At 29.1% G+C, this 72,089-nt stretch overlaps 2 protein-coding genes across 2 annotated transcripts; one reads left to right on the forward strand and one right to left on the reverse strand.

Annotated features, from left to right (window-relative positions):
- The first annotated feature begins 1,779 nt into the window (after positions 1 to 1,779).
- LOC139425970 (uncharacterized) lies at positions 1,780 to 4,358 on the forward strand. Its single transcript, XM_071182975.1, has 2 exons — positions 1,780 to 1,858; positions 3,729 to 4,358. The coding sequence occupies exons 1-2, from the start codon at positions 1,844 to 1,846 to the stop codon at positions 4,305 to 4,307; spliced, it is 594 nt and encodes a 197-aa protein (XP_071039076.1). The 5' UTR covers positions 1,780 to 1,843; the 3' UTR covers positions 4,308 to 4,358.
- A 3,557-nt stretch (positions 4,359 to 7,915) lies between these two features.
- LOC122271332 (uncharacterized) lies at positions 7,916 to 47,327 on the reverse strand. The gene is made up of 10 exons (XM_043052269.2): positions 47,234 to 47,327; positions 37,149 to 37,205; positions 34,500 to 34,575; positions 30,751 to 30,935; positions 22,851 to 23,345; positions 20,135 to 20,261; positions 17,448 to 17,526; positions 14,242 to 14,404; positions 10,276 to 10,561; positions 7,916 to 8,678 (listed from the first exon to the last, which is right to left on the reverse strand). Exons 2-10 carry the CDS (start codon positions 37,194 to 37,196, stop codon positions 8,494 to 8,496), a joined length of 1,644 nt encoding a protein of 547 aa, XP_042908203.2. The 5' UTR covers positions 37,197 to 37,205; positions 47,234 to 47,327; the 3' UTR covers positions 7,916 to 8,493.
- Positions 47,328 to 72,089: the final 24,762 nt, after the last annotated feature.

Consider the following 72,089-nt stretch of genomic DNA (forward strand, 5'->3'; position numbering starts at 1 on the left):
TACAGTAAAGTTTAAGTATATGATACATATGACTATCATAACAATTAGAAATGTAGAAAACCAACTTTCAATGCTTACTAACTAGTATTTATAAAAAATGCTCTAAAAATAAAAAGGTGAACACAGAAGACATCGTACAAGGAAAAACTTAATAGTTAAAAATCAGTCGGGAAATGTTTATAATCAATATTAACTGGTTAATAATGATCAGTTACTCAAAATTAAACATAATATAAGGAGCCAAGGCATGTTACTATAATATTTAATAAAATTATAAGCATTTTAATGAGTTTGCAAAAGTTTGTTGGCCTGTAGACCGTTGTAGTTGTTGCACTTTCGCAAGATCAGCAGGGCTGTGATGCCACAATAGGCATTTCATGTTTCCCAGCTTTTAAAATTTCTTTTTGTAATCTCTCACTTTTGGAAAAGAAATTTTGAAAGCTAGGCTATTGTCTATTGTGGTATCACAAGAGCTAAATCAGGTCCATGATTTTGCGCACCCTGAAAAAGTCCAATAATATCACAGGATTGTCCGTCACATCTTGTCTGGTAAGTCCCAGGCAAGCACGGATGTGGTCAGAGGACGTCTGTTCATTGTAGCACGTGATGCAGGTATGAAAACACCAGGAACCATTCGATTATCTTAAAGATCTTAAGGGACCACTGAGAAAGCGAGTGGTAGTTTTATGCAGCATGAGAATCAAAGGTGACTTATTCATGGAAGGGGAAAAGATGCAGCTTCTGTGATGAGAGGCCAGAGCACCAAAGGTAGAAGTCTGACTCAGCTCCGATGCCTACAGACCTTAGCTGGGCATAATGAAATGGCCATCACGCCTAGGATGGCCTATCAAGAGCAAACTCCCGACGTATTTCGCCCACGCTCGTATAACACCCCCTCGCCATGATGAGGAGGTCTGCAGGACTGGAGGGGGCTGTAAGACAGTATTATAGAGAATCAGCTGAATCCCCGTTCTTCATGCGGATTTAATGGAAAAAAAAGAAGAAACTGATTTATAAATCTGTACTGAATAACAGTACAAAATCTTACACAAAACTGAAAGGTATATACCGACATAATTAAAAAAGCTAAAATCATTTCAATAATTTCTTTCTTTACTATTATTTGTTGCCATTCCGGGACTTTGCGTTATTAAATTAAGTAAAATAAATTTTTTATAGTTATAGCTTTGCTTTTTAGTTCATAGCATTATTTCTAGTATATCCAATATGGTTTAAAATTCATACTTATTCCTTTAGAGGAATAGTAAAAATCACCATACTATTATTGATGTCAATGATACTTAATTAACGTTGGTAATATTTATCATTTGAAATAAGAAAAAAACACAACATAAATCGTTCTAAAAAGTAAAGTTAATGGAGAAAAGGTATTTGTTCGTTGGTCAGCGGAGTGAGTAGGGGTTGAAACCCTTTAGTTTTTGCATATTTTGAAAATAAAATCAGTAAAAGATATAGTGTTTTTCGAGATAAAGTATTAGATGTGAACCTTGGTTTTTTTTATATGATTTTAAGCGCGCATGTCTGTTTAGCAGCACTAAATATTTAGTGTAGATTAAAATAATTTTTTCAAAAATAAAAACATTCTTTGAAGCGCGATTGCGTCTAATGGTTAGGTTCATAATAATTCGATCACTAATCATTAGGTTCATAATAAGATATAGCCTTTTAATCATAACAAGAATAATCATAACTGGAATTACTGACGAAACTGACTATTAGAATTAAAATAATTTTCTTAAACTTCATTTATTATTTTTCAGGAGCAGAATATTTTTTTATGCAAACCGCCTGAAGATAAAGATGAAAGGAAAGGAAAGGATTCATGGATGAAGAAACAGTTGATATATGATTTATTTTTTTATTAATTTCTTTGACTGGATAAAATCAGTCATTCTTTCCTATTTGGAATGTTTTTATTGCTAATTTCACATGTAAATATGTATATTTCCATCAATCCAGCCAGTGCATCTTGATTAGCTCAGTCAAGATAGTAAACATTCTAGAAAACATCAGCGTGAACGTCCAAAATGTAGTTTAATTTCAATTGTAAATACATTAATTCTCCCTTGAAAACCATATTTTTTATAATTTTTAGCACCATTTTATTTATTAGTCTAGCCGAAATAGAAAATTGCCAGATCTCCCCCTCCCCCCAACTGGGGTTTGACCTCAGAAATGCATTAATTCTTTAAACTAGTTAAACTAACTATATTTCTATATATTTATTTCATATTTATAATTTTGTACGACTTCGATTTTTAATTAGTTCTGTCGAAACTTCAAACGAATTCCCGAGAAAATGAGTTTCACTGTCTGAAAAATAGCTTAACTTCAAATGTAAATAATTTTGTTTCTAAAAATAAATCTTCCCCGAACTAGATATCTTAATAATAAATAGTGCCAGTACGTTTATAAGTGTAGTCAGAATATTAGACAAGAATTTGTGATAATTCCTTTTAAATATTAATCCTATTAATCATATCTATTTATATTATTTTCTTAATAAGTGCTTATGCTTCTTGATTAGTTCAATTAAATAAATATATATCAGAGAAAATGACAAAATCACTTGCCGTAGGATTATACCACTCCCCATTTCTCCACGAAGACAGGCTTGTTATAATGCTGGAATCTGAAGTTCCTTTGTCTTTTGAGTAGGATTTGAAATTATAAAGCTAGGGGAGCTGAGCTTTGGAAGCACTACATTCGCTTTTCAGAGGGAATATAATTGTTGAAAGTTTAAAAAAAATACTATTTAAGCGGAGAACTGGAATTTACTAAATACCGACGAATACGTATGCTATTTTATGAAGATCAATCGATTTTTTTTTGTTGTTGAAATTTTCACAAGAACATAAAATTTAGTTTTGAAATTTATTAAGTTGATTTTTTTCTTTAAATATAATTTATTTTGATGATTTAGCATAAGTGATGGTGAATCAGTGACTTGCAAGATATGACTCGCAAGACATTTTTAAATGATGGAATGACAAATTTTGATTAAAAGTATAATGCTAAATTGATTATTACCTGCGAAAAAAATTACTCAACGATTCTTATTCAAACAAGCTAATGATATACTAGACTTCATGTGATGCGGATTTTGTTGTTCTAAAAAGTGTAGGATGTAATTTTTAAGCGTTTCTTCGCATTCAAGCGGAGGAATTAATTTTAAAATGGTGAGCGGTAAGTTTTAATTTATTTGCTGTGGGGGCTATTCAGACTCAGAAATAAAGTTATTCCTTATATCTTCTTCCCGAAAAAAAACATGTAGATAAATACTTGAGTTGTGAGCTTCTAGTTAGAAATATGTATTAACGATTTCGAGTTCAAAAATTTGCCCCATATGTAGTAATAAAAATGCAGCTCGGTGTCAAACTTACACAATATTTATACTGTTTAATGCAAGAACAACCAATATTTAAAAGCGGTCTGAAAAGCAATTCTGAGATTCCAAGCGTAAGAGTCGATGGTAAAGCCTCCTAATAGAACTGAAATGTATCTTCAAATTAATTGTCAGAAAATGATTCCAATAGATAAAAAATAGACAAAAGCAGCATGAAATATTTCAATACTTTTTGAAGGATTTATAAAAAATTGATATTACAATCATTTTGAAATTGATTGTACTTACAACAAGTCACAAAACAATTTGCTACGCTTAGCCTAACTAGCTTGGTAAATGCTATAATTTGTTTTTGTTTTAGGACGAGATTAAAATTGATATTGACTATTTAAAAAAGGCAGTCGGTAGAGAACTTTCTCGAGCATTAGCCGATGTTGCCATACGCCGCCCTAATAGACCGATTGAACATCTAGCCTATTATTTAATAGCTCTTCACGAGAGAGAACTTGAATTGCAGAGGAATAAAAAAAGTAACATAGCAAGGAAACGACCACCAAGGGTTGTTAGTGATGCTTTCTTTAATGAAGTGCAAATAGTTGAGTCAGTATTGTCGGACATCGTGGATCAATGTGTTCAGCAATACGATCCATTGCTGGAGGATACCTTTTCAGACATAGACGATTCGCTGTTAGTGGACTTGAGTGATATAGATATCAGGGAAACGAAACAGCATTCAGTTGTTATTGGTTCTAACACACATCTTAATGAAAACATTGAGCAACTTAACCTTGGCAATTTAAAAAATGAAAGTGAAGTGTTTATTGCTGAACCAGAGGATCCTAGTGTTACGACAAGCGTCTATAAAGCTGTATATCGGAAGTCTCTGAGTGTTGCAGACATAGGTGCTTCATTTCATGAAAACCAAGCTGGAAGCGGCTAAATATAGCTACTGAAACTTCCTTTGTATTGTTTTTAAATAGATCCTTCAAAAAGTCTTCATCAATACTGACCCAAAATTCCAGAAGAAAAAGGCTTATTCTATGAATATTACTCTCCTTTTTAGCAATTATAATTTTTATCAATGTTGCGTTTTTTATTATGGATTTAATATGTTTTTTATTATTATAGCTGTATTTGTTGCTCAAAAAATTGTCTTTAAGTTTATTTTCAAAATAATACCATATAGTTTAAAAATAAATTGCTTCTAACAGATACGTGTTTTTCTAAGAATTACTTTGTTTTGTTTTCTCCCACCGTCAGATGGTGTGTATGGATATATATATATATATATGTAAAATGATGCAGTCGGACCGAGCAGGGAAACAGACACNATATTAAGTAATTATCTAAATATAAAAGTTTTTTTTTTCGGTTTTGGTTTCTTTTGAAAAAAAATATCTCTCGTAGAGAAAAGCACTACGTATACGAGAAATGAACTTGTTCAGAATATTTAAAAGTGATAGAGTATACTTTGTAGACAAAAGAAAAAAATACAGCGTGAATAAAGTTCATATGGAAGTACTGAAATAGGCATATTATAGTTTCGGTTGATTACACAAGAACCTTCCTCAGTGTCTAAACGCCAAATGATGCACTTCGTTTCGGTTCAGAATACACAATTTTTAATAATTGGAATTATTTACAGTTTGAAATGAAACTTCTCATGATCTTTTTAAATTTATTCTAGCCATTGAAATCAACGTTTCGTAAAATAAATCTGTTTTCTAGTTTGAGTAATGTTCAGAAATAATTTGAAAAACATATAACTATCTTGAACCAGATTCTTTTACTGTCGACATGTTTCGCTAACACAGTAAAAAGTACCTGCACTCAGGTAGCCAGTGCATTTAACTGTAAAATTTATAGGAATAAGAATAATATGATAATCCGCAATTTTTACAGCAATATTTACTGTAAAATAGCTGAGTAACTGCAATTAAAAAATATCATTGTAAGAATTATGGTATAAGGTTTTACGGTAAAAATGGATTTTACGGTAAAATGAATTTTATGGCTTCAGGGTGGAAGTACTTTTTTCCGGAATGTTTACATTGTAGCTGACTTATAGCATTAACTTGTACTTATCTGAATAAAATTTAATATTAACACCAGCTGGGTTACCTGTGAATGTTAGAAAATATAGTACGCATTTCTAATATTTTACAAAATATTTTTATTTAAAAAAATTTAAATTGATGACATACAGAAGTGTAAATGCAACATTTGATGTGAAATAGTTAAACACAATGTTCAAAGACATTTTATACTCTCTACATTTGATGATTTTATAAACATTTCAGCTGATATTAATAATAAAAGAAACATGTAAACTATCTAAAGCTGTAGAAAAACATTTGCAAATAAATATATAGAATATAAAAAAATAATATGCTAAACAAATTGAATTTTTATTAAAGTAAATATCACATGTGCAGCAACATGAGCATCATAAAACGCTTGTGCGTTTTCCATTAGGAACATTATTAGGCAGTTTTATGTAATATAAAGCTAAGTGAAATATATATATTGAATAAATGAACATAAGTTTTTGGAATACAATCAAAGAAAATTATATTCTTAAAAGTTTAAAAATATATGTGCAATTGTGCTTATAATTGTGAGGTGAATCGTCTTTTATGAAAATTAAAAAAAAATCCACTTTGAATATCGTGAAAATCTAAAAGGTTTCTAGCAATTTTCTAAAAATGTACTTTTTTATGTACTTTTTGGAAGAAAATTTTGAATGATAAGGGTTTTTCCACAAATGTTATTTTGTACTATTAAACATAATTTAATAAAAATTACGCAGGCATTATGTGGGAACATCCATAAAAGTATGCTTCTTCAACATGTTTTCTGTCTTTTCAACATCACATATTAATGTACAGGTAATTATTGTAAGGTATTATAATTTTTTTTATTATCAAATTTAGTCTTATGATACAAAATGAAATTTGTGGACACCATTTGCCATTCAGAGCTTCCTTTCAAATTTTTTTAAAGAACTGCTTGAAACTTTTTAAAATTTCATGATATTTAAATCAGACTTTTTTTCATTAGCTACCAAATACGATACTAATCAAAAAAATTAAATGTTTTCCGCGCATATGGAAGAACTACTTAAAATGCTCGTATCTTGAGCAATTTTTAAATTTTTTTTCTCAAATTTCACACTGATAATTTTGTTATAAATTAAAGATTACTTCAAACATTTTATTTGATTTTATTGAATATTTTTAAAGTTTTAGTGAGAAAAAAAACGTAAAGCAAAAATTTTTTTTATTTTTAAATTTTTTTATAAGCATGTCTATTTTTCCATAAATATTTAAGTTAGGTTTAGAAAATTTTATGTGATTGTTGCATACAATAACGAAAGTAATCGATTTTCTGATGTAGGGTGCTCAAAAATCTTTTTTCATTCCTAATTTATTGCCGGTTTCCCAAATCTCTGAAAGCTTTAAACTTTATCCATAAGTACAAGACATGACCTAAACATCAATAAAGTTATAAAATTATCCTTTGAGTATTTCTTGATAAATTTTTAAAAAATCTCAAAAATTGAAAGTGTTTCTTCAATTAATGTAGGGTAGTGTATAATTAATATAGAGAGTCTCAGAACTTCGTGTACAAACCAGGAGCGAAGGTAGGGCACTACATAAACATTGAGAATTGTAAAGAACCCCACCCCCATTGAACTCTGCAAAGGGTGCTTCTCTTAGATGAATTCTCTGTTCATGTGTTTTAAAATCAGTACTTTTATTTTTCTAAATTATCCTAATTATATGTTTTCGAATAATTATTGTCGAACACTAAATTTAAATAGGCACAGAAATAGCTGTTTTAGCATAATTTACTCATTTGACATACAAATAGGCGAGCTATGCAAACTAGCTGCTATGATACAACATTTAAATCTCAGCTTTTGAGAATGTAATCTTCGATAATAACTATGATAACATAGCTGGGATAGCCTAATTGGTAGGTGTTGAACTCATGTTCGGAGTCCAAATCCTGCCGGCCGAAGAATCCCCGGTGCATTATATGGTGACTGGCACAATCTAAGTCTGTCGGAGTCACAAAGTCCTCCAAGTTCCAATAACAAATCAATACATCTGGGGGTACTGATCCAGGAGTTCTCTTGCATTCTGAATTGGATTCAAAATTATAAGGCCACATAGTTGAAAATTGGTAATCGTGAACTTGCACATTTAGCAATACAGTCGTACGTTTGTTCTCGTACATTTAAATAGTATTTTTGATGACATTATCTAAAAACAAATTTTTGTTTTAAGTTTAAAAAAATTATCATTGATATTGCGGTTAACTTTATTTTAACTTTTACTATTTTTTTCATATATATTATGACAAAAGCGGTTTTGCCAGCAATTTAAAATGTAGTCAAATCTTATTTCTTTTACATATTACGAAGGTAAACATATGGAGAAAAAGTAGATTGTTTTTAAATGCCTCTTTTATGACACTGATATCTTTGTTAATCTACCTTTTAAAGCAATTTTTTCAGTGTTTTCCTGCATCAACTCATTTTATTAAATTAGACAAAATAAAATGCTACGATAATATGTTGGTTTTTCTTAAATATCTGCATAATGGTACAAGTATCCCTTCTAATTAATGCTTTATAATGATTCTATAAGCACTTTAAGACTCATATCTCTTTCATATGTGACAAAAAATGAGCTTTTTGATAGTGTATGACTATCGTTGAATTTAAAGTGCTACATAATTTTTTCAGAGAATAATTCATTCGTATCAAAAAACTTCTTCTATTTATAAATGCATTCAATTACCGTATTTCTCCGTGAGTTAATATTTAAAACTAACAGGTTTGCTTGCATCACACAAAATGGCAAATCCTGTGACACCCACTTTTTAATGACATTTTAAATTAAAAACAAGTTAGAAAGAGGAAATCTGACTTGAAACCTAATAAAATCAGCAATATATTTAGAAAGATGTAGCTGATTCAAGAAAAAAGATCAATGAACATAACTTAAATAGTCTTTTAACACATCTCATTGACAAACATGTACTCGTGGGGGAGGCTTGTAAGTTCCGAATTTCTTTGTTGAAACCCCGACAGAGTCTTGTTCACTTTTCTTTTCTAGTCATGGACTGTACTGAGGAATTTTCAGAAAAGGAATCATTCTTCTTTGCATTAATCTTCGATTCAATTCACGCGATCTAACGCACGTGCAGATAGTTACCACCAATGATATTATCAGGAAGGACAGTAATATGCTTACAATCAGAATGATTCGTGTTGAGTTTAAGCAATTTTCTATGCCAGCATCTGTGAAAAATATCAAAAAGAGAATTGCATGAAGTATATTAGTATGAATATAAATGTATTTAATTCACTAGATACCGTTTTAAGGGTTTCATGGGCCCTAAAACAAAGAATATACTTATTATTATCAGCATCACCCTTAAAGATTAATTAGCTAATAAAATAACGGCTTCCTCTTGGGCATCTGAGAATTTAAAAAAAATTGAAACGAATTACCATGCAGAACAAATTTTATGTTGCATTGATGAAAATATTTGATTTCATCTGATTCAGGTGTAGGTATTTCAAATTTGAAATTAGTTTTGATCCTAAAGCTACAGTTTCTTTTAAAGGAAATTTTTAGTCTATTTTTTGTCGAAATGTACAAGTTCAAAAACGTTACATACAACATGGGTTTTTGTAAATGTTGCGACAAATATCTAAGGAAGTAAGGGCACAACATCAGGCTTAAAATTGCTCCCGAAAATATCGTCGTAAGCGACTAGAGGCTCTTTTCTATAATGATCTATACAGAAGCATACAAAGGAGCAATTCATAGTAGAAAAGCTCCCCAAGCAGCGTATGACGGCATCTAAGAGGATGGGTTCCTATGCAATTATAATCCTGATGATGTGACTTAATTCTCTTAGAAGTTTTTTTCAACATTTCTGCCGCTTCCTCTTACGTATTAAGTGTTTTAACTTGTTTATTTCGGCAGAGAATATATTAAAAAGGTAATTTAAAAAAACTGTAGCATGGAGAAAGATATCGATTTCAGATTTAAAATCAACAAAGTGAAAATATCCGAGATCAATTAAAAAATCTCATGCAACAGAAAAATCAATTTGTTCCCCTGTGTTATACTCAACTGAAATGTTCCATATGCTATTTCTCTATTTCATTAGATATTTCATGTGAAATATTATAGTTATCAATATATTACATACAAGTATATAACAAGTATATATCAAATACTTAGCTTATATGGTAACTTGGTTTTCTAGCTATTCCAGATGTCTGGAAGATTTATTTTTCAAAATCGTTGATGGATTAAAGAAGTAAAGATTTTATGTAAAGAAGGTATTCTGTACTAAAGCTTTTTTATAAATTTACGTTCGGTAAATTACAATGTATTGTTCCTAATGCTTGTGAAAAACGACCATTGTTTAAATAAAAGAAATCAATGTAGATCTTAAAATAAGTAAACATTTCTGCACATGAGTTTTGATTAAAAATGCAATGCCACCAAAATTACTTTTTTAAAACTACATTTTTCACAATAACAGCATACAAACACGAAAACTAAAGATTAAAACTTATAGTCAGTTCCTTTCTTCTTTGTTATTAGTTTTTACGCGTACAGTGAATTTACAACTAAGCTTTATCTCTAGTTTTTAATTTCTCAATCTGAGAAATTTTAGGAGTTAGTTTGGCAAACCTGCGCATTGTGCTGTGTATCATATTTTTAAATGAATTTCAAATGGTTGACTGTAGAGCACCCAATGAAATTTAAATGCAAATACAGTGCATTCATTCAGTTTTAAAAAAATACTTAATGTGAATTATTCAGATAAAAGTTACTTGCTTTTTTAAATTTTTTGAAAATTTTAACCAAATTTACCTGAAGTCATTAGCTCGGCTCCTTGAAAATCAGACGTCGTGGAATGAGGTGCTAACTTGGAATGAGACACATTCTCTTTAACGATTCCTTTTTTTAAATTTTCAGAATGAGCTGTTCCATCATGGAAAGTTTCTTTAAAATGCTTTTTATGTAAATCTAATTCAGCATGTGATTCGGGTTCAGCATGAGAATTCCTTTGGAAAATTTGCTTGTTCATTCTAAAGTTTCCTTTCCCAAAATGCTGATAGCTTTTTTCTGTAGTCTCTTCCTTTTGGCTCATGTAATCCTAAGTAATAATAATAATAATACTTCATATGACACTATGATTAATTCGAAACTTAGCGTTAGACGCGTTTTACACACTTTCAAACATATAAAGAAACTCATGATCCTCTGTTAATAAAGTTTAATAGGGTTAATAAAGAACAATAATTGGCCTGTAAAGTTAATACACAGAAGAGCCAAAAAAACTGGTATACCTGTGAAGTCAACAATGGTACAGGTGTGGGCCTTCGGCTCCGAAAGCCCATGTCGATGATGTTTCGTTGAATGGTTCGCACGCTGACACTTGTTGATGGCCCAGCATTGAAATCTGCTGCAATTTGTGGAAGGGTTGCACGTCTGTCACGTTTAATGATTCTCGTCAATCGTCGCTGATTCCGTTCTCGCATGATATTTTTCCGACCCCAGCGATGTCGTAGATTTGATGTTTTACCGGATTTCAGATGCTCACGGTATACTCGTGCAATGGTCGTTCGTGAAAATCCAAATTTCATTGCTGTCTCGGAGATGCTATGTCCCATCTCCCGTGAGCCGACTATAACACCACGTTCAAACTCACTTAAATCTGTATAACCTGGTATTGTAGCAACAGTAACCGATCTAAGCACTGTGCTAGACACTCGTTGTCTTATATACGCGTTGCCGATCACTGCGCTGTACTTTGATTGGCTCCATACCCCTTTATTTGCATACTCATGCCTATACCAGTTTTTTTTGGCTCTTCAGTGTAATAATTAAGTTTTTGAAAACTGAATTAGTTACAAAAAACAGCAACATATGTTTCGACAACAAATCACTAAAAAATTACTGACCGCATTAATTGCATTTTGATATGTGAATATTCTTCATTTCTACAGTGTTTGATATATTTCATACTAGTTGAATACCCGTTCGGCATGGAAAGAGAGTAAATAATCAAGAAATCGGTATAAATCAACTGAACGAAATCATGCAGAAAACTTAAATACATATATCAGTACAATTAATTAAGCTTAAATAATCCCAATTTTTTGTTTTTTATTATTTGCTTTCCTTCTCGGTGGTTTTATGCCATCAGATAAAGCAAAATATGTTCATACTATCGAAATAAAGATTAAATATTTTTATTATCATTTGGCGTGGGGTCAACTCCTGGTACTAAATTACCGTAATCAACAATTTTCTCTGAAACCTATTTATTTCAGCCACGGTACTTATAGTGAATCTTTGTAACAATATTAGTACATTTCGTAACGATTAATAAACATCAAGTAAAATAACAGTAGTAGTACCTATTACTGTAATTAATAAAGCAATCATTCGTGTCAGTAGGTGAATTTTTATGATTTTAACGGATGAATAAGTACCTTTTATCAGTAAGTTTATTTTCCTGATTCAAAACTTATTTTTCTATTCCTTTTTGTACCTGTTACCAAAATTATTTAAACATCATAGGCGTCTATAACAATATGGCTATTTCTTCTGGTTCTCATATACGAATAAATATCGTTTGTTCGTTAATTCAACTTTCTTCTATGTATTGTTTTTTTTTTATTTCCACTTGAATCCATTGCAAAAATAAATTAATTGTAATCATCAAAAATTATTATTGTCACATTAATACTTTTATAATCATTTTTGGTGAAGGAACTAATATCGCTGCTTATTTTGAACTCCCAATCACCAAATCATTATTGACGCCAGTAATGCTTTGTTAAATGTGGTATTAAATACATCTAGTATTGCCGTTATAATGAGGTAATGAGAATAAGAATATATTATACCAATATAGGTGCCTAATATAGGTACCGTGTTGTATTACCATCCGAAATGAATAAGTACCCCATTATCACTATACTACATATTCGTGGCATCTAACAACAAGCTATATTTTATATTATTTGCTATAGATTCCGATGAAGTTCCATACTATTAAAATTCGACATATTATATATGTTAGAAGTTCAACTCAACAAAAGAAAGAAATAATCATGTATCATCATTTTTTCTGTGATATTAAGAATTTATCACAATTTTACCACTGCTCAATAGATTACTTCAAATTTATTTGATTAGCTTTTGCTGAGTTTCAATTATTCAAATATGTATATTATACGTCCATTAAAACACCTTGTATGCCAGTTTGGCATCATTTAAGCGTCAGTTCAAACATTTCCTGGTTTATGTTGTTATTATTCCATTCATCTGATCTAATTGACACAAATCATAATACCTCCATTAAGCTTTTGACATTGTCGAAATCGATTACAGTCAATCGAAGAGATATGCTAATTAAATCTTCCTGTGTAAGTCGAAGATACTGCAAGATATGTTCAGGTGATGCTCATGATTTATGGAAGTAACGAGTGCCTTACAAATAAAATATGGGAAAAGCACTCCAGAGGAAGATTCTTTTATATGGTATTTCGTAAAGACTACCCTTAATAAATATTTTTAGAATCCTCAGAAAAAATAAAGATAAAGAAGTTTCAAAGTTTGGGGTATCAAACTTAAATTTAAGCGAGTAAAAAATAAAAAAGCAAAAGGATGAAAATTAAAGAAGGTGGATGTATAAAAAATCAAAATATTTTTAAATACACGTTGAAATTTGTTTCGAATAACCGTTTTTTAACTTCATTTTATTTTTTCTCGATATCAAACAAGTTTTCGTGTTTCGTTTAACCGGATTTGTCAATTGCGATTTTCCATATTTTCACCCATGGAAATTAATGTGTAACTCCTAATGTAATTAGGTTTTTGTATTCTTTTTTGATAAGGATTCTAGTAATATTTATGTTGAGGGAAGTCTTTATGAAACATCCTTCTTTGTCAATACTTTTATCAACCAACACCTATTTCATGAAATATATATGATATGTTGATGAATTTAAACCGCTGTTTTTTTCTTTCTATTGTTGAATTATTTTACTTTAGATTGGTTGGTTGGTTAGTTGGATTTTATTAGCACAAGAGCCAGAAATGGCTATACTGCACCAGGCACTAGGTTAATAGTCGGTCTCTAGGTCAAACTACGGTGTTCTTTTAAAGCAGAGGATATAGTCCAATAGTTTTGATAAATTTTAAAAGGTTGTGATGTATAGGGTCACCAAGTAAAGATTGAAGATTAGGATAAAAGCTGCCAAAAGATTTGTTCCTCAAATGTTTGAATCGTTCTCAGTCGGTTAAAATATCTTTAATGGTAATGTCGACATGACATAGAGAACAACTAGGTGCAGGTTCAGATTTTAGTAAATGCATGTGAGTAAAACGAGAATGACCAATGCGCAGTCTATTGATAATATTCTGGGTTTTGCGATCAATATGTATTGTTTTGAAGTTGTCAAGATTAGGATAAATTTCGTGCAGTTTATCATTAGCTTGTTTATACCAATGTTCTTTCCAAGCCTGTTGTATTGTGGATTTACATATACGTCTGAAATCAAGAGATGTTATAAGGTTATTACTTACATTTTGAGTGGTCTTAGCCGTAATGTCAGCAAGGTCATTCCCCCTTATGCCAACATGTGATGGTATCCAACAAAAGTAGATATGGAGACCTTTTACCACATTACTTAACACATTTTACATTACATTACACATTTTACTTAAGAAAGATAACGCTCTTTAATACTTTACTAACTACTGGTAGTTCAACACGAAATGCAATAAATGAATTTAATATATATACTTTAAATAAATACTAACTCTGTTACACTGTTTATCACAGGAAAGTTGGTGGCAGGATATATTCAATCGTTGCATTTCAGGAAAAGCTGTTGCATTCAATGTAACAAATGCTGCTTGAGTCGAAGTCTCTGAATCATAAGTTTCTGTCAAGTTTGATAAAAATGTTTCGTTTGCAATACACCTATTTAGAAATGATAATTGAAAACTATTAACTAGAGAAAGAAATGCCTTTTTTTAAAAAAAAAAAAAAACTTATAACTTAAATTAGTATGAGATAATAAAATAGATAGGTTGCGATTATGCATGGAACAAAAACTTTGCTAAATTTCATCCGCTGCGTAGTTTGTGCACTTGCATTCTATTTAATGAAGTTTAAACAAGTATTTGGAATAAATGCGACTGGATCTGAGTGAAGTTGTACCTACTTATGCCATTCAAGGTTTGAATGGTATAATAATCTTCGTTTTCAGACACATAGAAAAAGAAATCCAAAGGTTTTCTTCTTCTTCTTTCAAATCCCTCTTTCTAGCCTAGCTAGACAAGGTCCATGAGTTTGTTTACCTTCAAAAAGTCTAAAACAAGTCTTTCTATAAGGTCTTGTTTTAAAAGACCGAGGCAGTCCAGTAGATGTTCAGGGGATGCCTGGCCGAAGAGCACTTGGTACAGAGGGTAAAACACTTTTCTCCTCCAGAGTATCTCAGTGATTTCAGGTGTCCACAGCGGAGACGTGTGATGGCGGTCGGTCTTTGTCAGCTGTCAAACAGCTACCCGGTCTGGTACCCTGGTACCAATTCCAAAGGTCTTAAAACGCATGATCGAGATAGAAGCTCTCGTCTTCTTAGCGAAAGATTACATGGAAAAATTACAACCAAATATTTAACTATATTTGCCAAAGGTAATGTTCCAAATATAATTGCAGCCTGTCAACTTTATTTTTATTTAAAAATTTCAAAATTAAACTTAAATAAAATATTATACTTTATTTGGAGTAAATTCTTTTGTTGGGATACTCTGTTTTCTTCACAATTGAATATTCATCACAAAACGACAAATACTAAAAACAATATACTTGACAACAGTATAATAGAATGCTAAAAATTGGTACAAGTTTGAACCATAATATGGATACCTTAATAAAAATTACGGTGCAAAATTGTTGGAAACTTAAAAATGCATCAAATCGAACTAGATTTTCATTAAAATTGAATGGTCGTAGAGTGCAATAATATGATAGAATTAAGCACCATTTTGAGATCGCACCAAATTTGAAAGACGGACTTCGATTCAACCCATTTTAAAGTTCTTAAATTTAAAATTTTTTTACATTAAAAATATAAGTGTAGTTACATTGAAATGTTTCTTTAAAATAAAACCAGTATTGAAACTTAGTTTGATCAATATAAATATAATTTGACAAAATATTGTTATCTATTAATATCGAAATCATTGTATTTTTTCTACAACATAAAATATTAGTTAACATCAAAATAATATATGAGTTCCATTTTTAATGAAGGCACTATTTCCTTTTATCATTGCATTGAATTACATTTTTGATTCTATACAAAAAAAAAAAATTATAAGAGATCATTAAACCACCATGTTTAAATGAGGAAAGTAATAAAGAAAGCGTTGAATCAAGCGTAAAAAACACACTTACAGCTTTGTCTTGATATCATAGTTATCAATGAATAGTTTGATTTCTACCTATCATGAATGATATAAACAAGTCTTTTTCAATGAGTGCCCACTTCCTAGTATGAATGATAGAAATAATATTTGTGTAATTGATTACAAGAGTTTTTTTTAAACGGTTGTGAGGTTTCGAGAAGAGCACAATAAGTGGTAAATAATAGCAGAAATATTAAATTTAGATCTATAATTATATATTTCTTGTAGTGTACGAGATAAATTTAAGATATTATTAAATCATAGATACAAGATTTGATTTCTGAAGAGGTACCGTGAAACGAAGAAAAATCAAAGAATATTATAGAAGCAGTCGGAAAATTCTGATTGCCCAGAAACATATGTATGATTACCATTCATAATGAAAGATTGAAGTTATGAAATAATACATAATTAACTCTATTATTTTTGATCCTTACATTTTCCTCTTATTTAAGCTTAACTAAATTTACACATTTTATTTGGTATTTAAATAAGATTATTAATAACATTAAATTTAAAAATTCTTCGGTCCAAATCTTTTTTTCAACTAAATTAAATTTTCATGCATGCATTTGTGCGCATTGTGCGAGAAACTTTTAGCAGTTTATTCAAATAAAACATTCTTACATTGATTGCTTTGTATTTAATTTTCCAGCCGAGCTGAGTCCGCGAAAGGACTACGTCGGCCAAATTTTTGAGTCTGATGGAACATTGGCATTTATTTTGGAGTTGGCAGATGGAGCAGATAGAAATCTAGAAGCGCTAATCTTTAGAATAGAAATCTAGATACGCTTTCGCTCTACTTAAAAAAAACTCTATATGTAAAAAGAAGAAAAAAAGAATTTACCTAAAGAAGCAAATTAAGAATTTACTTTTCTACCATAATAGCTTTGTTTTTTAATTTAAAACTTAACAATATAATGTGTTGACATGTCATCGCGTATGCAGTATATAATTATGAAAGTTAAAACAGTTTTTTTTTCAATCAGCCAAAATTTATAGAGTAATTTTGAGTGAAAAATAACAGAGATGTTCCAGATGTTCTTATTAGTCTCCTTTTCCACTGCTTTATACATTAAAATAAATATAATATTAATAATATAATGTATGGACAGTAATTAAATGCACGATTAATTGTATAACACGATTAATGTATCTATATTGTTTTTTTTTTTAAATTGATAATTATTCAATGCATGATTTATTTATGCTATCTTTTTCTTTATGATTGATAAGAATTCAATGCGAGATTTACTTATGCTATCTCGTTCATAAATTGCTTGATTTATTTACGCTCCTTTTTTAAAATTGATAATTATTCAATGCATGATTTATTTATGCTATCTTTTTCTCTATAATTGATAAGAATTCAATGCGAAATTTATTTATGCTATCTCGTTCATAAAATTGATAATTATTCATTGCTTGATTTATTTACGCTCCTTTTTTAAAACTGATAAGCATTCAATGCATGATTTATTTATGCCATCTTTTTATTAAAACTGATAGAAATTAATTGATAGCAATTAATTGCATAACTTTTATATACTCACCCATTAGAATCGAGAAGTTCGTATTTTCGCCCTGTTTCATCAAAAGCATTACAGTCAGCAATTTTCGTTTGAATATTTTCTAAAAAAAAATCATTAAAAATACACATAATTAATAATTTTTATTCTATTAAGTTATATAGATAGTTTTTCTAAGTTCGAAACATTGTGAGTTATTAATATATTTTAATATTATTATGTTCGAAGATTTATTTTTTGTAGAATATTGTTATTTTGTAATTGTAATGTTATTTTGTTTTGTAGTCATGTTTCATTGAGTCATTTCAGTAAAGTTGATTTATAGCTCATTAAATATTTTTCTATAACTCATTTAAGGGTTAAACGTCAGTAGACGGAGGTGGATGTGATACATTTATTCTTATTTTGTTTTATAACTGGCGCTGAACAGCTGAGTTTACGACTATCAATGACCAACTATGCAGCATTCTAAGTCTGAATCCAACTCAGAAGACAAAATAACGCTTGTAATAAGTTTTGAAATAAATTTGCCTTCTTGGAGGACGTTTTGATGAAAACAACCATCATTTGTGTTACATGGAGAGGAAAACCATGGAAACCTCTCACGGTAAGCCAAAGGGACTCTAACCCATCCGTCTACCACTGAGGATGATTTACGTCAATCCTGTTGTCAGCGAGAACCTGAAGCAGAATTCGTAACACCATCTATCACTGATATTCGATCTTGGGTCACCTCATTGCGAGGCGAACGCTCTATCACTTGAGCCACCCCAGCCCCGATGAAATACATAAAAATTTGTTTCAGTTGTTCGGGTCATTTCAGTACGGCTGTAATCTTAAAATCCGTAGTTAGACTGTCAAAATCTTATTAATACAAAAAAAACAAAAAAAACAGCGAGCTAATAGATGGATGTTTAAATGATCGTCCGTTAACCTAGTAAAAATTTATGAAAAATATGTAAAATTGGGTGAATTCAGAAAGGCTAAAAAATTTTACATTTACTGTTTTTTTATGTGAAAAAAAGAACATAATTGTTAGCTGGCACCCCTATGGGGGAAAGACTATCAGCTGGGAGCTTAAATTGAAGTCAGTCCAACGCTTCAACTAGTATCAAAATTTCAATATTGTGGATTGTGATTTTTTCTGAAGTGTAACTGCTCAACTATCGAACCAAACTTTACCTTACATAAAATAAATTTGGCAAACGTTCATTTAAAACTAATTAACATTATAATTGGTTAAATTTTTAAAATTTTCATCATATTATAAATTTAAATTACTAATATTAATAGTTCTAACTTGTAAAAAAGGTAAATGTATAAACATATTTAAAAATAATGAAACGAAAACGATTTTTTGAAAGATTTAAAATATAAATATGAAAATACTGATCAGTAAAATAAAAGTAGTCGTTGAAAATATTCATTTTATAGTGTTTTAAGCTTTATATTAAATAATAAAACTATTTTGTCTAAACAAGAAGATAACCGAAAAATTTAAAGGCTTTTGTTATTATCGTTTTCATTTGACATATCAGTATCAAGAATACTTTTGTCATTTTTAGTGGGTATTTCGGTATTAAGATGGTTATATGGTTCATCTCATGCTCGAAAAAAAAAATTGTTGAAAGCATTTACGGACATTTCTTTGAATGAACTTTTAAGCATTCTTAATTTTGGGCAAAAGATTAACTTTCAAATTGCCAGTGAAGTTATCTGACAATCACTGATATCACCCAGTCTGTTATAGACAATTGAAAGCTTTTTTAGAAAAATATAGACTATACCGAGATATAATCAATATTTACTAAATTAAGGTATTTTTTCTGAATAAAAAAAAAACAGAATTTAAAAGAATTTTATCACTCCAATTAAGTTCAGTCAAAAACCAATCCAGTCAAGTCCAATTAAGTCCAGTCCAGTTTCTCTGGAAAATATCCCTTTCAAGAGCCAGTAAAGCACTTGTTCTTTCAGTATTGATATGAAAACTGCTTATAGTTTTAATACTATTAATTAATATTTTGTTAATAATTAATACTACACTGCTGTGCTGTTTTAATAATTACCGTATGTATCAATGGAAAACAATATACCTACATTTGTATATTTGGTACTTATGTATAACCTTCAATATTTGAGTTTTGCTCGAATTTTATTTATCAGTGGCAGCAAACAGATGCTGATATTTTAAAAACCAATAGAATTTTTATCTGACCATTTGTCTACTCAATCTTTAATTAACTATTTAAAATATTTGTAAGTAGAGGTGGAAAAAAAGTTCTTTCAAGTATGATTCCTTAAAATATTATTACACTATCTTTTCAATCACAGGAAAAATATTTTCTGAAACTAAGAAAAACCCGTTGTAGAATTGGTATTAACGCTTAACTAATCAAAAAATTCCATTTCGTTTTTTGCTCCTCTCGATCGAATTGTTTTTTGTAGAATGTTCTAATGTTGGCAGTAAACTTCCTTGTGCTTTACATCTATCTATATGCCAAATTTCATCGCTTTCGGTCCGTTTTTAATAATTTAATAGCAGAAATGGGAAACGTTCTTTTGATTAAAATATAAAAAATAGTATTTCATGTACATAATTAGCTATTATCAGTAGAAGATACGGAAAAGATTTAAAGATAAAATAAAAATATCTCATTCTGTATAATATTGCACAAAACGATCAAATATTTTATCAATTAAATTAACTTTACTTGGATTCTTATAGAGAATTTTTAAAGTGACTGTGTCGACAATTTCAGATGGGTTATCACTGTTCTCTAATTCTTCCATTTCTCCTCGCATAACAATCATTTTCATGTCAGGATCAATGTCACTTTCCTGTAAATAAAGTTTTCAATAATAATAATACGAAATAAGTACTGAGTACAATAATGAGCTTAAATAAAGTTAGTTGATGACATACAAACGTTTTGAAATTACAAACAAAACTATAATCGTATAAACAAAAACAAAAATCATCTAACCGAAGACAAATCTCTCTCGTTTTGGGGAATAAGGAAAAGTTTCGATAATATTAACGATTAATCTAAAACAGTTAACTTTTTTTGCCTTTTTTATTTTATTACTGGCTTTAAAAAGCCGACCTCATTGTGAGTTTACAAATATCAATGCTTAAATCCATAGCCTTATAACTTTTCTATGTCTAAATGCCCTTCCATGCACTAATTTAGAAAGTATTGCGGGATACAAAGCAACATACAAACACATGATTGATAACAAGTATACAAAATTAGAATTTCGGGCACACATGACTTAATTCCCATGTAACACATTAAACATACGAATTAAAAAAAAGAAGAAAAATATCTGAAACCAAGATATATACACCCTTGTGCAAATTAATTGAAACAAACTCAATAAATTCAGAAAACTAAGAGAAAATGCTATTTTATTTAAATTTATACAAACTCAAAAATTTTTAGTACATAATATAATCTCCACGGCACTTTATTAACATTTGGACACGATTCGGCATGGATTCCACAAATTTTTTACAGTCATTTATAATATTTGTGTCCTTGTACCACACATGAATTAACGCCGTGATTAGCTTCTCCATAGTTGCACAGTCTATATTTAATAGGCGATTCTTGATTATGGCCCAGAGATTCTCAATTGGGTTGATATCCGGAGAGTTCCCTGGCCATTCCAATGTCTCAATTTGATTCTCAGACATGAATTTCTTGACAATTTTGGACGTATGGCAAGGAGCTAAATCCTGTTGAAAAATCCCTGTTCCATCAGGGTATCGTTTCTTCAACTCTGGAACAACTTTTTTACCCAGAATAGTAATGTACTGCTCAGAACGCATCATACCGTCAATAGGCTGCAAAGGTCCAACCCCATTGAAACCGAAACAACCCCAAAACATCTTCTTTAAAAAACACGGAAAAAAAAAGTTAGTTTCAATTAATTTGCACAAGGGTGTAAATGTAAAAGAGTGGTGACCGGAGTTGTTTAGAAACGTAAGGAGCACTTTTGATGAAGCTAAAATATTAATTAAAACTCACTAAAAGTTAAAAATAGGGTACCCCTTATATTTTGTCCATTTTTTGTGCTTTTGCAAAAAGTAAGGAATATAACTTAAAGTGAAATTTTAAGAAATCGAAATAAAAAATTGAGGATTTCATATACAGAAAAAGCTCCAAGTTACAGTGCCCAATCCGAGACTCACCTTATTCTACAGTCTAACCTAAAATTCTTTTAGAATCATTATATTCCGAATATTATCATGAAGTTAAAAATTAAAAGATAAATTTTTTGATTAGAAAATGTGAAGTAATTCCTTGAATTATCAGTTCAAAATGAAAAGCATCTACAGTTATCCTAATTACAATATGGGTAATTTTTGATCCGATAAACTGCTGTGTATTTAATGTATAGTATTATTTTAAATTGTTGCTGTTGTAATTGCTAGTGATTTTAAATTTATATTACTTATGAAATATTCCATTTATGGAGTATGTCCTTTTTTTAATAGTTTTTACGAAAATTAGAAAGGAATTTACACCGAAGAGTCATTACATTATGACCACCCTGCTAATAACATGTAGGACCACTTTTAGCTCTCAAAACTGCTAGCACCCGCCGCGGCATTGATTCTACAAGGTGCTGATAGGTAGTCTGAGGTATCTGGTACCAAGCGCTCACCAACTGGTCCTGCAATTCCCTCGCATTGCGAGGGGGTAGCGTGGCAGCACGAATTTGGTTTTCCAAGAAGGACCACAAATGCTCCATTGGATTAAGATCAGGTGAATTTGGGGGCCAAGACATGACTTGAAAGTCACTGGAATGTCCGTCGACGATTCGACCCTTATGATATGGTGCATTATCCTGTTGGTAAAAACCATCCCCCACAGGAAAAACTGTTGCCATGAATGGATGAACCTGGTCTGCAACTATGCTCAAGTAGTTTACAGACGTCAGGGATTGTTTTATGAGGATTATGGGTCCTAATGTGCCCCATGAAAACATTGTTCCTGGGCGAGAAACCAGGAAAACCTGGGCGAGCCTATTGTTATAGATGGAGGGTGGTCATAATGTAATGTCTCTTCGGTGTAAAAGATAGTGTAAAAATTTTTTTTGATTTTTTAAGTCCCTTCACATTTATTGTTGCGCTTATGCTTTACTTAGGCTTAAACTTTTAAAATTTTCTTTCATTTTAGATTTAATCTTTTTTTGTGCGATGCTATTTGAATCATAATTAGAAACAGAAAATAAAAATTTTAAATTTTAAAATTTATTTTGATACAATCATCAATAAAAATTCAAAGAACTTTTTTTACGAGATTTTTAACCATATTTTAACAGTAGAAAACTAGATATTGCAAAGGGATTTATTTTTTAAATCCTTATTATTTCAACATCACTAAATCAAATTTGGATATTACATCAACATTTACTTACCAATACCACAAACGAATGTTCAATAAGTGGTCGCTGAAGACTCTTTAGGAATTCCGAATGGGGCATTTTCTTCGATAAAATCCGAAAAGACAATTTTGAAGACGATAACTGATTGATATGAGACGGTCTCTCCTCACTTTTTAAAGTTGAATTGAAGTCATTAACGAAATCTGGATAAGATCTTTTCCAAACAGCAGGATTTTGTGTTAGGGACGATTCGTTGTTGCTCCCGGAGTTCTTTAAAAGATTCTCATTTGGTTTTTCTGCAGAAAATACGGAATGTTCTAAACTTCGTGATAGGATTGGTAGGTAAGAACTATCTTTTGAATGATCTGTAAACTCGGCAGAGTTATTCGATCCTTCCTGATTCATTTTAACCATTACAACCGTTACTGTAGCTGGTACACAACGTAAATGAAGCATTTCATCGTAGACTTGTTGGAGTTTTTTGTCATGTTGTAAGTATAAGGAAACTTGGAATTCTTGTTTACCCTCCTGTGAAGAAAATGTTAAAGGTTAAGGCTGTTTTTGTTAACGCTAATAGCGAATAATATGCTTTTTGAGAGACTGTTGCCAGTTTGTAATGGTTATTCTTGACTAATCGGACAATTTATGCCTTTTTTTAATCACTACAGAGCCATATATGAAATTGGCGCTTGCGTCGTTATGAAGGAAAACTGCAGTTTTGTGAAATTGAAAAACGTTTGTGATTTACTTTGTTAATATCAACAAGTTACTTTAACATTTTATTATCTGGACTCATAAAAATTTGCAAAAAATGAGAATTATTCATTTGTTTTAAAACTATTTCTCAAAGGCTCTGAAGCCGCATGAAATTATGCTTTTTTTTAGAATAATATGTTATTTTCATAACTGATGTGAGTTTGCAATAGTTGCTTATGATTCTTAGGCAAAGTTTAGCCTATCTTCAGCCAACGCTTTATGCTTATTCTGAAAAGCACGCAAAACGTCAATATGGAGAAGAGCCACAGTTTTGAAAAAGTAAAAAGAGTTTGTAGTATAATTGTTTAAAATTTAAAAACCTACTCCATTGCTGCTTTATTTGGGCTCATAAAAACTTTCAAAAAAAGGAGAATAAAGTATCGATTTTAATAATTTTCATTTTGGTGGATATAAATAAGCTATTTTTAAAAATGTTTAATAATTTTTTAAATATTTTAGTTATTTGCTTGCTCTGAAACCCAAATAATTTATTACGACAAGATGGCATATACAATTTAAAATTATAGCTCTGCTTCAAGTGTAAGGCACTTAAATTGCAGTTTTTTTTAATTTGTTTTTCTTGGCAAAGAGAGTCGAAAAAACACGTTAATGATTTTTATCTCGTCGGAAATATTTTTAAAAATAGTTTACTAACTTTTAAAATGCTAAGCTATTTTTCCCAAATAAGTCTTTACGGCAAGATGATATATATACTTCAAAATTAAAGCTTTGTCTCGAGTGTAAGGAGCGTAAACAGTAGTTTAGTAATTTTGCCTGGCAAAGAGCTTAAAAAAAAAAAACTTTTAACCAAGTGTTTTCGGAAATTATATTAATAACACTCAGTTGATTAAGAGCAATTTTAGTAGTTCGATACTTAATTAGGCAGGAATAAAAGTTATGCAAATACAGAGAGTTAAGGTAAAGAAAACTAAAATAAATCAAGAGTTCAGGGTAAATGAATATTTTGTAAAAAGGATTCTATGCAACATTCGGTTGTAATAAAAATAACATTAGTGTAAACTATTAATTCACGCATGATAAAAAAAAGCTGTAAATATGGGGAATTAAAGTAAAATAAAATAAAACAATATTTTTCAATTTTAGAATTGAATGAAATAATTATAGATGGAAAAATTTCACCAGCTAAAGACATATTAGTAAAACTCTATATCTTATTTTTTTATTATTGCAAATGAAAATAGTTATACAAAATAAAACTTTCATAAATTTTTTTTGAAAAAGTAAAATTTATTCTAAATATTGTTAACAATAATTTTTCGAGCGAAAAATGACTCAATTATCTTATTTCTTAATTTTAAAGTCATCTTATTTCTTAGGATTGAAATTCAAGGGCACATACTGCGCATGGTTCAAAATTTGTCTTTGCTTTTCGCATACTGCCTTTAGCTTAAGCATTTACAAGTTTTCAAAAAAGAAAAAAGAAACATACTTATCAAAATTTGGATTAAAAAAAACAATATCAAAATTTGGACTACTAATTCGTTTTTTAATGTGAGAAAGTTGTTGCCAAAAATTTATCTTGGTAAGCCATTGAATGAATTTTAGCCTTTGTGAAGGCTGCAATAATCTTAGTTCTTGCATTTAAACCTGACTATATCATAATCGTACCAATCCTTGTACGGGCTGCGACTTTCCAGTCCAATGACCTTTAGCAATACATTCACCTGCTTAGTATTTTCTTTATAAAAAAACGTTTAGTTTAGGTAACAAATTTTAAAAGAAATAAAAAAATTATACTTGCATTATAGTTGTGTTCATCTATAGCCAAGAGCAAAATCACCAAAGCAGAGAGCGAGTCTTTAAAGCCCGCTAGATTCAAAGCCCGCCCGCTAGCTAGGCAGGCGGGCTTTGATTGTTTCTTCCTTCATATCATGCCATTAATATCTTAAATCCATCTGGCTCGTTGGGATTAAAAAATCTTTTCACCGGTAAGCCTAAATTTCTGTTTCAAATACTGCTTAAGAACATTACATGAGGTAAGCTTGAAGCATTCTTGAATGGTGATTCTCGAAGCATTCTTGAATGGTTAGAAAACTTCGTAACTATAAGGCAAACCAACACTTGCTTATCCCGACTGGCCAGTGGACACCTGAAAAGTCTCACATTTTCTGCTAATCAAAAGATCTTTCCTCTTTGCCCTAAATGCCAAAAAAACCAGGCATCACCTGAGCACATCTTGAACTGTTTAGGGCTGGACTGGAACGACGTTCATTCCTCTCACATTCTGGTTTCGGATTTTTTTAATGTCAACGGATTTATTGATTTGGTCTGACCCCGTCAGACCAGATGGGAATTAGCAACAACAACAACAGAAAACTTTGTTTGCAAATTTTTAAACATTTCGTACTATTTCAGATTAACAGGAAATAGGAGGGAATCATATCGCTGTTGAATTTGCAGACTCATCAATCACCATTTTAATGATGTGGCGTTCACAATAAGAAGCTACAGCTGATTAAATTAATAAAAAAAAACAGTTTCAGTTCTTTGAAATTCATCAGCAGTTTGTCTTCATTTAAGGCGAACTCAGAAAGACGATATTTTTTTTCTTTTTCTTTCATTTACCAAACGTTCACCTGAACTCATTTTTAAAGCTAACTAAAATCATACAGACGAAACTTTGAATAAACGAACTAAGACTTTAAGTTAGCTAATTTTAAATTTATGAAGATAAACACATTACGTGGTTTTGGGCTTTACTTTTTTTAAACCCAGAAAAGGAAAAATTACGGACAGTTTTTTTCTTAAAAAATCTTAATGCTTTCAGAATCCTTCAAAACTCCCAGAAAACATGTTATTNTTTGAACATTGTGCGCAGGTCCACTTTTGTTTTTTATCAACAGTAAGTCTTCTAAAAGCTCTTTCAGCGAAACCACCACAATGAAAATGAAAAACAGAATTGCATTCACCTTTGCATGTTAATCCATCTGAGTCTTCCAGAATTGGTTCGGTACATGCTTTACACAAAATTTTTGACGAAGACATTGTTTGAAGCAATATTTATGTATAGAAAGCTTGCTTACTAAAACATTAAATTGATATTTTCAAATTTTTATAATTATAAGTGAAATTAGACTTAAAACAATGGGTAAAATCAAAATATTCAAGGAGCGAGAAAAAGCGTATGCAACAGAGGCTACCAGCTGTTGCCAAAAAAGTAAAACTGTTGTCAGTTTGTAACGGTTATACTTGACTAATCGGACAATTTATGCGTGTTTTTAACCATTACAGAGCCATCAATGAAAGTGGCGCTTACGTCATTATGATGAAATGCCGCAGTTCTGTGAAATTGACAAATGTTTGCTTGTTAATATCAAAAAAGTTACTTTAACGTTGTATTATCTGGGCTAGTAAAAAGTTTCGAAAAAGAAGAATTATTCATTTGTTTTAAGACTATTTTTCAAAGGCTCTTAAGTCGTAGGAAATTATGCTTTTTTTAGAATAATATGCTACTTTCATAACTTATCACAGTAACTTATGATGATTGTTAGGCTAAGTTTAGCTTATCCGTAGCCAGCGCTATCTACGTTTATTCTGAAAAACACGCAAAATGTCAATATGAAGAAGAGCCTCAGTTTTGAAAAAGTAAAAAAGGTTTTGTAGCATAATTATTTAAAAACTATTCGTTTGTACTGAAACCCAAATAATTGACTACGGCAAGATGGCATATACAATTCAAAATTATTTAAATCAGCTCTGCTTCAAGTGTAAGACACTCAAACTGTGGCTTTTATTTATTTACTTTTCTTGTCAAAGAGCGTCGAAAAAACATGTTAATGATTTTTATCTAGTCGGAAGAATCTCACCGAATTGGCAACTTTAAAAATAGTTTACTAACCTTTAAAATGTTAAGCTATTTTTCCCAAATAATTCTTTACGGCAAGAACGATACCCTTGTCGATATACTTTAAAATTAAATCTTTGTCTCGAGTGTAAGGAACGTAAGCAGTAGTTTATTAATTTTGCCTTGCAAAGAGCTTCAAAAAAAAACTTTTAAACAAATGTTTTCGGAAATTATATTTATAACACTCAGTTGATTAAGAGTAATTTTAGTAGTTAGATACTTAATTAGGCAGGAAAAAAACTTATGTAAATACAGAGAGTTAAGGTAAAGAAAACTAAAATAAATTAAGGGTTCAGGATATATCGATATTTTGTAAAAAGGACTCTATGAAACATTCGGTTGTAATAAAAATAACATTAGTATTGAACTATTAATTCACGCATGATAAAAAAAATGCTGTAAATATGGGGAATTAAAGTAAAATAAAATAAAACAATTTTTTTCAATTTTAGGATTGAATGAAATAATTATAGATGGAAAAATTTCATCAGGTAAAGACATATTAGTAGAACTCTATCTTTTTTTATTATCTCAGAGGAAAAGAGTTATACCAAAATTGAACTTTCATTATTTTTTTTTAAAAATAAAATTTATTTTAAATTTTGTTAACAATAATTTTTCGGGCGAAGAATGATTAACTAACACAAGATAATTAAAGTCATCTTATTTCTTAGGATTGAATTTCAAGAGCACATAATACGTATAGTTCAAAATTTGACTTTGCTTTTCACATATTGTCTTTAGTTTAAGCATTTACAAGTTTGCAAAAAAAACAAAAAACATTTTTATCAAAACTTGGAATAAAAAAAAACAATATCAAAATTTGGACTACTAGTTCGTCTTTCAATGTGAGAAAGTTGTTGCTAAATTTATCTTAGTAATGCATTGAATGAATTTTAGCCTTTGTAAAGGCTGTAATAATCTTAGTTCTTGCATTTAAACCTGCCCATATCACAATCGTACTAATCCTTGCACGGGCTGCGACTTTTCAATCCAATGACCTTTAGCAATCCATTCTCCTGTGTAGCATTTTCTTTATGAAAAAACGTTTAGTTTAGGTAACAAATTTTAAAAGAAATAAAAAAATAATACTTGCATTATAGTTGTGTTCATCTATGGCCAAGAGGAAAATCACTAAAACAGAGAGCGAGTCCTTAAAGCCAGCTAGATTGTAAATTGGCACACGAGCTTTGATTGTAGTTTCTTCCTTCATATCATGCCATTAATATCTTAAATCCATCTGGCTCGTTGGGATTAAAAAATCTTTTCACCGGTAAGCCTAAATTTCTGTTTCAAATACTGCTTAAGAACATTACATGAGGTAAGCTTGAAGCATTCTTGAATGGTTTATCAATCATGGTGCTTAGAAAACTTTGTTTACAAATTTTTAAACATTTCGTACTATTTCAGATTAACAGGAAATAGAAGGGAATCGTATCGCTGTTGAATTTGCAGACTCATCAATCACCATTTTAATGAGGGGGCGTTCCCAATAAGAAGCTACAGCTGATTAAATTAATAAAAAAAACAGCTTCAGTTCTTTGAAATTCATCAGCAGTTTGTCTTCATTTAAGGCGAACTCAGAGAGACAATATTTTTTTTCTTTTTAATTCATTTACCAAACGTTCACCTGAACTCATTTTTAAAGCTAACTAAAATCATACAGACGAAACTTTGAATAAACGAACTAAGACTTTAAGTTAGCTAATTTTAAATTTATGAAGATAAACACATTACGTGGTTTTGGGCTTTACTTTTTTTAAACCCAGAAAAGGAAAAATTACGGACAGTTTTTTTCTTAAAAAATCTTAATGCTTTCAGAATCCTTCAAAACTCCCAGAAAACATGTTATTACTTTTCTAAGAGTGTTAATTATTAAGTTGTTTTTAAGCAAAAAACGCTTATTTTCGTTTCCTCTGAAACGGGGAGTCACGTGACTATTCACGAACTGACGTTACCTGTGCTCATCTGCGTTCGTTTACCATCGTTGTGCTGTAAAAGCCATTACGTTCACCTTTCGTTTGAATTTTCGTAATTAAATCTAAGTATTTTAGATGGAAAAAAAAGTTAGTGAAAAGAAAGATATGCATTATAAATTGTGCTTAATGAAAATGTGGGTTTAACATAATGTATTTTTAAAATATTGTTAAATTTCAATGGAACAGTGAACATGGGATCAATGGAGCGAAATTTTCTAATTCTGAATAGTTGATATTTTTTAGTTCAGTAAAAAAGTTGTTAGAATGAGTTATGGATGCCTGATATTACTTATTAAAATGATGAGTTATAATTACAAAATAATTTTTTTCTTTCATTTTCTCAACTATGTTGATCTTTAATTTTAAATTACCTTTCGCATTTATTTTGAAGATTTATTTTCATGTTAAATGAAAGAAATATCGAATAAATTACTGATATAGAATAATTTTTCGATTCTAAAAATGTAGGAATTCTTAAGTTATGGACTTTTTTTGTTTGTTTATTTTAGCTCTAATTTAATGCAAGGAATTATCTTCAGCATTGTTTTTTATTATTTTGTAAAATGATTGTAGGAATAAATTTTCCAGTAAAAGGTATACATCTTTTTTACATCATTTTAAAGAATTGAATTTTACAAAATTTGAGAGAAATTTTTCAAATAGTTTCTGAGTTATCAGATTTTATAAAGTCGTGTATTTAAAATTCGGTTTCCCAATATGCCCTTTGATTTGCACTTTTGTTCGATATTTATTTTTCGAAATTTAAAATTACATTCTTTGAAATGATGTAAAAATTTGCCTACATTAAAATGAAAAACTTTTTCTAATATTAAATAAAACAATAATAAATAACTATTAATTATTTGTATAAAATTACTTTTTGTTAAACAAATTTTATAATTACGAATTTCGATCAGCTAATTTTCTCGAGATCTGTCGAAATACGCAATAAATAACATTAACATTAAGGATCCAAACCTTGGATAGCTCACCTTACTCTATGGGGAATGTATTTTTCAGATTACCCAGATTGCTACCCTCTATAATTTGGGGTCAGGAATCCGAATGAGTAGAGAAAAAAATGGCATGTTTATTCTGAGAACGTACGTTTTTGTGTCTGAATTCGTAGCTTGAAACATACACTAATTAGTGTTAGCATATTTGAAACCAGGGTCTTGAACGATTAAGATTTTGTCCTGGTGCTTGAAAATCCATTAGATCAAAAGTTATTCTGTGTGTTTCTTTTTTAATTTTGCACATTGTATGAAACAGCGTAGATAGTAAGTATTTCATTTTGGATACGAAATTATCACTATAAAATTATGCACTTAACTGTATTTTTGACCGAAATAGATCCGCATTCATTAGTTGGAATCACAAGATGAATCTCTCTTGAGCCATTTCCCCTGGCTGTACAGGAATCTTCAAAATAATCTTTGGCATAGAGAAGACCATAAAAAGGTTTTCGAAACTTTACAATTCCCATTATAGCTTCTGTCGTACAGGCGACTTGTACAGCTGTAAGAAATAACTCGAACATTAGTTAGAAAATAAACTGTAAGGATATTTGCTTCACCGTAGGAAAAAAAAATGTTAAAATTTGGAAAATACAAGTGACAAGTGAAAATACAAACTTAATTTAAACTTTAGAATTTATATTTGACATGATAAGTAGGTTTATATTTGTGTCTTTATTTTTACCATGTGTGAACTGGAAACATTTTGCATCGACTTGCATTATGCCTCGATTAGGATCCTTTTGCATCTACTTGCATCATTTTACTAACTTGGTGAAGCGATTCTCTTGATTCGACTTGATTCGTTTAGAATAACCATGAACATTTGCCATATTATTATTGACGTTAATGATGCTTATTCAATATTGGTAATAGGTACAAATTGAAATAAAAAAAATTGTACAAAATTTTAAGTTTATGGTGAAAAGATAGTTATTCACATAGAAGAACTATAAAAATTCGCCTTAATATTATTGATATCAAAGATGCTTAATTAATTATTGTCATAGGTACTAATGGTATTATGCTAATTGTGTTGTTTTAATAGATACTGAATACTGAATATACTAATATAAGTACTATAATATCTACTATTAAGAACTGTGGACATCGAGGTTTTTTACAGGGAAAGGAATTGTATTTAGCTTTCAAAAGCAATGTTAAAAATTAATCATTATTTCAAGGGGCGCGGTAAAAGTAATTGTTTTTTTTTGACTATCGGCTTTGGCCTTGTGCAGAAGCATTAAGCAAAATGTTATTGAATATAGTTAATCTTTATACTGATGAGATAAGCTTCTTAAACCATGTTTTGTTCCATTTTATAACGAAAAGCCAAAACGTAGGGTAACAAATAATAAAAATTAATACCCTGCAATTGTATTAGCTTAAATAATTGTGTCGGAGTTTGTCTTTTAGTTTAGCACATAATTCCGTTGGGTTGAACAAAACTGATTTATTGATTATTTATTTAGTTTTTCATCACGTGTGAAGAACGGATATTCAGTGAGGCGAATGTATACTAATTTCACTTGTATCAAATAATATAACAATTCCAAAAACAGTGCAGTGTATATTAAATAAAAGCATATATTAATTTGTCAGACTTTTCTGTCAAATAATATATACTTTCACGCTTTTTGTTAAAGAAAAAGTGCCATCAAATGACATTGATAGTAGTATTCTTTCAAGATCCATTTAAATCAACAAGGTCACTTAATCCATTTAATAACATGATCATTTCTCAAGTTCCATTTCTTTAACATGGGCTGTCATCAAAATATTGATGGTTTTATTGATGTGTTTAGTAAACCAATCACTTTATGTCAATTTATTTCTAAGAGATAATAAAAATGTTTCTGCCCAGTGTGTTCTTTAGGTTGTAAAGAGTGTTATAAAAAGTTAAATAGACCATTTGGCGGCTTTGGTACGCGTAATCTGTAGAAATAAAATATCGTAGAATCTGGACGTGATCATTTTTAATTCCAGTTGCATGTTCCATATTATATATTCTTAAGCCAGCATATAAATGACTTCATTTTTCTATTCAACCCATTTCCTTCATCGATTGCCTATTTGAATGAAATATTTGTATTCTTTGATTTGTGTTTCGAACAGTAAAATATTATTTGTGGAACTGAAATTGCTTTTGTCTGGTACATATAGCGCGCCAACTAAATGTGCTTTTTTTTCATTTTCGGGTGTTCCATTTTCTGTTTTTGAAGAATTAAGTATACAAATTGCAAAGCTAGTTATGTTTAAAAGAAAATAGATTAAAGTAATTTTCTTTCTATTAATTGTCATATCGTTTTCAATTTTTACGAATTTTTAATGCTAAAAAATCATAAATATTCTAAAACTGTTTTATTAGCAAGATTTTAATAATGTATTATTTTGTATTATGTAAATAAAACCAATATAAAGTAAGAAAGTCGGTAAAAATTGCTGAAAATAGATGTGTGATTATTGCAGATAAACTAGGATTATTACAGATAAACTGCGATTATTACAGATAATTGCTTTGCCTTCATAATCGTTTTTTTTTCCTTGACGATATTTTCCACAAAAATACAGAACATTTTTTTGAAACAAAATACGTAATTGTTGTAGTATTATGTAAATAAAAGAAAAAAACATTTTACCAGTATGAAATCACAACGAAATGTACGATTACCTGGGTTTAAAAATAACTATCCGTGCTTGAAAGAGAGAAAAAAAAACCCGAATGAATAAAGATTGCGAGACTCAATAAGAATAAATAAAAGAGAAGTAATATAACTTCTTAGCACCAATCATAACACTGCATGGTTTTTAACTTTGAGTTCATATTGAGTTTTTTATTTTTATTTTTTAAAATTTCAATATAAATGTTAAGATTTATATCCGGCACCATCTAATCATAGTCTCACTCTTCTTCGTTACTCCCAAGTGAGATCTATTCAAGTGGGAGCTTTTAAAATAAGGATCTCGAGAGATATCGAAAATAAATTTTTTTTTACGGAAGGGATAAATAGTCAGCACTTTTTCTTACGAAAAAGGTAAGAAAAAATGCATTCCCAATAAAAGCACTTAAATTGCTGTTTATTTTCGAGCAAATAAAATTTGAATAGCATTTTTTACTAGAAGTTTAGTTAATAATTGTGAACTTATTTGTAATTTGTTGAATTTGTAATTGAAAGGCCAACCCAATTTTTAGTATGCAGAGGTCTGTTTAGAAGAGATTTGCGTCCATTAACGGATCTTTTACAAAATATCTTTTTTATAAAAATGGACCCATCACAAATTTGTTTATTTTCATTATTATTTTGTTAAACGAATAAACCATTCCCCGGGGAAAAAAGGAAGACATGTAAACGAACTAAGTTTTGTCTTCGGCAGACGCATCTTCCTTTATTTGTCCGAAATGAATATTCTGCTTTCAGCATAGGCTAAATACGAAATATTTGTATGTTGCATCTCTAATTTAGAAGCAGCAACTGCTGTTTATTTTTGAAAATTTAATTTTTTTTATTATAATTTTACAGTGCTGGGCATAATCTTGTAACTATTTACAATTTAAATACTCCTTGAAAAAGTTTTTTTGTAATAACCGGACCCTATTTGCACAAATTCATAAAAGCAAGACTCTGGTTGAAAGAATGTGACTTAACGTTTATTTTATATTCACAAATTACGAGTAATTTTTTCACAATTTTACAAGAACAGGGCCTTTCACAGAATGTCTGGACAGATCCCTGGTATATATATATTTCTTATTTCATACAACTCCCGGCATAGATTTCTATATTTAAATTACTAAATGTAATAGGTTTTACGCAACAAAACAAAATATAACATAAAGATAAGCATTTAAAACCTTGGTGGCAGCGGCTCTTATGATTTTTTTAATTACGAGAAATGTTTTTGTTGCTTGAATTTGTAAAGATGATTTTATTTAAATACTGAAATGACTAACAAAAGTAGCATGCGTATGAGTAAAAAAAAATATATCAGTAAAGCAAGCTGGTGTTATCCCAAATTTTGAATATATTATCGACCCATTTTTTTATAATTAGCACAAGAGACTTACCGGAAGGTTTATAGTCTTCTTCTTTCTTCACAATCTTGAGACCTTCTTTAACAACCACTGCCATTAAAGGTCCTACCTAGAATTTAAAATAAATAAATAAAATTTCTTTTCAAAAAGCATAGTTTTTGATACTAATTATGAGTGGGTACGTGAATTTGAAGGTAATTTGCTTAAGTACTGTGATTTTTAAACACACTTATTGTTATGTATTTTTAGAATCCAGGCAAAACATAAATTAGAATAATTATCTGCTTAATAAAAGAGAAAATGAGTATTCACCTTTTGACGCAGAATCTTTATTAAACTTATTTTTTAAACTTTTTTATTATTTTGTATTAATTTAGGCCAAAATGAGCAAAAAAATATTATATTTAACATTTTATCAATTTATAGTTATGAAATACAGCATTATAAACAGCGGTGTCACTTTCTTCGTAAAAGGTTAAATCCTCCGAACATGGCTCATTTCCAAGCAATAATTTTTGAAATTTGCACTTATTTGCAGTTATTTAGATCTAAGAGAAACAGTTATTCATCATTGAAATTTCCTTAATTTACAAAATAAATTATGGATTATTTTTTGAATATGAATGAAAAAAAATTAATTCGATTTAAATGTTTTGGATTTTTTATTTTATTAGAAATATGATTCCGATAATGTAGCAGATTAGTTTAAGTTACACTATTAAACTGTTTTTCATAATTGAAAAAAAAATTTTTTTTTTGCTCGTAACTAGAGCGTCAGCAAAAAAATATTTATGGGATATCGGTTTCCCAGCTGCGTCAAAAGGTTAAATAATAAAATCAAAAGTAACGCTGAATAACAGATTTGCATACAGAAGTTAGATTTAAGCCAATTTAAGCTTACTATGACATTTTAAACTGATTAATCACATGTTTCAGTATATTATTATGTAACACAAGTTACACTAGTAAACTTCTCAAACAATATAAACGTAGCGGAAAGCATTTTTCGTCGGGGGGGGGGGAGTGGACAGATTTACTTATTTGTCTTTTCATTTTATAAGAAAATAGTTGTATTTAATTAAAGAAAGACAATTTATCACATACTGTTAACTGAGTCACGATGACTCAGGGGAAAAAGCGCTGGCCTTATAATGAGGTGAATCGGGTAAGAATCCCAGCAATGGCTGGTCGATACAAATTCCGCATCCGGCTCTCACCGACCACAGTGCTTCAGTGGTTGTGGATCAAAGGTTAGAGTCCCCTTGCCGTCAGACTAACCGTGGAGGGTTCTCGTGATCTTCCTCCCCATGTTACGCAAATGCGAGTTAGTTTCATCAAAAAGTCCTCCGCGAATTCAAACTTCTCTTAATTCAGGTGTTCCCTCGTCTTCTGGATTGGGTTCAAAATTACAAGGATACGGGAGTTGAATATTAGTAGTCGTAAATCCAAAAATTGGGTCGGCTGTTCAACGACGGTTACAATATAAAATATTGTATACTACATGCATAAGTGTTCATAAAATCAAAACACTAAATAAAAGGCCCAGTGAGCAAAAAAAAAAAGTGAAAAACTAGAATAACTTTTGATTTAATCACTGGAATTCCCGATCTTAATGGTTTGAGGGCTTAACCTCAAATATGCTGATTAATAAGATTTTCAGTTAGGAAATAAAACATAAAAACATACTTTCTCTGAATAAAAATGCCTGCTTTTCGACAAATTTCGATTCATGACCCTCAAAATAAGGGGGGGGGTTAGCCTCAATCTGGTTTAATAGCTTAGGCAAAGAGAACAATCGTGAGTTTGGGCCCCTTAATGTTAATTTGACTTTTTTGCATGTTACACTATATCGCAGAAACTTTTTAAGTACATCGAAAAATTTTTGTATTGAGTTGTAAATTGAGTTTTTCTAAAGATAATTCAGAGTAAAATTTTTTAATATTTATTAATTATTTTTTTTATCAATTTTAATAATTGTCGAATATATTGTTTATTGTGAGGTATGCAAGCGTTTACACCATTTTAAGAACTGAAATTTTAAATGACGACATGCAAAATTTGAACAAAATCGGTCGAATAGTTTCTGACCACTTTAAAAAGACGTATATTTAAAATTTGATTTCCTCACTACTCATGAAATTGTTTTAGTTTGTTTTTATAAAAATTTTACTTTATAATTTTAAATTCTTTAATGTCATGTAAAAGTTTGTTTACCTAACAATTAAATTTTTTTCGATTATTAAAGAAATTAATAAGAAGTAATATATATTTATTTAAAGTTATAATTTAAATATTTTATCTTTGGAGAAATGACTATTATAATTAGGTGCAGAAATCTTTCAATTTGATTTAAATTTCTCAAAATAAAGTGAAAAATGCAAAAAGCAAAATTATTATTAAGGGATACAAACTTCCAACTGACAAAGGAATACGACTAATAAGGGATACAAACTTTCTTCTCACCAAAAAGGTGAGATTTTCCGTATTGTATATTTTACTAAAAGCTTTCCCTCATAAATGTTCTTTTATTTATTAAAAAAGAATCTTTCAATGTATTGTTACAATGAGATTTAGCGGAAATGATATATGTATCTGATGTAAAATTTTAGTTCTGAAAGGATTTTTTTGTAAAATTGCTGTACATTATTATTGTCCAAATTTGAATTAAAGATGTCTACTTACCCAAAAACTTAAAACAAACGCATAGAAAAAATTCTTTGAAGACATCATTACAGATTCCTAAAATTAAAAGAAATTTCAGTCTTAGACGGAATTCAAAGTAATTAGTAATATTTAGGTATAGGGTAGAGTGTTGCACCAATTTTAATTTCTTTAAAATTTTTCTATACAGGAAGCAATATTGCGAGGAATATTTTAAAGTTTATCTATTAATATAATTTTATTGTGATAAAATTTTGTGATACAATTTGGAATTTTTTTTAACTAAGGAAGATTGTTAACCAAGCTTTAATGTACATGGTGTTGTACTATGAACCATTGGGTGGTGATCATTGAATAACATTCGTTATGAGTACTTTCCTTCTGTACTTATTATTTGGTTGAACTTGAGTTACTTTGGATTAAGTGGACTGTATAAAACAAAGTAAATCAAATTATTTACCTGCAATTAAATTGAAAAATATCATTGAAAGCATTAAAAGTAAAAATCTGAAAATAGTACTGCAGATAAGGGAAATGATCGCAGTTTAAATCATAGGAGCATAAAACTTGGTAAAGATAATACCACACATTTGAAGCTTTAATTTGGGATGGGAGGCCATCTCATACCAATAATGGCCGACATTCGAAATAACGATCTCTGAAATTTTTTTCTGTGCTCTTTTTAGATGATTTTTGTTAACAAATTTGAATGATAATTATTAAAGAAATAACGAACTTTGATACTTTTTGCACGAGTTTTTCAATTTTAATAAATGTACGTCACTTGGGGTCTTTGCACCATGTTTCACCAGCACGCTTCGCTCACCGACCCCCATTATTACTTGACAATCATTTTGGTATCTTGACGATAAGCAGTTTGTTATTTTAAAAGTAATAAGTATTATTCTACTTTTTTTATTTGTAGTAATATATCCTTAATAATATATTTATTAAAATCAAATATTATGGATTATAGCGCTATGGGTTAATTAATGATAAAGTATTTACGATTATTTTACAATATAGTTTTTGTACTACTGGATAATTTATATTGCATTTAGTGTATAAACACACTATAGATTATATTTATATGATAGATTCAATTAAAAATTTTTTTTTCTAATGCCCACCTGGGCCTGGGTTGACATTCTCAATTTAGGCGCATTAGATTTGTTGGCCACTCTTTCAGGGGCACCATATTAGGTGGGTCAACGTTACCCAGATTTTGGTTTGATATTATAAATAAACTAATCTATTACGTGGTTATTTATTACGCAGTCTATGATGTGGTACGAAATTTAGAATTTAAAGTAAATTTGTAGAGGAAATACAACGGTAACAAATCGAAATTATAAGGTTTTAATTTTATCCTAAAAGAAACAGTGGGAAGAGCTTGTGGAACCGAATCTGAGTTAATACAATATGCAATTTTGAGATCATTCAATTAAATATTTTTTAATTTCAATGCCATACTCTGTTTCCCGCTAATAAACCGAAATGATTACGAATAAATAATGGGGGCTCGTGAGCGAAGCGAGCAGGTAGTGGAGTCCCCAAATGGCATACTGATATAAATACAAAACTGCATGCAGAGATATTTTTTATTTCTTTAATATACATCATTCAAAATTCCACCCCCCCCAAAAAAAAAAATTAAAAAAATAAAAAAAGAATATCAAAAATTAATTAATTCATAAAATTTAATTATAAAATATGTTATTAATGAAATATGGCATATATTATTCGAAATGGAATAATACGTAAGACTTTTAATTTAACAATTTGCTTATGACCAAGGAAACAAAATGATTGGAAAGCAATTATGCATTTTAACAATCTGCCGTACTCCAAAGAAAAATGACATATAATCACTCTCTTGACACATATATCTGTTTATTCCAGAAAACCGAAGATTAAAAATCTAATTAGAATTCCCAGAAATTCTAATTTCTTTCTAGATAATCAGAAGTGCTGCTCATTAAGTTCGACATTGTTAGAGATATTTTGAGTTGCCTTGAAGAATAATACAGCTCAAGTTTGCTGCAACCTTATTAAGACGTCGTGTTGAACCTTATTATGGGATCAATTAAATTGTTTCAAGATTGATGACTCGATAATGTTGTTGAACTTTAACTTAAACAAGGTTCTACTTTAACTCCTCATCAAGGAAGCAGAAAAATTTGCCGGATATTATTTTTCAAAATATTGATAGATAATATCGATATTTTACCGTTTTAGTTTGATACTTAATTGTTATTTTTTTCGTTTCGTTCGAATATGTTCGATTCTTGATTTGTTGATTCCATTTTTAACAGTAAATAGTGAGGTATAATATCTTTTTAAGTTATTCTCATATCCTTACGTTTATTTTTTTATTTTCGCTTGAGTAAAAGCTTTTATTAATCGCACTTTTAAAAACATCCGGATCTTGTAGCGGGAGCATTTTATCACCAAAAGAAGATTTGTATCTAAAGCGGATTAAAAATGTTTCAATAAGCTTATTCTCTTCTTTCATACCCTTTTTAAGTATGTATGAATAAAAAAAAAGTTCTCACATTTCAACATATTTCTTTAGAAAGTTAAGCCCAAATACATAAGATTTATGTCGTAAGATTATTGAGAAGTATCGACTTAAAGTAATTTAGCTTCAAGACAATGACATTCAAAATTATTAACTTTTTATGTATTTTAATGTATGTATATATATTATTATTATTATTTTCTTTTTTTTTCAAAATAAAAAAATAAGAAATTTCCTTTTACTAATTTACAGTTACCGCCAAATGAAACTTTCCGCTTGAGAAGATATAGCCTATGTTTACGGGTAAATGATCTTATAGTGTAAATATTCTTATAAATATGAAGTTCCGTTAGAGAGTCGATCGCGTCGCTCTATTGCTCAGATGATTATCTAGAGTAGGTTTCTAGTAGGATTTTTAAATATAAATGATGTTAATAGTTGAGACATCATGGTAGGTTATCTTAGAACTCCCTTGTTTCTGACAATCATATCAAAGGATGCGCATCAGTGATTTAAGATTAAAAGTAGAGGTAAATAGAATATTTTTCTCGCTTTTCTTACAAATTTTCAAACATGCCATTTTCGTGCTTTTCTAACCATCAATAGAGTTTTAAATAAAGTTTTAGAAACTTCATTTTAAAATTAGAGATTTAGAAACTTCAGAGCATGTTGACCACAGTATCTCTCGAAATCTCTGTTACCATTCTATGGAACTAAGTTGAATTATTAAACCATATTATTATACTTACGTTTGGTTTCATGAAACTGTGATCAGAAACATAGCATAAAATAGCACCTTATTGACTTTGCATCGTATTATGGTGTAACTCAAAACCGATTTTTCTGTGAGTGCAATAGAGTAATTTCTGAAAAAGTTGGTTGATACAGCAATATTTATTGCATCTATAACATTCGCCGATTTAATTGTTATTGAAAACTGAAATTGCAACATAAATTGTATAATTTTAAAGTTGTCGTTCTAAGGAACAACTGTAAATATTAAAAAGTGTTAGAAAATTGTATGTGGAATATTATTTAAAAAATGTAATGTAAATGTAATGTAAAAGTGTAAATAAAATATAAAAATGTAATGTAAAAGTGTAAATAAAATATAAAAATTGACACTGTATTATTGTAATTCAAAACTAATATTGCAGTATTTTAAAAATTAAATTTCAAAACTCTGTGCTAACATAAAGGAATTCACAATAAGTGTAAAAATAGAGAGTTTCTTTAATACAGCAAAAAATATCAGTTGGAAAAAAAAGTTTTTTGTTTTTACTATTAAGTTAAAGGAAAAGAAATGAAACTTTTTTTTTCAGAAAAAATACACTTCAAATATTAGAAAACACTTTGATGCTTTAAAATTGAATCAAAAATCGATTAAAAATAATTTCAGTATGTCTTTAAAAAATTACACAATTCTCGTTTAGACCCACAGTTCGTATTTTCGGCAGAAAAAAAACGATTTTTTCAATATTTAATTTGCAATAAGTTCGTTGTTATAAACATGACTTGAAGAAAGCAATTGTACTAATTACATACCTACTTTAAACATTTGATTAAAACTTAATAATTAAAGAAAAAAATTATTAACATTTGAAAGATTATTCATATTTTCGCTCTTCAATTTTAATACATTTTATGAAAACTAAATTTTATTAATAATTTATTCATCGTTTTTATTTTTAACTCATTAAAAAATATAGAAATGTAACAGATATGAAAGAATTTATTTCAACTACGCTTCTATTAAATTTGTAACGTGAAATGTACGAAAAAAATAATGGATATCATACTCATTATATTAATTATGAAACTTTTGTCAACAGCAATATAAAAAACACGAAAATGGGTGAATACAAATTTATAACTAAATAAATAAACAAACCAAAAAAATTGTGGCATCCACTTTTGAAAAGATGGATAAAATGTGAAATTAAGAGTTGTGTAGTGGCCCTCAGGACTTTGCTTAACCCCAATTTGAAAACATTAGTTTTGGATGGATAGTGGAGTAAATACAAGATTCTTTAGAATTCAAAAATTCAAATAGTATCTATAACAATGTTAGAAATAGAAGATGGTGTTGTATTTTAGTATCATGCAAATTTTCACGTTTTATGGTTCAAAGCATCGATATTATGATTCAATGTTAAACCAATTTTTCTGAGAAAGTACACTGATAGAAATTTAGAATGGCGTTGAACTTTAGTACCATACGAACTTGCTGCAAATTATCACGCAATTATTGCACTAGCACCGATATTATGGTTCACTGTTGAACTGATTTTTCTGAGAACGAACACTAGAAATATAGGATTGTGTTGAACCTTAGTATCATACAAGTCCGCTATAAATTTTCACTTTAATAAAGTTCAAGGCACTGATTATAATAATTTAAAGTTAAAAAAATTTTTCTGAAAGTGTACACTATTAAATATTTTAGAGAGCGTTAAAAAATAACATCGCTCAAGTAAGCTGAAACTTTAAGATAATGACCAGTTGAACCAATGATTATTATTGTTTTTAAACTTGATTTTGCGATGCTATGGTTCAAGTAGAAGCGAAACATGTTTCAATTTAACGCCTTATTAAGGTTACTGCAAATTTGTATGATATTAAGGTGCAAAGTTTAATTGATTTTTTGAGGGTTTCTAAGGTCTGAGTCTTAAAAGGACATTTTGAAGATAAGAAATTAATTTTACTCTCAATGGAAGTAGCTTATTTAAACAACTAATTCTGAAATTTAACTCCATTGTATTTTTTCTCAAATAATCATTTAATTAACACTTTGTTTTGGCATATTTGCACCATTAATTTGGAAAAACTAGCTAATCATTTTAAGGCATAATCCTCTTAGTTGCATTACTATATAAACTAGTTTAAAGTGAAATCTCAATTTATATATTATTATTATTATTAAAATTAGTTTCACACTTTAAAAGTAAAATATCTTCATTTTTATTATTAATAAAATTATTCTCCCACTCAATGCAAAATATTTTTATTATTATTAATTCTAGTTTCATACTTTAATGCTAAATCCCATCCCCTCAGTTACATTACGAACACCACTGGGAAAATAGTGTTGATGTAACGAATCAGGTACTCAGATATCAAATTACGCAAGTAAAACAAATAATCATTTCTAATTATTGAAAATTTTTCGATAATCTTTTGTTCTATGATGCATCTCTCCACCTTTATCGCACTTTTATGAAAATATTTTTTCTTATTAAAGCGCTTGGTGGGGAGGGCTTCACAATGTAATCGACAGAGCGAGGGACCTAAATACGGACTTATCTGAAACTGATCTTTATAGATGAATGTTGGTCCGAAATTGAAACTTAAAGAGATTAAACAATGAAAAAGTGGCCGACTGGTTAATTACAAGTCTAGTAAAACTTCTTCTAACCTCATTTTTCTATGAAAAGCTCATCGCATGAACGAGTCATCTTATGGTCAGCCTCAAGTCATTGTCCGTTTCAGACAGTGGGCACAAATTGTAGGATGGTTTTTTATAACGGGATTCTTTATTGTGATACCGTCTTGTATAGGAAGCGTAAGGATTGAAGCGGGAATAAAAAATTGCACCACGTAGTGCAGCTTACAAAAGCGTTTGTGGAAGATGACGCCTATTTATTTTTTTTTCTATCTAGTTTTATTCAGCTTTTTAAATGACCTGTTACGAAAGTTAAAGTTCGCCTTTTGTGAAGATACATAGATGTAGTTGCGATGTAAAAAATAGAGGTGGAATTTTTGCGTAAGCAAAAGTGTTTCATAAATTTATTAACTGGAATGGCTACAGAAGAAATGATTCAAAGTGTTCTTTCGCATAAGTGTTGAAATAAAGGGAAATTATATAATAGTTCTACAGTCATAATTCCTCTGAAATATCTTTCTTAAAAATATAATGCAGAACTTCTGCTTTCAATTGTCAAAATTAATTTTGTTTTACTACCTACTTTTTTTAAAAGAAAACTTTTTATCGCTGACAATGAAAATTTTAATCACATATCGGGAATTAATGACTTTCAGGCTTACGTTTCAACATCTGATGCGTACACAAGATTGAAATATCGTTTCTGAACATGATAAAAAATTTGCATGATTAGTCTTATTTAACCAATAGTGGGGAAAACAATTTTTAAATTTATAACGAATTATATATTATTTTTAAAATAATTGAGTAAGATTTTATATGCTTAACGGGGAAATAATAATAAATAAAAAAGTTAAATAGTTTGAATAGAAATAATAGCTCTTTATTGTTAATCAAAATCAAAGTACTTAAAAAATTATGGAATAAAAAATTAGAAGGAAAAAATTCCTTACAGTATTAGTCATAGGAATAAAAAATAGCTAATAAAGGACATAAAAAGTCTTATGCGCAATCCTTTAAAATAAAGTAACTTATAGAAATATAAATTTGAGAATATAAAAAAGCATAAAATATATGATAAAATTTAAAAGTTTATTTTTTGGGGTTTAGTTGATTTAGTTTGGATTTTTCAAGTGAATGAGGTCAAGAAGTCATTTAAATTATGATTTCTTTCAGTTTTTTTCCAACAAATAAAACAAAACTGAAATACAGATTTAGTCGTCAAACATTATATTTTATTGTAACATATGTTAATGATTTCTGAGATTCCGGGGGACAATATTAACTTCCGGTCCGGTTACAATTGCTATTCGACGTAGGAAATTTGAAGTTGAAAAATGTTGGGAAACTTTATTGAGTTCTATAGAGTTATTTTCAGAAACAAGTTTTAAAAATATATTTCTTTTAATCATTTAACAGCTAAAATGAAATTTTTTTACAAGCAAGTAAAAGTATAAATCGAAATGTTTAGAGCAAAGAACTTACAATTAGTTAGTAATTGACCATTGTGGGTCATGTCGTCATCATGGAGGTTAAGGCTCTACATGGTTGTGGCAATGCTATCAGAATTGCGTACAAACCACCTTTAGACCCAGATAAATCGATACCCATTGATCAAAACCTGCGTGGACATCAAGACATAACTAAGGATCAAATCCCTGCCCCTTTCAACAAAAATTCAGCCCCTTAAACGTCTGAGCAACAGCGTCTTCAAGCGTTATATTAAACACTTAATGACTTGAACTTGATTTAAGAAAAAGTGGGATGGACTGCTAGAGGTTATTTTACCATAATTTTAGAATGAAAATTCTAGCAGTGAATGTAGTGGCGGAAAAATAGGGATCTTTTTTCTATGAAATTATTAAATAAAATCGAAATTTAAAAAAAAAATTCTTAACTATTCAACTACGGACTAATTTTTCTAAAGCGATAAAAAACAAAATATAAACAGCACCGTTCTTTTGCGATTAAGCCCTCCTTTTTTTCCTGAAAAGTATACCAGCAACACCTGCAATTTTTAAGGTTCTGCAGAGAGCAATGGAACCACGTTTCCTAACACGTAAGAGCAATGGTAGATTCTGGTTTACTCAGGCCACCGGCAACACATTATAAGCATCAAATGCATCAAATATGACAATATCGCGATAATTTCATTACAAATCGAAAAGTAAAGATAGTGATCATTATTGATAATTATAATTATCGAATGTAATAATATCGTGAACATAACACAACACAAAGATAACATGTCGAAAATTTAATATACCGGTAATTATATAATACGATATAATTGTGAGTGCTGATTAATTTGATTTGGGACCGAAATTATTGAATAAAGTAAAAAAATGATAAAATAATTAAATTGAAAAATATCGCGATGTATTGTGAAGCAATGAAATTTTTTAACATAGCATAGAAATATAACAATTAATTCTGTTCTTATCGATTTGTGTTGCCGACAACCCGAAAAATCAGCCAAAAAGCAGCCACAAGGTTCTTGAAAACAATAAATATATTTTTTAACTATGATGAAAAACAATTTTTTCCCCTCTATATTCGAATAACTGCAGAAGTACAGACGACTTAAAAAAAAAAAAAAAAGCTCTGGAACTTTTGTGAACACTAGAAGTGCACTACGAGGGGCTACGCAAAAATTCAAGAAGATATTTATATATTTGCGAAGATATTCAAGAAAATATTTTTCAAGTTGATATATTTCCTTTTCATAAACCTTTGAAACTGATTTGTAAGGTATTTTATTTGTAAGGTATTAATTCGCTTTTTAAGTAAAATAATAATAATACTAATAATAATAGCATAAATAAATGAAAGAAAGAAATTAAAAAAAAAAAAGAATTATTCCAAAATCTTAAAGTCGCCAAATCTCTAGGTATTTCTTATAAGCCATGATTAAAAAATATAACTTAAAAACTGGAATAAAAAGAACAGTTTGTGTGTCCGTATTTCTTTTTTTACTATAGCTAGCGTCCTGAAATCTGTATAGCGAAATGTCGATTTAATTTAGCTCCCGAGTATGAAAATCATTGAAAATGTCAATTGATCTATTCAACCTTTGAAAAATGAATTTTTTGTTAAGGTTTAGCTTTGGGCACTGTTACAAATTAAATAGCAGTCGCTTTTATTTTTAATTATTTAGAAGATAATATAAATATTATTTGTCACTGAATAGCTCTATTTAATAAAAAATGGAGTTCATCGCAAGTTCTTTTATAATTAATTACTTTACGTTAGGTAAGTTCAAGGGCTAACGTGAATAGTATAAGTGGGCTTTAGGTCTTTCTAAAGTCATCAAAAAATCACATGCTTATTTTATTTTTAGTTCCGCTTTTGAAAAGAGCTTCTATGAAACTTAATAATTTGAAATCAACAGTAATTAGGTACTTGCAACTCGAGATGGAGAACACCGCTGAAATCACATAGTTGTACCTAATCACGTGGTTGTGTTTGGCTTGTTAACATTGCGACATTGAGGCTTGGATTAAATATAACTCTGAAACAACTTAGATGGGATGGATTAGATTTAATAGGACACCTGAAAGTGATGTCACACGTGCGTATTGAATCAGCCTGACTGACCAACGCGTGATGTTGTTTGCAGGTATCTAATTGAAACAAAAAAGGAATTACGTTTTGTACGCAAAATTAATGGTGAAAAAGGCCTTTATTTTGGGAAAGTGTGACTATCACAGGTTGGCCGTGAGCAACAGCATGAGGCTGAGTAAATATAATATTTATTTTTGGAACTACTAAAAATTATTTTTTTTTAAAAATCCAAATTACCGGAAAGGGAAAATAAGAATTAATAGAAATGAAATGATTTTAGTTTATTAATTGTCTGGATGCATGACTTTAAGTTTATCACATGATTGGAAACTGTTAATTGATAGCGATTACACGTATGAAGAACAGGTATTTAGCTAGTAATTATATAAGTTAAATAAAGTTATCTTTTAAAATCAAAATTTATTGTATCTTTAAATTTTTTAATATTTTTGGTCTATGCTTTTATATATAAGAATAAACAAATTTTAAAATCATTATTTATTTTTCATGAATCTAAAATACTATTAAATAAATAGTTTATAATAAAAATAGTATAATGTTTTAAACATAAATAGCAATTTAAATTTAATATTACAGTTTTAAATACGTCTACAGAAGAATATATAAAAAAAGAATTACCTGAAATTCAGTAAAATCTGAATTCACAACTGCGCGTTTTAATGCTGAAGATGACTTTGGTCTCGATGTTATTTGAAGCGTAAGTAGAACTCTTTTAAGTGCGAAATGCAAAAACCCAAAGTTTCGGAAGTCTTTTTTTTTTACTGTTTTCAAGGTTAGTTTTTAATTTTTCTTCTTGCCGACTNTTCTTCAAAATATCCTCCCCGCGCTTTTATAACTGCAGCACACACTCGAGGCATCCGATCAATCAGCTTTTTTAATGTTATCTTGTCTATTTTTCGCCGCTGCTCTTGAAGGACTTTCCACATATGATTTATGCTGGTTAATGGATCGAAGACCGAAGGTAGGAGGACGAACCTAAATAGTTCCTGTGCGAAATTCATTATAATTGCTGAAAAATCAGTAAATTCTGAAGAAAAAAAAAACCCTTTTTTTATTTGACAATAACTTCGTCAAAAAACATGTTTTTTTGGATTTTTTTTTTAAATGAAAGCTAAAAGTCCAAATTTTTCAATTGTATAATAAAAATTAACAATATCTAACCCCTTTGTGCCCGTACATCGCGTCAAACTTCACAAAAAATTAATACAATTTTCTATGATTGTTTAGAGTGTAATTGTACATAGTTGCAAAATATATTAATTAAAAACAATTAGAGTACATAAAAGTAGAGATTTTAAGCTTCAAAATGAGCTAAAGCAGAAGCATTTTTGATCATTTTTAAAGAAGTTATGACACTTTGAATTTTGCCATTTTTTTTATAAGTTTCTAGGTGTACTGATACTTTTGAGCGGTACTGTAGTTTAGTATTCATGGTTTTATAACCATACAAGCTGTAAACGGTTTCAAAACTATAAAAGCAAAAATGTTATTTACCGTAAACTTTACGGTTAATAGGATGGACAGACTGCTACAGGTTATTTTACCATAATTTTAGAATGAAAATTCTAACAGTGAATGTAGTGGCGGAAAAATAGGGATTTCTTTTCAATGAGATTATTAAATAAAATCAAAATTTTGAGAAAAAGTTCTTTACTATTCAACTACGGACTAATTTTTCTAAAGCGATAAAAAACAAAATATAAGCAGCGCAGTTTTTTTTGCGATTAAGCCCTCCTTTTTTTCTTGTAAAGTATACCAGCAACACCTGCAATTTTTAAGGTACTGCAGAGAGTATGGAACCACGAACTAACACATAATGGGACAAGTTTGGGACTAACCAGTAATGGGATATGGAACACGTTTCCTAACACATAAGAACAATGGTAGATTCTGGTTTACACAGGCCACCGGCAACACATTATAAGCATCAAATATGACAATATCGTGATCATTTCATTACAAATCAAAAAGTAAAGATCGTGATCATTATTGATAGTTATAATTATCGAATGTAATAATATCATGAATATAACACAACGAAGGGATAAAAGATATCGAGAATTTTACATAACGGTAATAATATAATATGATATAATTGTGAGTGTTGATAAATTTGATTTGGGACCGAAATTATTGAATAAAGTAAAAATATGATAACATAATTAAATTGAAAAATATCGCGATGTATTGTCAACTATTGAAAATTTTTTTATACATAAAATCGAAATATTACAATTAAATCTGCTCTTATCGGCTTGTGTTGGCGACAACCTGAAAAAGCAGCTACAAACACAAGGTTCTTATAAACAATAAAAATCTTTTTTTACTATGATGAAGAAATTTTTTTTTCTCCTCTATATTCGAATAACTGCAGAAGTTCAGACGACTTAAAAAAAGTAGCTTAAGAAGCTCTGGAACTTTTCTGGACACTAGAAGTGGGCTACGAGGAGCTACGCAAAGATATGTATATGTTTGAGAAGATATTCAAGAAAATATTTTTCAAGTAGATATATTGTAGATATTTTTCCTGTTCATAAACCTTTGAATGACTTTTAAGGTATTTTATTTTTAAGGTATTAAGTCACTTTTTATGTATAATAATAATAATAATAATAATGAATATATTAATAATAATAGCATAAATAAATGATAGAACGAATATATAAAAAAAGGGAAATTATTCCAAAATCTTAAAGTGGACAAAAATATAACTTAAAAACTGTAATAATAAAAAGAGAACAGTTTGTTTCACTTATTTACTATAGCTAGCGTCCTGAAATCTGTATAGCAAAATGTCGATTTAATGTTAGCTCGGGAATATAAAAATCATTGAAAATATCAATTGATCTATTCAAGAGGGACTTTTGAAAAATGAATTTTTTGTTAAGGTTTGACTTTAGGCATTGTTACAAATTAAATAGCAGTCGCTTTTATTTTTAATTATTTAGAAGATGATATAAGTATTGTTACCTTATAGCTCTATTTAATAAAAAATGGAGTTCATCGCAAGTTCTTTAATAATTATTTACTTTACATTAGGTAAGTTCAAGGGTTAACGTGAATAGTATATGAGGGCTATGTTGTTGAAAAAAGTCATCTGAAATCACGTGCTTATTTCATTTTTAGTTTCGCTTTTGAAAAAGGCTTATAAGAAACTAAATAATTTGAAATCAATGGTAATTAGGTACTTGCAACTCGAGAAGGAGAACACCGCTGAAATCACATAGTTGTACCTAATCACGTGGTTGTGTTTGGCGTGTGAACGTTGCGACATTAAAGCTTGGATTAAATATAACTCTGAAACAACTTAGATAGGATGGATTAGATTTAATAGGATACCTGCAAGTGATGTCAGTCACACGTGCGTATTGAATCAGCCTGACTGACCCACGCGTGATGTTGTTTGCGGGTATTTAATTGAAACAAACAAAAACAAAAAAAAATTAAGTTTTGTACTAGGACGTAAAATCAATGGTGAAAAAGGCCTTTATTTTGGGAAAGTGTGAATATCAAAGGTGGGCCGTGAGCAATAGCATGACGCTGAGTAAATATAATATTTATTATTTGAACAACTAAAAATGATTTTTATTAAAAATCCAAATTACCGGAAAGGGAAATTAAGAATTAATAAAAAGGAAATTATTTCAGTTTATTAATTGTTTGGATACATGACTTTAAGTTTAGTGCTTGATTGGAAACTGTTAATTGATAGCGATTACACTCATGAAAAAAAGGGTATTTAGCTAGTAATTATATAAGTTAAATAAAGTTGTCTTTTAAAAACAAAATTTCTTGTATCTTTCAAATTTTTAATACATTTGGTCTATGCTTTCATCCATAAGAATAAACAAATTTTAAATTCATTATTTATTTTTCATGAATCTAAATTACTATTAAATAAATAGTTTATAATAAAAATAGTATAATGTTTTAAACATAAATAGCAATTTAAATTTAATATTACAGTTTTAAATACGTCTACAGAAGAATATATAAAAAAAGAATTACCTGAAATTCAGTATAATCTGAATTCACAACTGCGCGTTTTAGCGCTGAAGATGACTTTGGTCTTGATGTTATTTGAAGCGTAAGTAGAACTCTTTTAAGTGCGAAATGCAAAAACCCAAAGTTTCGGAAGTCGTTTTTTTTACTGTTTTCAAGGTTAGTTTTTAATTTTTCTTCTTGCCGACTTGTCGTTGGTTGACAAAGGGAACACCCAATTCACAATAGCGCCTTCTACCGGAACAATACTGTAATAGTGGTCAAATTGACTTCAGTGTTTTGTATCACTTCCTTACTTGACACACTTCAACGATTTTGTTATTACATCTCGTCACCTAGAAGTTTCGGCGGAATTATTTATTACATAAAGTGTCATGCATATTGGTAAGAAACGGATTTTAAGGTGCGGAATATATTTTCTTTCGCGTATTCATGCTGTATGCATATAATAATGTATAGTTAATATGGTAACATTGTGTGGTAGAAGCAAACAATAAGGCTCCATTTTGTAAAGTGAGCAAAAATAAATAAAATGGACCACCCTGAATAACTTTTGATGTAATGATCGGATTTTTATGTTCAAGGATTCAATCTTAAAGGTTTGAGAAGGTAACCTTAAACATGCTAATTAATTAGAGCAGACGAAGTTTTAAGTTACAAAATCAGACAAAAACGTATTTTCTCTGAATACATACTGTTTATTCGATGAATTCGAATTTGTGACTCCTAAAATATGGGGGGTAGCCGCAGTCTGGGAAGTATGGTCCCAATAGTTTGGTCAGGAGAGCGATCCAAAGTTTAGACCCCTTAATGTTAATTTTATGTTTTGTGTATTTCGCTATATCTCATGAACATTTGAAGCAAATTAAAAAATTTTTTGGACACAATTATGAAATTTGTTTATCTAAAGGTAATTCCATAAAAAATGACTTTACGTCAGTATTAATTTTTTTTCGTTATTTCATTTACTATACATGAAAAATTTTGAATTGTAAGGAATAAAATTTTTCACATCATTTTGAAGAAGGTAATCCTATATGGCAAGGTACAAAATTTTAGGAAAATAGGTTGAATAACTCCTTTGATATGGAATTTAAAAAAAATATTTTTAAAATTTCTCAGCAACTATTCTACGGATTTCGCACAAATTTCATATTTTTAAATATAAAACTACATTCCTTAAAATGATATCAAAATATTTTCGAACTGTTATTAAATAAAATAATAAACTTCTACTAAAAGTTAATTTTTTCATAGAAATTATTTTTCCACATATCCCAGATTGCATATACCATATTTCCCAGATTGCAATTATCCCCTATATTCTGGGGCTTCAGAAAAAATTCATGATTTAAAATATCGTGTGCACTAATTAATAAGCAGATTTAAGGTCATTTCCTTGAAACGTTAAGATTAAACAGTACAACATGAAGATCCGATCATTAAGTGAAAAGTTAGTTAGAATGGTTCGCTTTTATGCGAACTGTAATAAATAATTCCACGCATTTGCCTATAAATGAATTTTCATTATTTTGGACCCCATCCTCCCCTTTGTCACAAAACGTCGCACTTCATCATACCCCCAAAACTCCCTTTGTCACATGTCACGCCATATTACACAAGCATATACTTGTAGTTCAAAACAAAGCAATACGTTATAGATATTTCATGTTTTATTTTGTTAACTTATTTATTTTTTAATGACTTTTTGTGAATAAAGTAATAATAATATTAACATGCGTGTGAATAAAGCAATAATAATGGCAAAAGGATAAAAATTAATAACAGAAAAATATTTAATTTGCACATTTTAATTTTTATTTCATTTTAATCAAAATATGTAATGCCACTCCTCTTGTTGAGCCTTTCTTCCAGTTGTCACAAATCTCACTATTTTACAAGACCCTATCTCCACTTCAGGGTTAATATAATTTGTGGTCGGCCCCCAGTATTAAGTTTAATATTTCAGATTTTCAAGTTTTTATGCTTGTCATAAACTAATGATGAAACTTTAAAGCAAAGAAAGATACAAATTATTGCTTCTCCGAAAACGAGAAAAAGACAGTGAATTATTTTTGCTGTCAGAACAGTCAGTTGGGTGAACATAAATATTTTTATATACAAGTTAAAGTATTTTATAATTTTTGATGTTTTCATTTTTTATGAAGCAGTGTCCAATACTGCGGATAAATGCTCAATAATTTACATTGGAAAGCGGTGGAAAGTTAATGTTTTTATCCTTAAATCACTTTAATGTCATTTTCCATTTTTGTGCATTTCTCTATATTTTTGGAATTATTCAAGCGAAACAAAACATTTTTACTCACAATTATAAAACTAGTTTATCCAGAGAGTGCGCGAAATTCATAATCTTTTATGATTTAATATTATTTTTCAGTATTTAATTTTAATGTGGTTAAGACTATTTTGAACTGTACTCAAATTTTAAAGTCATCTTAAAATGTATAATTTAAATTTAAAATAAACGAAATTGAGAGTACAGTTATTGGGATAGGAACATTTAAAAATACGACTTCATCTGAAAGTACATTACTCTTAATAATTCGGCCCATTACAGTTGGATGGTGTCATTTAAAATTACGTAATTTAAAATGAGGGAAAAAATAGTACTTATAATTTAACGCTTTTTTGATCAAATATTAAAAATATTAAAAAAGTATAAATCATCATAAAATATACTGCTTGATAAAGTTAATCTAATGTCAAATGAGTTTTATATGTGTGCAAATATATTTCGAATTACATGAAAAGTTCTAGATATCTAGCAAATTGAAATAAGATCAAAATTTCAACCAGACTAAACTATTGGGACCATGTTTCTAGAATGCGGATCAATAATATGAATAATATGAATGTATGATATAATATGATAATATGAATATAATAATATGAATTCAGTTTAAATATGAGGATGGAATATCTGAATCCGATAGAATAAATGTGTTTATTCAGTAAAAATGCGTTTTCGCATCAGACTTCTTTAGTTAAGATATTGTCTGCGCAAAGTAATTATAAAATTTAAGGGTATCTTTTCGAACCATGAAGATTACTTGATTGTACATGATAATTGGATCATAAGGTCTAAAGTTAATCGGATGCTTCGTATTTTCTTTTATTTATGTTGCCCATGAAACTTGCTTTATTCCTCACTCCACTCCCCCCCCCCCCCTTTTGTTCCNCCCCCCCCCCCCCCCCCCCCCGACTTTTGTTCCAACTTACTTAGCTTAAGATAAAGCAATATAGATAAAGCAAACTGTCTCAATACAATAGTGTGAGGAGCACTAAAAAATTTAAACAAAATAGAACGCATTAAGTAAAAAATATATCAGGCAAAAAACAGAAACTAAAATGCAAAGAAAAAAACAGAACAAAACACAAAACAAAATCTATAAAGCGAGTAGCGAATTCAGATGCACTTACATGCACGGGAAACTTTCAAGAATGATTTAAAATATTTTCGTAATAAGATTGCCAGATTACAAAATAAGAAAACAGTAGCCCAAATGGAGTTAAAAGCGTAAATCGAGGGATGTTGTTTTATGGCGCTTTCTTACTGCAGTACAGGAGTTCGTTAGATTTGTTAGTTACCAGGGATTGGCCGGAAAATGGATGTGAGCAAGGATTATTATACTGGATAATTAAGTTTATAGTAAATAAGGATGATATTTAATTATACAATTTTAATGTTGTTAGTAAATTAACATTTATTTAAAATAGAGAGAGAGAAAGAGATTGATTTTGCCAGAAAATTGGATTTGCAAATGGTAAAAATATAAATTAACAAAGAAGCTTTTAGTAGATTCATTAATAATAACATGCAAATAACTCAATGATTATCTATACACATATTTCTCTTACACGGCGACAAAAGAAGCCTCATTACAACTCCCCGAATGGCAACGCTAGAAAATCGACCATTAATTGCCGCTACAAATGTCACATGCCAAATCTAGCTGAGATGGTTCAACATATAGCGCTTTTAAAAACGGAAATCGAAATAACCTTAAGCTAGACAGAAGTGAATAGTCTTTGAAGATAGATCTCTATTTTAGTATTTTGTCGAAATCACTTTTTTTTCACGAATTTATATATTACGAATTTATTTGACGATTTTTGATTTATATCACGAATTTATTTGTTTTATTATTGTTATTAGTTATTCATTGAAAAATGAGTCTCAGTCGTGCTGTTACGCTTTAAGATTTTATACTATAGCACATTTCTAATAGGTTTAACGAATTACAAGTCATTTATTTGAATTAAAATTTATTTTAAGGACTTAGTATTTACTAAAAAGATGTAATTTTTAAAAAATTTTTTTTTTGTTATATGGATTTGAACGATTGTTTTGAATTCTTAGAATTTTGTGTATTTGCAATGTACCTAAGTTAGTAGCGAGCGAAGCGAGCCTGGTTTGCGAAGCAAGCCATATAAGATTGCGTAGCAATTTTCGGGGGTTAGCGAGCGTTAGCGAGCCGGGGAGGCAGCCCACTAGTATATAGAATTTAATTAGTTTAGATGGGTATTCATTCTTTTTCCTTAATCAAATTTTGAAAGAGTTTGACTATTTGTTTTTTGGATAAATAAACATTACTACATTTTCCTTTAATTATATTCATTTGATTAAAAATGGTATTTAAATAGATGTTTTTAGAAGCATTAGAATTCCAAGTATTTAGTTTATTTATATTAAAATTATTTCTTTTATCGTATAAATCAGCAGATATTTTCTTTTCTTTTAGTACCCAAAAAATCCAAAAAATTAAATTTAATATTATCAGCATGATTAAGGAGCAAGTGTAATTCCCTGGGGTAAATATTATTTAATAAAATTGTACAATCTTGAAAATTAAAGATTGTTAAATCATCAAAAAATCCAAAACCAAATTTAATATTAAGAGAATAATTTTTTCATGATAGTGTGAAAATAAGTTAGCTAAGAGAGATTAAAAATTAGATCCTTGTGGTATTCTATCAATTTGAATAAAAATAACTTTTCCATTGTAAAGTTAAATACTAAAAAGACAAAAATTAATTATAATTTCCCAATAATCAAAATCGCAATTAAGGATATTCCTAACATCATAGCAATAACTCAAAAGTTTAGAGCCTTTTAGTTTAGAAAGGGGAATGCTATTGAGAAAATCCTGGAAAATAAAAAATGACAATAGAATTTATTTTACTATGCTTATAAATTCTAAAATTGGTTAATTATTAGTGATAATCCAAGAAAAACCCTCTTTAATATTGTTGATAATTTTATTTTAATAGTTAGAGAAAATGGTGCCAGGTTTAGTTATTGTTTTTAGTTTCCAGCTTTAGTATTAGACCCACATGCGATTGTTCTAAATTTCATGAGAATTTTATGAAATTTTGGACTGATAATTAAGTAAGGAATTTGCGTATTTCTAATTTTTTAGTGCTTCTCACACTGTTGTATTATACATTTTGCTTTGGCTATATTGATACAATATTAGAAAGCACTCAAGTATTTTTAATTATAGTGATAGTTTAGCAAAAATTCTTAGAAAACTAACATATCCGATTATAAATGTCACTGTGAAAAAGTGAAATATTTTGAATTTGTTGATAAACATCAACAAATTATAATATTATTACTCGTAGAATCAACAATAAGCATATTATTACTCGTAATTTAAATATTATAGAAAACGTAGAACTTAGGAATTTAATGATAAAAGGCACAAAATTTAGATCCATTTACCATATATCAATTAATAAAATTCTAAAATACTTTCTTAATGATCTCAATAATTCTTGCTTTAAGATAGCAAATAGATTCTCTTTACCTTTAGGTATGTTAACAGAATGAAAGTGGGCTGTTTATTATTACTTTAAAAACTTTGTTTTCAATAATAAGGAAAAATTAAGCAACAGTAACAATTTGACAAATTTTTCTGAAATTGATCAATGAATTAAGCATCCACAAACAAATTTTGCAATAAGCCCCATAGACAAAGCTAACAATAACAATGCAATCTTCTGCAAAAAATTCTTTCTTAAACTTTAAAATAAAAGATGTTCTTTTAAATTATTACTATGATTTTAAAAATGTTCTTTGTTGCAATTTTGATTATTGGGAAATTCTGATTAATTTTTGTCTTTTTAATAATTATCTTTATATTGGAAAACATATTTTTATTCAAATTGATGAAATACCACAAGGAAGTAATTGTTCATCTCTCTTAGCTAACTTATTTTAAACTATCATGAAAAAATTATTCTCTTAATATTAAATTTGTTTCTAGATTTTTTGATGATTTAACAATCTTTAATTTTCGAGATTGTACAATTTTATTTAATAATATTTACCCCAGGGAATTAAACTTGCTTCGTAATCATGTTGATAATATTAAATTTAATTTTTTGGGTATTAAAAGAGAAGATCTGCTTCGTTGATTTATACGATAAAAGAAATAATTTTAATTTTAATACAGGTATGCTATTTACTTGAAATTCTAATGTTTCTAAAATCATTTATGCAAATACCATTTTTAATGTAATGAATAGAATTAAAAGAAGGCGTAGTAATGTATATTTATCCAAAAAACAAATCGACTAACTCTTTTAAAATTTGTTGAAAAACAATGGATACTCAACTAATATAAATTAAGTTTTATATAAAATCATTGAGTTAATTGCATGTTATTATTCTAATTAATAAATATACTAAAAACTTCTCTGCTAACTACATTTATATTTTTACCTTGTGCAAATCCGATTCGGGCAAATCTGTTGCTAAAATTCTGTGCAAACCGGGCAAATCATGTTTCTTTTCCTTTTTAATAAATGTCAATTTTCTAAAATCATTAAAATTATGTAATTAAATATCAACCTTATTAATTTGTTTTACTTTATAATCGTCATTGACCACACAATTTTTTGGGCTTACGACTTCTAACGTTTAACTCCGTAGCCTTGTAATTTTAAACCCAATCCATAAGACAAGGGAACTCCTGGGTCAAGTATTGGAAGAATTTGCATTCGATAAGGACTTTTTGATGGAACTAACCCGCATTTGAACCATGAAAACCTCCCACAGTTAGCCTGACGGCAAGGGAACTCTAACCATTGCTATGATTCCAACCCGGTTCACCTCATTGGAAGGCGAACGCTTTATCTCCTGAGCCATCACACTCCTACCTTATTAATTATAAGCATCGAATTATTCAGTTTAATATAATATAATACCTGGCGCGCATCCATTTTCGGGCTAATACAAGGTAACTAATAAATCAAACGAGCTTTATTACTGCAGTAAGAACGCGTCATAAAAGATCCCTCTATTTACGTTTCTAACCTCTATTTGCTCTTCTGTTTTTATATTTTGTAATCTGGCAAATTTATTACGAAAATGATTTAAATAATTCTTTCAATTAAAAGATTCCAGAAAATGTAAGTTCATTTGAATTCACTACTAGCATTATATATTACGTTTTGTACCTTGCTCTTAATTTCCTTACATTTTCTTTTCTTTTTTTTGCTTGATATATTTTATTTCGAATATTTTTTACTTAATGTGTTCTATTTTCGTTTCAATTTTTTTTGGGTGCTCTTCACACTATCGTATTGATATATTTTGCTTTAGTTATACTAATACAATATTAGATAGCACTCCTTTTTGCGATTACAATTGTGTGAGCTGATGACGGGATCTTTATTATCTTTTCCTTAATTCGTTTATCGGCTTGTTAATTTTTAATTTTTTCAAATTTTGTAAATGTTTTTTAAGAATATTTTATTTTTCATAATTTTTTTAATAAGTTTATTTTTAATAAGTTTTTTTTTTTATAATTTTAAACATTTTTCTTAATTTTTTATAATTGTAAAAATTTTTTCAAATTTTGTAAAATTTTGTAAATGTTTTTTAAGAATATTTTATTTTTTATAATTTTTTTAATAAGTTTATTTTTAATAAGTTTTTTTTTATAATTTTCACCATTTTTCTTAATTTGTTATAATTGTAAAAATTTTTTCAAATTTTTTAAAATTTCGTAAATTTTTTTTAAGAATATTTTATTTTTTATAATTTTTTCAATAAGTTTATTTTTAATAAGTTTTTTTTAATAATTTTAAACATTTTTCTTAATTTTTTATAATTGTAAAAATTTTTTAAAAATTTGTAAATATTTCTAAAATATATTTTTTTAATAGTTTTTCTTCTCCTTTAAAAAAATCTTTTTACCTTTTCCCCTGTTTTCTCTATCTTTTAAACTTATGTGAAATTTTTCAAAATATATACTATTTTGAGTATTATCTTGATATCAGGTGAAAACTAGTTTAAACTGTTCAGGCATTTATATGGCTTATAAATGCATGTAGAGTTGACGCATTAAATTAATTTCCTCACTATTTATTTGGCAGTTAGTAACCACATCCAGTATTTTTCTACATAATTTGATTTTACAATGTATTGACTCTGTTACAAACCAAAAATAACAGAAATCTACATTTTTTAAACGTTGAATTGAAATTGTTTTTTGAAACGTTCTTACTCAAACTCAAGTGTTCCTTGATTGATCGGTTTGCGCCAACATAACTAACATCGACCGTTCAATAGCTGTAAGCTCCATTTGATAAATGCAAGCTTCTATCTTTTTAATTTTGGTGCTGCCATCTATTAATAAATCTAATAAGCCATCTATTCATAAATTTAAGATCATACATGCAAAGCTTTTATAAAGGAATAATAATCCCCTTTTAAACTATGTTTTATCAATAGGAGACTGAGGCCAAACCAGAACATTTGTCCACATTAAAACAGGACAAACCTTGTGCGCCTAGGACACAGCTTTTCTAAAAGTTCACCAGATATTGCTCCCGTAAGGAACAATTTGTTTTTATTTATATTCCTTTAATTTCTAGAATTTAGAAAATATACTAAAATCCAGAGTATGTTTTAAAGCTACGATATGCTCTTTTCAAAAAATGAAATTGTACAGCCATTTTTGAAGCAGAGATTATCTTGCCCCTAGTGTTGCTCGCGTGGTGCTTTGAAAGGATTTAGTTACAATATGCACGCTCGCACGTGTATGATGTTTTATAAAGTTGGCGTGCCTAAATGTTCCAATCTTAATGGAATCGTTATAATTACACAATCACACACACTCACACATGTACTCAAGAACGTGTAGGAGTTCTCTTACACGCAACCGAGGACCTCCTTTAATAATGGATGTATTTTGATAAAATGTGGGTATATATATTTTAATGCTGAGTTAAATAACAGTTTAATGCTTAAATTTAAAATAGTTTCATTTTTCAAAATATACAATTTTGCAAGGTAAACGAGAACTTTTATACACAACATACACACTTTACACAACAATTTGTTGACCTTCAGTAGAAAATATTGTATAGCGTGCATTTTTATAGAGTTCGAATTTTCGAAATCATTTGAATTTTAAAAACATTTAGTTATGAGATATTTATACGTCGTTAAATATTATGTTATACATTAAATATTATAGAATTTATAAAAATTTCATTGCGAATGATAGATATAGTTACACGTTTAGATACAGAATAATTTCAGCTTTTCAGTGCAGGAAAAATAGCATATTGAATGAGTGATAAAATCATTTGGTAAAATAAAGACAACTTTACAGAATTTTTTTTTTAAATTTTAATTTTATTTTATAAAATTCAAAATTTTTCCTTTCAGCTCTCAAATAGGGGAGAGTCGGGTAGCCCCGCTCACTTAAGGAGTATTGCTTATATATCTGTATAATACTGAGTAATAATCAACATTTTTGTATGTTTCTATTGTTTTATCATCTAATTAAATAATGCAAAAAGAATAAACCAAAAAAAGAATAGTTAAACTTGAAAAAATAGAAATTTAAAAAAACATGTTTTTCAGACCTTTTCAAAATGCGTCGGGTAGCCCCGCCCAGTTACAAAAATTGCGTTTTTTGGCTATTTTTTCAGGTGTAAATGAGAATGACCAATGTATTGACAATAGATAAACCTCATTTATCATTTTTATCACAAAATTATTTTATTTATTACATATTTATATACTTTTAGTGAATTCTATCATTTAATAACAACAAATGTCATACTTTTTATCATTATTAATGTATATTAATATATTATAATATTAATACATATTTATATTAAATATTTAACGAAAATAATTTAATTTAAGTAACAATAATTAATAACAATAGTTGTTTTTCAATATAAACTTATTTGGTTGATCTCTTCTTATAAACTTAATATAAAATACTTCTTATAAAATTACAAATTCACTTTGTATTTTGATTGCATTCAAATGCTTCTGTAGATTGATTCGTTCACAAATAAGTGAAAATAAATAAGTAAGCAAATAGCTTATCATAATATTTATGATTTCTTGATATTAAATTTAATTTGGATATATCAATTACATTTTAAAAATATTTAATTTTTCATTTTTAAATATATAAATTTATGTTTCATATAATATTAAAACATATATTTGTTGTTAAAAATGCATATAACATTCAAATTTGAAGCAATAAAATAATAATCTTTGCAACCGTACATTTATCGACGAAATAAAATTGGGCGGTGATACCCGACATTCATGTGAGCGGGGCTACCCGAAATCCAATTTTTTTGTAAATTTGTAATTACTCGAACAATTTTTTACATACAAACTTCTTTCTTTGTGCAAATTAAACTTAAGACTACATACTTTAATGCTGTATGTATAGAAAAAATTATTTTTTTAGTATTAAAATGAAGTTTAATCGAAACATTCAACCAATTTTTCTTAATTTCATGACTACTGTATTCAACATATTTTCAAAACTATTGTTTACCATGTTACCAGCTGCATAAATACTTGAAACTTTGAAAATAATCTTTTTTTAATATAACAATTAATGTCCGATGGCCCATTGATTTGAAAAAATATTCTACACATATGAAATTGACTGTGGGCGGGGGTACCCGCTGGGCGGGACTACCCGACTCTCCCCTAATGCATATTTTATTTGCATTTTTCAAAAATGTATTTATGCTAAGGTCCTGTCTCCGGTCACAGCTTTAAGTTCACTCAACTTTTGATTGATAGAAACCATCCTCTCTGGGTAGAAAAGGTGGCCGGTGCGCAATGCAGATCATATTGCCACCGTTATGGTCACAAAATGTGTCAAACACTGGTCACAAAATTATAGTGTCTTACAGTCCATAGCGGTTTTTTTTATTAATAATTACTAGTTTTTGACTTCAATTTGTTTATGCTTACCAATTCGTTTTAGTGCTTCGAAGAAAAACGTGACTAGTACAAATTAGCTTACAAATAGCTAATGAAGAAAAAGCAAAAGTTTAATTTATCAAAATTAATCCTTTAAATATTATATCAATTAAAAAGACATTTCTGATAAATGAGCAGAGGTATTTAGGCATGTATATGCATTCAAAAAATAAAATTTGTGTAAATCAGTAATCAAGATGGTACTTGACATATATAGAACCTTTCAGATATTTCTAATAACGAGAACCACAGACAAAAATTACTAATTCACTGATGCAACCGAGAACTTCTACACTATATCCGTCAACCTTGATCGTCTGCTATATACACAGGCAACTGCAGATTTCTGCTATTCACATCGGCAACAGTAGACTTCTGCTGTAGATACCGGCTACTGAGCTCCTCTTCGATACACGCAGGCAATCAAGTACCTCTACTATCATACACACAGGCAACTGAGAACTTAAATGACGGATTTTAAAAACAAAGGAAAAAATTTAATCTTATCAATTACAAAATTTTTCTCGCTGATTTAATGCTATATGGATGCCAAAAATTTTTAAATTACCTAAAAAAAACTTGATTTTCATTTTTAAATTTTTTATACGATCATCAGAAAACAATTCATATGTTTTCTAAGCTGAGTTATCGTTATACTCAAAACTTTTGCATATTTTGAAAATGGATGGATAAATAAGTCTTATTACCTTCGGGTTAGCCATGAGAGGTTTTCTCTCATGCTTCATAATTACTGGTTGCCTCAGTACAAAATCCACTTTGAAAATCTGTGGCGCAGATCCCTTTCAAAGTTTAAAGATCAAATTTAAGATTTAAAAGAAGGAAAACAAATGATTAATGAATGAGTCAGCAGCAGTTAAGCAAATAAATATAAATCAAATGTTAATTTCACACATATATTCATTATATGTTATAGTACATGAGCAGTAAGTACAGAAAATTATTTTTTTTCTCAAGGTTCGCAAGAGGTACGATTTAGGATGCATGTTTCCTAATTCGTACCACACCACCTGCTCCCTTAACTTTACCAGCCTCAAAACTATTGAGTTTTTAAGATTAAGTGAATAACTAGAATGTGTTTAATTTAAATCAGTTATTTATGGCATAATGAGAAATGTGATATTAAATTTTTTTAATTATTGTAAGCATAGCAACAATATTACTAGCCTATAAAGTTTCAATAGAACATGATGTTACGAGCTATAACTCTCTAACGTTCAATATGATGTTACGAGCTATATTCAAGAATAATAAACACTCCATTTAAATGTGATAACTTTGAAACTGATGCTGATGTTCTCTGAGAATGGTCAATTTTTAATTTTCTCATTCGAATTTAAAGAGGAAATTGTCCAATAATTCATTAGGTTAGCCAGCACTTAAAATTCGAAGTAGAAATGTATTGAAGAGCTCTTTGTGGCAAACGTCTTTCCTGTAAACCTAGATCGGAAAATGTCCAAAAACGTCTTTCGAATAAAAATACGTTTCAGGGGACCTAAAAGCTACGCTAAATGGAAGGGGTGACCCAAGTAATGTTACGTAATCCACCCATCACATACAAACCATAATTATGGGATTATACGTAATCAGCCTTACTGTGTGTGATCGAGTATTGCTCGTTTAAAAATGGTTCCTTGGTACTTCACCATGAGTGGCAACACGTGTGGCTGAAAGGTTGTCATAAATGCACCCCTGGGTTGTCATGCGCTATGTGTCAATATCGGAAATGATAGTATGTCGTATGCAATGGCACCCTATTTTATCACACCAGCTATAGAAGCTCTCTGCTGCTGTACTGCTTAGGCACAGGAAACATATTGCATGCAACACCTAACCTAATTTTTTAAGCAGTTTATAAATTATCGCCTGAAATTATAAAAAAAACTGCACGTAATTAGTATAAACACTGACTCTAATTTGAAAAAGAAAAAAACTGTTTGTGATTACGCTACACAATGAAAGGCATGGTTCAAAATTTTGAGTAGTGCAACTATGGGAAATGGTTTTACTATGTGGAACAATAATCGCAGGTCGTTCGCCTAGATTTACTGTAAGTAAAATTGAAATTGAAGTCAATTGATTTATGTGCCACGGCTAAGACAGTACAAGCAGTGGTTGGCAGCTACTGCTGCCGAGTGATGCCTGTATTCTTACTGCGAAATTTTTTACAGTGTAGGGAAAATTCGACTTATCAAATGAAAATGGAAATTTTCAAAAGACTTGGGGAAATAAACATTATTTTAAAAATTAAAACAGATGAAAAAAGCGGAATTTTTTTGGGTGTTCCTTTTTATGAAATATCAATTTGTAATTTCTGTTTCTGTCACTAAAATTCTTCTGTTTTTTCTTAAACAAAACTTGTTAAACTGTGAGTTTCCACTATTTCCACCAACTTATTGACAGATCTGATTCTCCAATTAAGTGACCTTTGAGCATTGAAAATGAAAAAGAAAAGTGTCTCTAAGCATTTCTTTAAAACATGTTCGACACATATTGGTTTTTATATTATAAATGGGAAAAAAAACTTCTATTAAGAAGGGGAAGCCTTTTACTTGCTAGATCATTATCCTCTGACGTCAATCCGAGATTTGTATTCGCGAAAATCAAATCGACTTTTTTCAAGAACTATCTATTCTTAGAATGGTGCAATAAATATTTTACACGATAAACACAGGAAAAGTTTTCTAGATTTTATTTATTTATATGTTTTTTCAAGCGAAAATACCAATGCTGAAAGTATTGATAAGAGATTTGTCAGTTTCATATAATTTTTGATCAATGATATGTTACGATAGGAAAGAAACAGAATTGAATTTTCGTCTCCAGTATGCAAATAAAATTTAGTATAAATATAACATGTACTAACATGTTATATTTATAATATAACATGTACTAACTTTAATGCTTTTAGTTTCTTTTGTTTTACTCCAGAGCATAAACAAAACACTTTAAAAGAAAAATAAAGTGCGTTCACAAGAGAACAAATATGAAAGCTTACAAGATTCAAAATACTTTGAAACAACGAAAAATTCATATTTTCAATTTATTATTAAAACTTTGAAAAGGTTACTTAAAGTGCTTGAACATATATTGAAACAAGAAATTGAAATTTTCATAATTTAAAATTTATTTTATTTATGTGTGTATTATGTACAAAAAACATGATATTAATCCTTTAAGACAGAAATCATAGAAAAATTAATAAAAAAAAAACCTTTATCTTTTTTATTAAAATGCATAGTTTTGTTGCAAATTATCAGTGCTTATTTATACTTTATTATTCACTTAATTTTTTTACTGAGTGTATATAATAAAATTTGGGAGTAGACTATGCATGACTCGACCTTATGTTAATTTTCAAATTAATATTAATTCATAGCTGTTGTTTTTCATTGTGTTTACAGCTGATAAAGCTAATATTATTTTCCAAAAAATGAAAAAATATGATATATATATACAGTGAATTCGTGATAACTCGAATCTGATAGGACTGACGAAAAACTTCGACATATCAGAAGTTCGACTTACCGTTAGTTTCGGTTTTGGACTTTCAAAATATTGTCGGATTATTTAATTAATGCTTATTTATTAATTACAAATCTTCTAAATGCTTACAATATTTAAGATCATTTTTCTGACAAGCCATTTACGATAAGACTGTTTGAAGCACTTTATGATACCCTGGTTCATCGGCTGCAACTTTGCTGTTGTGTTTGGCGGGAGAAACTGTAAGTTTACTGCTTTCAAATTAGGTAAACTATGCGCTGTGCATTTATCCATAAAGAGTATCACTTTTCTTTCTTTAGCGAAGAATTTCCGATCCAATTTTCTTACATAGTCTCCAAATAAAACTGATGTCATCCAAGACTTTTTGTTAGACTTGTAATCCAAAGGATACGTTTTTACATTCTTGAAACATCGGGGATTTCGGTATTTTCCGATAACAACTAAGGGCAATTTCTCTGTCCCAGACGCATTTCCTCCAACTAGGACAGTCAAACGTTCCTTGCTCATTTTACCCCCTGAGCAGTTTTCATCCTTAAACATCATAGTCTTATTTGGAAGACATTTAAAAAATAAACCCATTTCATCAATATTGAAAACATCATTTTAACTGTATCCTTGAAGTAAATTTGGTAACGTTTCATTTAACCACTGTTCACATACTTCAAGAGGGACAGCTTTAGCTTCTCCATGAAGAGTGCGAAAGACATTGTGTGTGTGTTGCAAAGGAAGGGGCAAGATATCAGCTCCTAGGTTTTTTTTCTTGCTTTAAAAGATCCAAAAAAAATCGAGTTAAAGGGAGTAAAATTCGAGTAATCGAGAATAATTAACATGAAATTGAAGATAAAAGGGTCGGGACCTCATAAAAAAATCGAGTTATAGTAATATTCGAGTTATCGTACTTCGAGTTATAGCGAATTGACTGTATATATATATATATATATATATTTAATTTGGTTGTAATATAGAATAATAGTTTGATCAATGGGTGTTAAGTTTATACTCTAGACATATTTGTTTCAAGTAAATGTGACGTACAGGTTTTTTGTTGTGTATTTTAACATAAAGTAAATAAGAGAAGACGCATTTTCAGATGTAATGTTAAACAGATGGCCAGTGATATGCAGTCTTAGAAATAAAACTCTACTTTTTGACGATTTAGCAATCCTTGAGCTGTATTTTGTTAATTTTGAGAAACATTTCGTTACGCAATCGCGTGATTTGTGACAAAACGCGAACTCTCAAATATATGACGAAAATCTTTCTTCATCTCTTAACCTCATCGCAGGGCATTGTGGGAGTAACTAGAATTACGAAACTAGAATAAAGAGTAGACGATCGAAAATAAAGCAACAATACAATTGAAACGGGGCTGTACGTTGGTCAAGAAGTTAGCCTCAAATTAGGAAGATCCCTGGTTCAAATCCTGTTCAGGCATGCATGTAAATTATACCTCCGTTCTCTCTGTCCTTCTAGTGTTGCTTGGGCGATATTGATCTACCTGCATGGTACCCGCAATAAAATGATTATCCGAAAAGTTAGATACAATAAGCGTTGGGAGTTATTATTATATTTTTTTAGAAAATATAGAATGACGAAATATTGTTTTGATTTTGACGAAATTCGTTTCCTCGATGACGTGACGATAGTTATTTGCGAAATGTTCTCCCGTAGTGTAAACCTGGTTACGTTAAAGGCGAAGAAAGTTTTGAGAAATCTGAGTATCCTTTTTTATGCAGTGTGTCAGTCAATTGATCAATAATTTTTAAAATCATCATAGTTTATGTTCTCATTCAGATAAAATAATTCAAATTCTTTTGGCGAGAAAAAAATAATTCCTTTCATTATATGTGAAAATTTAAAAATTGATGTTTTAGTTAAAATTAGCTGAAAAAGGGTATATGGTTAAATGAGATGAATAATAAATTTGTTAAAGCAACATAAGTGCTTAAATTTAAATTTTACTTAAAAAGTGATTTGCGAAAATTAATAAAGAAAATGTAAATGACATGACGATAAGTTTTTTTAAAAAAATATTAAATTTGTGAAAAACTAATAAAGTTATATGCATTTAAGAACTACAAATATTTAGTCCTAAATAATGGAATTGCCTACATAATATTATTTTTTTTAATTACCTTAAATATATGAAACAACAATTAACAATTAATAAATGTTTATTTTTACAAATGTGACAGTAAATTAATCCATTTGACACTTGTGATAAGAATAAATGAATTCAGAAGTTATGAATATTTTTTAGTTAACACCAATAGTTAGAAAAATGGAAAGAATATAATGTGGTTTTGAATCATTTTCATTCTTGTAGGCAAAGGCAATGAATCTGAAAAAAAAAATGTAAAAAAATATTATCTTGCCTCAAATTATAAATTTTAAAACAACCATCACGCAAATAAGTAACCGAGATAACTGAAATACGGAAATTCATGAATATTAAAACAAACATATACAATCACAGCTCCGCAAATATAAAAAGTGCAAAAAAAAAAAAAATAAAAAAAAATAAAAACAGGCAAACACAGAAAGATGCACTAACATTCAATTATAGAAGATGAAAACAAATACACAAACATGAAATTTAATGCAATAAATTTAAAAAAAATATCCACAAGAAGGAAATTAACACAAATACAAGCATTTGGTTTTTCTTTATATTAATTTAAGGCGAGTGGACATTTTCTGAAATAACTAAATTTATATTTTTGTTAACATATGTTATATTATTATTGTTTTTATTAAATATTTTAGTAATAAAGCAGATCTTTGTCCGTTTTTTGCACGATAAATATGAAGTTTGTTTTCTAAGTCAAACAAAGAAGTTACCTAGAATTTCACCTGCCAATAGAGTGGACTCTTTATATAATTTTTAGGTTGAGTTCAGGTATGGTTAAGAAACTTGTCTATTTCCCCTCAGTTTTGGAATGATTAATTTTTACAAGTATAGGTTTTGATTCAAAAATTTGAAAAGAATCATTGCGTTTTTTTTCTCTCCAAATGCACTAAAAATTCATTTGGCAGAACTATTTTTAAGAACTTAAAGAAAAAAAAAAGGGACTCAAGTCCGAAATTGAGAAGTTATTTATTCGATCAAATAATATGTATACCCTGACGATGAAAATGGAAATCCGTCAATTGGGTCCTTGCATTTCAAGAAGAAGAACATCACTGATACCCACACATATGACCTATAATGCCAAATACAGCTGATCGTTTATAAACAAAATGGAATGTTAAGGTCGATCTAAGTTTCTCCATATCATAATTTCGAATGTTAATTAACTACAGCACCGTATCGCACATCAGATTTGTTATATGATTTTTTCTCGTCTACATCTTTTACTTAACTTAGATTCATTATTTTTTTATTTCATTGTAACCGTGATATATTTTGAATTTGATCTTCATATATTTTGATACATCATATATTTTGATGTATCATATATTTTGCGATATAATATCTTGATATATCATCTATTTTGATCTTGATGTCAAGTTAGAAATATATAGTGAGAGAATGGAAATTTTTGTGAAAGAATATAGCATGTGTCCCTTAAGAGAATTCATACTTGACGGGCTTGGCTTACTCGAAATAGAATGGAAAGAACAGTTGTTAACGTAAGCAAATGCCACGTTTCAACAGCCAATCAAGATCACGATACCCACACTACAATCAGGTATCCTGTTAGACAATTCTTTCAATACATGTGCTGCAATACAAAGTATGATCTTAATTTATTTAAAATCGAAATTAGTTTTTTTAATGCAAATATAAAGATTAAAAACGATTACGATAATGCATCTGCAATTATTTGCAAAAAAAAAATTATTTTTTTACCTGTTTTAAAATGAAAGCAATTTATATTCTTTTGGAATAAATAAATACGAAGTTAATTTTTGCAGTATAATTGTTTTTTTAAAAAAATAAATTTTTAAGTTGAGTCAAAATAGGAGCTATCTTTCTCATATTGCCACTTGAATGAAAAACTATATTTAAGATAAAGCAAACTTTTACAACCAAAATGGTTCTTGAATTGCCAAATTCAGAAATCAGAGTAATATTCGGAGTAAAAATTACCTCTTAAATAACCAATAGTCTTATAACTATTTCTAAATAGACAGAAAATAAAATTCACCACTAAGTACCACAGAAGCACGAAATTTTTCACTAAGCTAGATGACGCAGGAATGAAATAATAAATAATAGTTTTAAAAATTCTAAATTTTCAATTGGAAAAAAATATTTAAATCATCTGCCTGATATAGAAAGTTTTTAAAATCATTGACATTATCCTAATTCTTGGGTTGAGTTAACTAATGAAGCAGACATTTAACTATAAATTTTAATGAAATGAAAAAAATGAAATCTAATTATAACTGAAAAGCTGAAATACAACTTTCAATATTAGAATGATAAAATAATTTGGTGTGGTTTTATGTATACAAACCACTATCCCTTTTCTAGAGATGGTAAATTACACAAGAAATTATAGTTAAATATTTTTTTTTACTCTTTGCAGTAACACTTCCTAACCTAAGGCTAAAATAAACTCAGTATTAAGTACACTGCGAAAAAAGTAAAATCAAAACTACCAGAATATGGTACCATGTTTCTGACTGTAGGGGGGGAACACCAAAAAGTTCAAAATTTTTTTTAGAAGCGCTTTGTTAATGATTTCGGTAAAATTAACAATGAAATATGGTTTTATAATAGTTGATAAAATATAGTGATTTGATCATGATACCTTTGATCATGGAATAAAAACTATTTATTCGTTAAAATTTACTTTTGACTTTTGTATTTTTCATAAAATGTGTGGTAATAAGAACTATAATTTTGAAAAACAGAATTTTCGGTAAACCGTTACCATATGAATGGAAAAACTATCAAATGAATCATTTGAATACTGTATACTTTGTTACTGTATATTTTATTACTGTATATACTGTTTTACTACCTAAATTATTACTATTATTATTTTTTACCAAAAATGTCATTACCATTCAATACGATAATTTTACCAGATTTTTTTTTCTCTTTTCATTATTTTAAAATATTGATAACTGTTAAGTATAATATTCGGAATACAATTTTTTTGTTTCATTGTATAAAAGACTAATTTTCTTGTAGTTCATAAAGCAGCAATAAATGATATTTTCAAAATATTGTATTTATCAATAGAAAATCATGTAAATTAACCCTTTAAATTTTAGTTTTCAGCACATAAAGTCACTTAATAGAATCATCCATACTATAATTTAAATGATATAACTTCTTTTTTACTTTCATTTACAAAAAATTTCACAGACATCACTAAATACACAAAAATATTACGGTAATACTAACATTAAAATTTTTCCAGATTTATTCAATATTTAACGATAACATTTGCATTGCAATTTCAAAAACCCTTGACAGTAGCCTCCAGTGAATCCAGCACTTCTGCAATGGTTATGGCACTTCTTTTGCTTAGGGCAACCAAATCCAGCATCGACACTTGTAGTTGCTAAAATTAATGAAAATAGAAAGAATTAACTCTTCTATTGTTTATATTTTTATATAAGCTTTAGAAATATTCTTAAAACAATCATGAGGCAGGAAAAAAGGAGATTTTCAAAATTCCTAAACAGTCCATCATAGGGGAAGTGGTATTAGTTGTTATTTACCCATCACAACTATCGATTTTTTTATACATTCCAACCAAATATATCAATATATTGCTTATTTTTTATTAAGTTAAAAATTTCAAAAGCAATATAGAAACATATCCTAATCATGCCACACTTGTAATTTGTTGCAACCTTTTTTTTAATATTTCCTATGAGCTGCATAATCAGTCTTTCCAATGAGCAGACCTAGTGCGTTCTCCAGAAGTGGTATCCACTCTTTCACACCACAATGGGTGAGATACCGTTGGCCATGTTAATTTGGATGTCTAGTTTCTGCCACACTAGATGGCAGCACAGAGACTCTATTTGGATGATAAAGTGCACTAGGAATTTAATTTTGCCGGAAATGCCAAGAGCCAATAAGGCACTCTTTTACATGCCGCATAATCATACGATTGGCCGCTGAGGATTTTCTGCATCCCGAAAATCCGGTGTCTGGGCCGGGGATCGAACCCGCAGACTTAGGCTCAGAAGGCCGACGTTGCAACCTTAATATGATACAAAATGGAAACATTTTAAACTTTGATTACACGATTTTATGAAATAAAATGTAAGGTAAAATGGTCCACTGTAACACTCTATTAATAGTGCGCAGCAATTTCTTCCCTCAAGGTACCGATCTTATGATTGAGCGTTGACGAATAAGGTTTTATACGACATGAAAATACATAGGAAGATCACTAAATAAGGAATAAAAAATTAAAATCATTAAAAATTATTAAAAAATTTAAACAAAATAGTAAAATCGCAGAAATTACTTGTTAATTAGTCGAACAAGTGATTACAAGTATAAATCGACTATATAATTTATACTTAAGGTGTAGTTCAAAATGCTGCGCTTAAGAAAAAATGCGCCTTTCGTGATTTTCCTCTCTATGTAACGCAAATTCTAGTTAATTCCCCCAAAAAATCCTTCACGAAAGCTAGCTAGTTCAGAAGTTCTCTTGTCTTCTGGGTTGGATTCAAAACTACAGG

Source organism: Parasteatoda tepidariorum, chromosome 7, assembly GCF_043381705.1.
Source record: "Parasteatoda tepidariorum isolate YZ-2023 chromosome 7, CAS_Ptep_4.0, whole genome shotgun sequence".
Taxonomy (NCBI): Eukaryota; Metazoa; Arthropoda; class Arachnida; order Araneae; family Theridiidae; genus Parasteatoda; species Parasteatoda tepidariorum.

Excerpts from the sequence above, each read along its gene's own strand:
- LOC122271332 (XM_043052269.2), bottom strand. The coding sequence starts at position 37,196 with ATGATGTCTTCAAAGAATTTTTTCTATGCGTTTGTTTTAAGTTTTTGG. Across the intron at positions 30,936-34,499 it reads AGAAGACTATAAACCTTCCG|CTGTACAAGTCGCCTGTACG; the intron begins GTAAGTCTCTTG and ends TATTTCTTACAG. Across the intron at positions 10,562-14,241 it reads GTGATAAACAGTGTAACAGA|GATTACATGAGCCAAAAGGA; the intron begins GTTAGTATTTAT and ends ATTATTACTTAG.